This window comes from Bidens hawaiensis, unplaced genomic scaffold (assembly GCF_021521415.1).
Source record: "Bidens hawaiensis isolate Kalapana, Puna unplaced genomic scaffold, B.hawaiensis_p1.1 tig00013251_1, whole genome shotgun sequence".
NCBI classification, from domain to species: Eukaryota; Viridiplantae; Streptophyta; class Magnoliopsida; order Asterales; family Asteraceae; genus Bidens; species Bidens hawaiensis.
Genome location: NW_027492121.1, coordinates 331429 through 403517, shown reverse-complemented (window position 1 = coordinate 403517; position 72089 = coordinate 331429). Strand labels below are relative to the sequence as shown.

The window sequence follows — 72089 nt, the reverse complement described above, 5'->3', positions numbered from 1 at the left end:
ACACGGGGTTTGGGTTGGGTGGTGAAATCTACAGGTTGGGCAAAAGGGATGGTTTCCTGTGTAAGGTTTCTTAGTTGGCGGGGCAGGGAGTGCTGGATTGGTTAAGGCATAGTTGTGGACTATAGGGGGAGTTGGGTAGGCTGATAGTGGGTTAGGCGTGTAAACTGGAGGTTGGTAGGCAGGTTGCTGGACTGTGGGTGGGTTGGTAAGCGCATAGGCTTTGCGCCTGCGCTTGAGGTTGTTACGGTTTGAGGGTTCAGGTTTGGTTTCTGTTGGTTCAGGGGCAGTCTTGGTGAGTTTGGTCTTCTCAGCTCCCCGCAGGAACAGGGTTCCTGCTCTGACATGGTTGTCGCTGAGCACAGCGGCCAACTCAATGGCGTCAGAGAGGGTTACTGGGTTCCTGGCCCATACAGAATCTTGAATTTCCATGGGGAGACCCCCAAGGAATTTCTCTATGGCTCGGCGGGAAGGGGTAACAAGGTGAGGGACAAGCAGGCTTAGTTCATGGAAGCGCGTCGCGTACTCGCGCGCTTCACCGCTGTATTGCTTCAAGTTCCAGAATTCCTCCTCTAGGCGCTTAATTTCGTTGGGAGGGCAGAATTCTCGCGTCAGAATTTCCTTGAATTCCTCCCATGTCATGCTAGAAGCAGCCTCTGCGCCACGCGCATGAGCTACTCCATTCCACCATGTAAGCGCTCTAGATTCCAGGACACTGGAAGCATACAGGGTTCGTCTGTCTGAGGGGCATTGGGTATGGAGGAAAGTGTTTTCAATCTTTTCGAGCCATTGGAGCATCACGGTGGCTCCTTCAAGACCTGTGAACTTTGGAGGGTTACCCGCGTTAAAGGACTTAATGTTATAACTGGAGGTATTGTTTTGGCTCAAGGCTTGGGCTATCGCGGCGGCCATTTCCTGGGAACGTTGCTGTCTACGCATGCGCGAGGCTTCTCTTCTCTGAAATCGGCGAGATAGCGGAGGCATTCTATAAAAATTTTAATTTTAGTTAATATCTTGGTTTTAGCGCAAAGTTTTAATCTTATAAAGCTTGGTTTCACGGAGTCAGTTACTGTCTAAAGTAAAATAAATGACCCTAAATGCAGACTTAATAAAGGTAACAAATTCGAATCAAGAATCGACAATTCATGTATCACCATGACTTTCCGAATTCCCAATTTAAAATATACGAGCAAACGAGTATTGGAGATTGACGATTCATGTATCACCATGACTTTTCAATCTTCAATATAAAATACACAAGAAAATGAGTATTGGAGGTTGACAATTCATGTATCACCATGACTTTTCAAGTCTCCAACCTCAGAACATAATCGTAAATGGAAACTGAAAATCAACTATTCATGTATCACCATGACTTTTCGGATTTTCAAATCCAACAAACGAATATGTAAGAAAAATCAATAAAAATCGAAATTCAACAAAAATCGAAATATCGCGAAATAAAACATAAAATCATATACTGCGCAAGCGCGAGCATATTCATAAATAACGAGTAATTAACAATAAGCGCGCAAACATGAGATTTCTCTCATGCGCGAGAAGGGACTCTTAGGTATTCTAGGCCGTTACGTCTAACCACCTATCCTAAAGTCAACGGGCTCTGATACCAATCTGTAACACCCCGACCAAAGGCGGATTATACATCGGGGCGCCACATATTGTTTCATTACTCGTGACACTATTGGGTGTCAATATTTAATAAATACATTCATTCGCGCGCCGCGCAGGGTAAACACAAGATAACATAAATCATCATAAATCAATATATTATAAATCATAATATTCGAACAACAATAACTTGTCTTGATACATTTTAATCTAGGTCCAAAATAAAGAAAACTTCCTATGTGTCCACAAGCTCCAAAACAGCTACTGCAAACCTGAACATGTGTTAAAATAAACGTCAAACACTTGCGTGTTGGTGAGAAATCAAGTTTAATACAATACATAGGTAACAATAAATCTGCGCGCAACATGTGTATGTCTGGTTTTCAACAAGGGTGTAATCTGATCGGGACCAACTCTAAGATTCATAAGACTGCCAGTGCTCACAATTGAGCTCACAAACAAAACAAACTGTGCATGTGTAAACAAAAGAGAAAATCATAAACGATAGTTCTCCCGTGTTCATCTAATGGTACCATGAAAACTGCGGAATAGACCGACAAGACGGTTAATGATCCACACATACAAATAAACAGCCAAGTCTACGTCCTCAACACATGGGATACTGCGCGACTAAAGTTCATAAACAAGTTTAAGACTCTAAGTTTGTATGAACACATGAACATCCCAAAACATTAAAAGCAAAAAGGGATTAGGTACGAGATTACTCACTTGATAAACGATGCGGTGTAAGATAAAGCAAGAACCAACTTTAAACAAGCACAAGTTAACCTATAAATAAGATTATTGTTTTAATGATTTGTTTTAAGTCTTGATTATAAGTTAGCATAATTAATAAGTAAGTTATTATATATAATATATTACCGGAAAACAGGGCAGAACAGGGAGGAAGACGGAGGCAGAGAGGGAGGCGGCAGAGAGAGCAAGGAGGAGGACAGGAGAGATTAAGTGTTTTGTGTGTGTAGTGTTATGAAAATATTATTATTATTTATAGAGAAACCCTAGGGAACACAATCCCTAGAAAAAGGGGAAAAGATCTCAAAAAGTAAAAGATTCCAAAAGCAAAAGATATCAAAAGATATGGCAGCTGCAGAGGCAAGATAAAGCTGTCAGGGAACAGTAAAAAGCATGGGCGAATCAGAAAAAGGTACTGGTCAAGCATGGAAAAAGCAGATCTCAAAAGATTATGTCAGTCACTTTATCTGTCAACCAATGGGGTTGGTGCGCATGCTGCGCCGAAAGTAACTTTTCAGACATAAAGCAGATTAGGTCAACAGCTCAAAAGATAAGACAACACAAAAGCAAACGGCTAGATTTAAACAGAAGAAAACTCGAAGGATTCAGCGCGAGAAGGCTAAGGCGCGAAGGCAGACACAGAAGGTCAAGAGAGCGCGAGCGCGAAGGCAGACAGAACTAACCTTAACGCGTCGCGGAAAGAACTACATTTCTAAGCGCGCCGCGGGAAGAATCACATTTCTTAGCGCGCCGCGGGAGGAACTAAAATTCCTAGCGCGCCGCGGGAAGAACTATAATTCTTCGCGCGTCGAGGGATGAACTACGATTCTTAGCGTGCTGCGAGAAGAACTACAAATCCTTAGCGCGTCGCGGGAAGAACTACCGTCCTTCGCGCGCTGCGAGAAGAATTACAATTCTTAGCGCGCTGCGAGAAGAGTTCATCTCGCGTATCGCTGAAACAGGTGGTCTTCACGCAGGATTCCTTGTAAGGAGTCTGGCGTGAGGAGCTGCGCAGACAACCTTAGGCGGGAAGGAACAAAGGACAAGCAAAGAGTTAGAAGAAAAAGAGGGAAACAAGGCGTAAGGGCGGGACGGCGACAAGAGGGAAAAGAAGGCGGAAAGAGAGAAGAGAGACGGGACGGCGGGAAGGAAAAGAGAGAGAGGCGGGAAGGAAAAGTATATTATTATTATTAAAAGTAAAATATAAGTATAAATAAATATTAAATCATACAAGAAAGAGATCGGGTCAGAGAAACGGGTACCTGGGTCGGGTCGGATCGGGGCAGATGTCACATTCACCGCATCATGGTGTGGTCCTTGTCGTGTGATTGCACCGGTGGTTGCTGATTTTGCTAAGAAGATGCCACATGTTACCTTCCTGAAGGTGGATGTTGATGAAGTTGAGGTAATATTACACACCCAAATATGCTCTTATGTTTTTTTTTCCTTTAAATTTAGTAGATTTTACTTATGGATTGACAATCGTTGACGGTTTGATTACAGAGTGTTGCGCAAGAGTATTCAGTGGAAGCAATGCCGACATTCCTGTTCTTTAAGAATGGAGTGGTGGTAGACAAGTTTGTGGGTGCTAAGAAGGATGGTCTCCATGCCTGTATTGTTAAGAATTCTGAAGCAGCTCCTGCTACTGCATCTGCTTAGCTTCTAGATGTTCATCATCATTAACTTATGTCTCTCTTTTTATTTCTTTTGGGATTAGTGATAAAATCTTAAGTCTTGCATATTGTCTGTATAATTGTGGTTTGTAAATCTGTTATTTCTGTGAAGTTTATGCATATTATGGTGATTATTGATTATTATTGTGTGGATATTATTCCTTTTCATCATATTGTGATCATAACAAATTCACATCTTGCTACTACTTTTACACATTATCAATTCTAGTTCAAGAAAGTACATAAATCATAAGTTACGCAAGTGTAAAAAGTAGATAGCACATTCAAGTATCAGTTATGTTATGACGAAAAGACAATATTTAGGGCATACGATATGGAGCTTTATCTCCCTCATCATCCTACTCCTGTACCAAGTTAGGCGGATGGTGTTCCTACTCCTCCATCCTTCCCTAAAACGCCCCCACTTCTCTCTACCTTTTCTTTGTTTCGCTCCTACGCTCACCAAATTGGGGCGATCTTCTCGATTTCACGCTCTCAATCTCCTATTCTTGTTGTGTACGGTTTATCCTTGGGTGTACGTAATGATAAAAAGTAAATTAGCATATACATAACAAATGATTCATGTATTTGATACTTATACAATATGTGAATCATAACAAATACACATTATCGGTGTCTTAGTAAGTATAAAAAGTAAATAAGTAGATACACAACAAATGAATTACGTATTTGATAGTTATAGTATATGTGATTAATGATTATAACAAAGATCGTATTAGTGTTTCAGTAAGAGAGATGAGACATTATAACTGCTTTACACACATTATCTATTTTAGTTCGAAAAAAGTGCACAAATAATGAGTTACACAAGCATAAAAAGTATATACGTGTTCAAGTATCATTTACTTTGAGACTAAAAGACAATCTTTAGGGGTAGGTGAACATAAAAAAGTAAATAAGTAGATGTACGATGATGTGTCGTGACGTAAAGTGCACATACAACTCTCTATATTTTTCCTTTATTTTCTGCGATTTAGTTATCATTTTTAGTTATTATTTGATATTTACACATTTAGTTATATTTTGTGGGGTTTTTATGTAATATTCCGTATTGTCGGAAGATGTTTGAGAAGAATAACATACATGTGGGATTAAAGATTGAAAAGAGATTAAAAATGGGAGTTTGATGCATATAGTGTAAGGCCCCGAACCCGGTGACCCTACTTTAGCGTCGGATTTACTCATAAACACAGTTCTTCAAATCAGAGTTTATTAAAACTTTTCGCGGAATATAAAACATCAATCATTTGTTACAAAACATTAAATCTTTTCTTTGATACCATAACACAAAACTTTATATTTAAAACATCTTTACTTCTTTCTTCAGATGCCAGCCGTTCAATCCATGCCGTGTGTCATCCTCATGCTAACTCTATAATCAGCTCACCTGCGTGCATACTAAAAGTCAGCTACGCTGAGTGAGTTCTAGTTAATCGAACGCCGTACAATACATACACATACACACATATCCGTAGATACATATCCATACTTCACTAGTTACCCTTCTGTTCTACATACATACTTGCTACCATACATACATACATATCTACAATCACTAACCTCAGTCTACCGAGAGTACGTTCATAGTTCACCGTCTATACCTGTACTCAAGGTCGTGAACACGTACAAGGTTCGCAGTCCTTACCTATGTTCACCATTTATGGTACGTACAAGGATCGCGGTCCTTCCCTATACCATAGTACATCCACAACACGTACAAGGTTCGCAGTCCTTCCCTATGTTGCAACCTAATTCATAGCACGTACGAGGTTCGCAGTCCTCCCCTATGCTACAAAATCAGCACGTATAAGGTTCACAGTCCTTTCCTATGCTGAAATACATCCACAACACGTACAAGGTTCGCAGTCCTTCCCTATGTTGCAACCTAATTCATAGCACGTACGAGGTTCGCAGTCCTCCTCTATGCTACAAAATCAGCACGTATAAGGTTCACAGTCCTTTCCTATGCTGAAATACATCCACAACACGTACAAGGTTCGCAGTCATTCCCTATGTTGCAACCTAATTCATAGCACGTACGAGGTTCGCAGTCCTCCCCTATGCTACAAATACAGCACGTATAAGGTTCACAGTCCTTTCCTATGCTGACGCCTATCTACATTACGTATAAGGTTCGCAGTCCTTATCTACGTTTACATATATCATCTACTTCACGTATAAGGCTCGCAGTCCTTAACTACGCCATCACCAGCCGAGTCTATGTCCGACAGAAGCTAGAGGGATTTACCATCCTAACTTACTATGTCGAACGTAGAACTCACATGCCATTCGTGTACCTATATACACATACTTACATTATAACATAAGAACACTCTAGGCATTCTTTACCTCATTCATATAACAACCATACCCCTTGTCGTTACGTGCAATATCCGAAGATCGTTCACGCCCCGACAAGTATTCATTTGAAATATTCATACATCTTCGATATATAATATTCGTACCTTTATTTTTAACCTGACAGTACGCGCAATATCCGAAGATTGTTCGCGTACCGACAAACAATCATTCATATCTATCACACATATCACATATGACATACACTTATCACTTAGGATAAATGTATTAACAACACATCGAGTATGCACACAGCCCCGAAAACATAACAAGGAATGGGGCTAGAAACTCACCTGAACACGGTTACGTTCACCGTTAATCGTAATCCCTTTCTTCAGCTGTGCACGGCTGACTGTATAACAAGTACACGTATCAAACAACTATCACTACTCATATCATCTTTCCAGTCTTAACTACTACCCACAACGAACGGGGGTCCGGGGGCAGCGCCCCTGGCAGCGGGGTCTAGGGGCGGCAGCCCCTAGCAGGGTCCAAGGGGCAGAGCCCCTGGCTGGGGTCGAGCTGCCAGGTCAGCTTGGAAAAATTTTATTTACATTAACTGTCTTAACACATTTTCCATTAGGTTTTTTTTAATTTATTTTCTAAGCGAACTTAACTTTAGGCGAAGTTAAACCTTAAGCGAACTTAGCTTTAGGCGAAGTTAAACCTTAGGCGAACTTAGCTTTAGGCGAAGTTAAACCTTAGGCGAACTTAGCTTTAGGCGAAGTTCATCAGGCGAACTTAGCTTGCAGGCGAAGTTGTCGTCTGCAGGTTCTGTTCGCTCTTAAATCCTTCGTTCCTTAACCAAATAACTCGATTTAGGTACCCATGGAATCGTCTGACCAGCGCCTACAAACCCCAACTATCAAATTGACCTAACATCGATGTTTAGAGGGTGCGATTTAGGCATATAGGTTACGGGTCCTTTTTATCAATCGATTAACCCATCAAATCATAACCATTTTCAGTAAGTTTAGCTTTGTTGGATTCGTTTTTACCATACAAACTCAGATCTACCATTTCTCAAATCAAACCGAACCTATACGAACGATTTCTAACCGTAAACGTACCTTGAACGAGTCGAACTTACGAACACGAGCTGGTCTTGTTGCTTTGGTTCGTCACGACGATCTAGCACCAACTAACGTTTACTCTCTCTCGGATCCTGCTCGTTTATGGTGTGTGTGTTTTTGAATGTGTAGAGATTAGAATGGAAAGAGATGAGGTTTAGGGTTTTATGGTGGTTTAGGGGATATTTATATCCCTTAAAGCCCATGGACCTAAGGCCCATTCTCATTTAACCCATCTCAAATAATCTAACACTAGCCCGACTCATACCAACTCCTACTCTATTATTTATTTCCCGAACCCGAGTCAACTTTCCCTCTATTATTAAGTAATATAATAAATATCATTTTGGAAATTTCGGGATGTTACATATAGTTAGCATCGATGTCTAGATTCGTAATGAATATGGACAACTTCATGTCCAGATTCTTTGCGTGTTTAGAAGAACCAGAGGACATGACTAGCGACGCGCAAGGAACATGAAATCTTGGAAAGTGGCCGGCCACTATTTTGTTGCCAGCGACACGCGAGAAGTCAAGAGCCCGCCTTCGTGATGCACGAAAACGCTAAAGTTTGGTTGAAAACCATAAAAACCGATTATATATGTTTTAACATATTCTATTCAAGGGAGTTCGATTCCAGCTGCCCCTTTGGGGCTCTTTGGGCGATCTCGAGTTGGATAGGGCATTCGGGATCAATAAGTGAAGCCCGGGGTCAAGAATCAAGCATCTATCAAGATTTGGTTATTGATTCTTTGTTTGAATAGACTAATTTGACATCATGTTCACAAGTTTTATTGATTGTTTTATACATTGAACACATGGTTGTAAAAGTAAGTCTACATGGCCGAGTACTCGTCGAGTAATAACTTTTATTGATGGTTTTATACATTGAACAATTTTTTTATACAAACAGGTATACAGAGCCGAGTACCCGTCGAGTAATCGCTTCAAGGCATGGTGTCGAGACGACTTAATCGAATCTAGTTGGTCAAATTGAGCAGATTTTGACTTAAAAAGTAAAACATAATTCTCATGTCGGCTAAAAGTTAGTTAAAAATCGGGCTAGGCGGTTCCTAGTTGGCAAGGATACATTTTTGACTTGAATTATGCTTATTTTGATATATATTAATATTCAAATATAAGTTTCTTTATATTTACTATGCCCGAGTACTCTCCACGATTACAACCAATTCCCCAGTTGCCCGTCTAAAGGGGTGTTTGGGATTCCTTATTTTACCTCCTTATAACTTTTCATTAAGTTAATAATTTACAACATTGTAACTTATGGAACTTTTCCTCTCACAATATAAGCAATCCCAAACAACTTATTACTTTTCAAAAAGTTAATAAGTTATAAGTTGGTGAAAATAAGCAATCCCAAACACCCCCTAAGATCCGCCTAATGACTTTTGCAACCTTGATTGAACATGTTTTTTTTCCACACCCTCAGTGCTACTTAGGTTTGATGACTATTGTCGAGTTTGGTCTTTTATCGGTTTTATGGACTCGTATTGATGGATTGGCGTTGTTGTAAACAATTTATTGCCATTAATCTAATGTGTATGCATAGCTAAGTCTGATTTATTTTTAATCATTGTTCACCGTATGTCTTATTGAATGTCTTATAGTTATATATGCATGTTTAGACCACCTAATATATGTTTGTGATTATTTTATGGTTTGCTATGTGGTAGCAATCCATAGGAACATTGATTGGTTATTTGCTAGAACTTTATATTCTACATGTCTAGATATATAGTTGACAAGTGATAGATAGTCGGATTGTCTGTGATGTTAGGTGTGTAGGTTTAGACGCTATGACAGGAGATTGCCCTAGAATTTCCTAGTTTCATTGCTACTATGTGTCTTCTCTATTGTTCTTAGGTCACCATTTGCACTTTAAGTTGTATTGAGATTGTGAGACTAACAAATAATTTATCTTTCAGGAACTTTAGTGTTGTTGGAGAGACTGACAGGTAATTTGACCAACCAGTATGCGTCATACGCCCTTTAGGTTTTCTTCTGGTCACACCCGGAGAATGATCCACTAGGTTGTCTAGGGGTGTCGTCTATTAAGATCCTGGTTCCATTATAGTTTTCATAACGAGAGAAGTTCAGTATTCCCAAATAGAACTCTTACCTAGGTAGTGGTTTTCTCCATATCTGAGTATCTCTAGTTCATAGTTGGTTTCTTACTTTCGTTTTCTATATTCTCTTTAGTATTATTTGTTTACTTCCTTAGTTGTTACATTAAACTTACTTTATTAATTTAGGTTAATACAGGTTAAGTGTCGAGAATTTTCTTAAAGTGTTCATGGATTGACATCCAGTCTTACCTTCGCTACTAAACTGCGACTAGTGTAGTTGTTGATTGTATGTGGTTTACTTCGGTAACTTCTTTTTAAAACCATTTGTGTGAGTTTCATATTTTACGTAAACATTTACACATCATACTACTAATGATTCACGCAATGTTTTCAGACCCGGACCGGAGATTGACCCGGACTGCTTACTGGGTCACAGGTCGAACCGACCCGGAAGGTGGGACCGGTCATTAACCCGGATAACGTCATAAATAATATATTTACTTTTTATATATAATATAATTGATGTTGAAGGACTATTTAATGTTTAGTGAAATTTTAAATGATCAAATATGTAAAATAGATATCATAATATACTAAAATGCAATATTCACACAAAAAAATGGCACACCCCTTATTGTTCTCTATCTCTCTCCGATATATTTATAACTTTTCTTTCAAAACCCTAAATTGATATACACATGATACATACAGAACCCTCTATCAACACCGTCAGCCGCCGCAGCTCACATCCACCCTTGTTCACCGCCACAGCGCCACTAGTGATAATAACGAGCTTAGATCCGGCAATATTATTGCTCGCAGCATCTTCTTTTTCTTCTAATTTGTTTTCAATTCACAGATCTGGCAACTTCTACTGCCATTCCGGCGGTGTGTTAGGAGCGGCGGTGGTGGTGTGAATAGGGTTTAGTAACTTTAGTTGGTGTGTTTGACTGTTTGGTATGTGATATAATTTGCAGATCAGATTAATTTTTATTAAAAGACAGGAAAAAATAAAAATTGCCAGGCTGACCGCGGGGTCACCGGGTCCGGTCCAACCGGTGTCCGCGCAGACCGGCCGGCCCATTAGAAAATGGGTTCTGCACCCTGACCCGGACCGGTCCGACCGGCCGGGCCGGGTTTCAAGACATTGGATTCACGTATCTTATACTATATATATTTAAATTTATTTTGAGATACTCATAAAGATCTACGTGGTAAAAGAGTAGGTAACTTAGGTGATTTTCAAGCGGGACAAAGCATACAAGATGAAATGGACTCGTAAAAGAAGTACCATTATTTACTTTTGAGTTAATGGTCACGCCGAACATTTATAAATGTAAAAAATGGGAAAGGGTCTAATGTATCTTTTTTTTTAACAACAATATTACTAAATGGGCTCAGGCAAGTGGCTAGACCCAAACTAAAAATACAAGACAAACAACACTAGTGACAACCATCAATACATAAAATAATACATAACAATCATCTAGACCAGGAACAATTGAACAGACACCAATTGGACCACTCAAGCATTTCCAACTTTGCCCGGTGTTTCAGCCACAAAAACGAGCTGACTTTAATGTTGTCTAAAATCTTCTCCGCTCCAATCATTTCACCTCTAAATACCTTTGCGTTTCTGGCCTTCCATATCCACCAACATGTTGAGAGAATAATCGTGTAAACGATGTTCATCAACTTACCATCAACTGCCCTTGCAAACGGAATAGATACCACCTGGTTAAGCGTGTCACATTCATCCACCTTGAGACCAATCCACTGTTGGATGCCGACCAAACTGGTTTTGACATAATGCACTCAAAAAAAAGATGGTTTACATTCTCATTTGATCTCCAACACCGTTTGCACACCGCATCCGGTAATTGTATTCCTCTTCTAATAAATGACTCCATTGTTGGGATTTTGTTAACAGCCGCCCGCCATACAAACGCGTTTACCTTAATTGGTACCCATTTCAACCAACGATGAACATAATTTTCTTGCCCGAACATGGAAGACTCAATATCCATTCAAATCCCTTTAGTTGAAAACGTGTTGCAGCCATTGTTGGCCCAGCACCAACCCCCATCCTCGGTTGCTAGTGGAACCAATTGTTGAATCCTGCTCCAGCAAACTTGCAATAGTTGTGTTTCTGCTAGGTTCAAGCCTCGTTTCCATACCCACCGCGGATTACAATCGTTTTGAACTAGGTTCAATCTATCTTCAATCATGCAAAATTTATTAGTTTCCAAGGCAAACAGGGTCGGATACAAATTCTTAAGATTGTCCTCCAAGCCCCAATTATCGAGCCAAAAATAATGAGCATTACCTCTACCGATTCGTGGTATAAAGTAACCCTCCACATCAATTGAAACATCAGCTAAGTCATCATTAACCTTTGAGATATTGTTCCACACACCTGGGATTGAAGCCTTTACAGGGATGGCTTTCCATGTTCTAATACCGCTATGAATTGCCGAAATGACCCGGTCCATAACCTTTTTTTTCTGTCCGGAATCGCCAACGCCATTTTGTAAGAAGTGCAAGGTTCGCCGCTCTAATACTACCAAGACCGCACCCTCCCAATCTTTTTGGAGCAAGAACCTTGTCCCACGAAACCCAAGCTATCTTCGGATTACTCCGGTTACTTTTCCATAGGAACCACCTTCGAACCCTTTCCAAATGATCTATTACTTTCAAAGGAGCTTTGAAAATTGATAAATAATAAGTTGGTAGGCTTCCGAATGCAGCCTTACACAATGTCAATCTACCACCAAAAGATAATGAGTCTGCCTTCCAAGTTGACAACCTAGCCTTCATTTTTTCAATAACCGGTTCCCAATTTCTAATAAGGTTCATATTAGTACCAACAGGAAGACCGAGATAGGTAAACGGGAAAGCTCCCGACTGACAATTAAATATGCCAACCAAGCTCTCAACACCCGCCTGATCAATTCCAACACCGAACACTTTACTCTTCTCAAAGTTGACTTTTAGGCCCGAGGATAGCTGGAAGCATCTCAGTATCCGTGCTAGGTTATGGAAATTCGAGACCGACCAATCTACCAGAAACATAACGTCATCCGCAAAAAACAAATGAGATAGAACCGGCCCGTCTTTTGGTAACTGCAGGCCTTTAATGATACCAGTGTCTTCCGCTTTTACCATGGCTATGTGGAGAGCTTCCATTGCAATGATAAACAGAAAAGGTGCCATCGGATCACCTTGTCTGATCCCTCTATGCACATCAAACTCTTGCGTGGGAGACCCATTAACAAGAACCGATGTTCGGGCCGAAACAAGGCACCCCGCTATCCATCTCCTCCAAAGTGCTGGAAACCCCATTTGGTCCATCACCGAGTCAATAAATCCCCAATTGAGCGTGTCGTACGCCTTTTCAAAGTCCACTTTGAAGAATAGCCCTTGTCTTTTCATTTTTTTCAACCACGAGAACACTTCGTTTATTACAAGCACCCCATCAAAAATGTTTCTACCAGCTATAAAGGCCGACTGCTCTTCACTAATAACTGAACAAATTACCAACTTTAACCTGTTGGCTAACACCTTTGCCACCACTTTATACAAGCATCCAACAAGATTAATCGGTCTAAAATCCGCAAGATTTAACGGGTCTTTAAGCTTAGGCACCAAGCTCACAAAGGAAGAGTTGCAGCCCCTACTAAAGTTTCCACGAGTAAAAAATTCATCCAATAATTTAGTAAAATCAGCTTTTAGATTATCCCAGAAGTGCTTTACAAAACCCAAAGGAGAACCCGTCCGGACCTGGTGCCTTTATCACTACCACAGCCCCAAACCGCATCCTTGATCTCCTTCTCGGTAAAGGGTGTTGTTAATAATTCCGCCTCCGTTACCGACAACCTTTTAAACCCATTATTCACAAACTGAGACCTCCTTTTAATAGGTTCCTTAAATTTATTTTTGAAGAATTGAAAAGCTTCAAGTTTCAACAAATTCGGGTCAGTGATCCATGCTCCATTGATAGATAACCCGTTAATTTTGCTATTCTTGAGATTGTTTTTAATAACTCCATGGAAGAATCTCAAGTTCTCATCACCCTCGACTTCCCATTTAATCCTGGCTTTTTGCTTCAAATCTGATATATTTTTCACCTCAAGCTCATTCACGGTTCTTTTAAGATTCAACCTTTCACTAAGTTCGTGTAAGTTTAATGTTCTCGATTCCGCCTCAGATTCCAGGCAATTAATTCTACTCTTCATCGCCTTAAGAGAAGTGGAGTCCGATTCCTTTTTGGCACTAGCCCAAGATTTTATTTTTTCCTTCACACATTTAAGAATAAAAGCCAGACGTTCGTCCGCCCTCCTACCCGAAGCCTGTTCCCGACCCCCATCGATAGCCCTTGTAACCAACTCGTCAAACCCAGCCATACCGATCCAAGAGTTAAAGAATTGAAATGGTATTGGGCCATAGTTAACGAGCTCAGTAGATAATGTGATGGCCGAATGATCTGAAACTTCCCGCCGGAGGGTCATAACAACCGCATTTGGCCATTTATCCATAAAAGATGGGCAAACAAGGATTCTATCTAATTTGCTCAGATTTAATCCCGTGTCTGACATATAAGTAAATCTCCTTCCCCCCCATATTATATTCCATGAAATTAGCCCTATCAATAATGTCATTGAAGCGTCTTGCCCCCTCCACGTTGAACTCAGAATTGAACCGCTCTCCTGGGGCTCGGACCTCATTAAAGTCTCCCATGACAATCCAAAATCCATTAATATAAGATCATCCCACAATTGGTTTTTGAGGGCCTGTTCTTTCGGGCCATCTACATTCACAAAAATGAAATCCCCATCCATATTACGAATTGACCCGACCAAAGCGATAAAATTTCGCTTCTTAATAACATGTTTCCGAGTAAAAACCCATGGATCCCAAATACTAATCAACCCACCCGATCTACCAGTAGCATCCACTGCTTCCCAATCAAATTGTGTATTACCCCAAAAGTTACTGACCTTAATTTTTGAAGCATCAGAATGTTGTGTCTCTTGCATTGCAATCCAGTTAACTCGGTTTTCCTGTTTAGCCTTCCGGACCCACTCACCCTTCCAATCGCCCCCAACTCCTCTAATGTTAATTGATAAACAATTCATTATTCCAATTTATCACCAACACCATTTACCAAAGATCTCAATTAATCTCTATTTTCAGAAGCATGGAATCGAACTTATTCACCCACTTTTATTGTATCTTCCACTTCCTGGTCAGAAAATCGAATATGGATTGCCAGGCCCGTTCCCATTATTGACCTCCTCTAAAGGTGCCAAATTTAGTTCAGGCCCACTATCCATCTTTTCAACTATATCTTGGGGACCATGATGTTTCATTAATCGTTCCCGACAACCAGCCGCCAACTTTTCAACATTGGAATTGACACAGCAGCTTTCATGCACATGTTTAGTTTTGTCGGTATTCGAACCCCCGCAGCACCTCACCCAAGTACCCACCGGGTGGTCGTAGTTCCCCTTCCTCGAAGTCCTCATCATCTTCCCCGAGTCCGTCAAACAATCAAGTCTTCATCATCACTACCCTCATCCACTTTATCTTCAATGAACTTGGGAGCCCAAAACCCAAGAACTGTTTATCCCTCCACCTGTCTAGAATCTCAGACTCAATGCTTGCTTGCTTGCTTGCACCACTGGACACCAAAATGCAACATCTTCCACCACTTCGATCTCCATATTCTCCACTCCCAAAAATCTCACAAAGGCGAAGAAGTAACTCCCCATCCTATCCTTCTTTCTAGCCACGAAAGCATCTATCACTTGACCAAAAGCTTGGAACACCTTACGAATGACTCCATTGTTGCAGCCAACCGGGAGGTTAGATACAAAGAACGTCGTTGTGTCCTCCTCCCTGAATCTCCCGTGCTTAACCGGTCTTTGTTTTCTCCGATCCACCAGTTGCCAGTCTCCGTTGTCTTCTCCCATTTCTGCTTATTTGTAGAGAGAGTTACTAGCATAAACCTTGCATAAGTTGTATGTTATGTGGAAGTGCATATCGAATGTATCTAGTCACCTAGACTAGATACACCTTGCATAAGTCTAATGTATCTAGCATAAACCTTGCATAAGTCTAATGTATCTAGTCACCTACTTTTGTAACAATCTATCCATCACCAAACAACTTTAGCTATTTCACGTCACTATCACCTTCTATATTAATTTTATAAACATACACATTACAATCTTATTGATTAGGTTACTAGGGGCCAATCGGGCAGTACCTTGGTTTCATCTTAAAGAGTGTCCCAGCCAAACCCGCATACGAAATGGAATACTACAACCTAAATGTTGTTTGAAAAGATGAATGATTGTGTGTGATAGAACACCATGTGAGTAGTTATAACATATTTATGGTAGATTGGATATAAGTGGAACATCATCCTATCAGCGGCGTATCCAGAAATTTTTCTTACAGTGGTCGAGACTTTTTAAGTCGTGTTTAGTTGACTATCGGTATTTAATTTTTTCGGTTCGGTTCGATCACTCGGGTTGGATTAAAACGCTATATAAATTTTTTTCCCAGTCTAATTCGGTCGTTTCAATCAGATCATATAAAAGAAAAGGATAATCAAACAAGATATTACATACCAAACATCATTAAAAATACATAACTAAAATACAATAAATTTTTTAATTCGGAGCAAGTAACATGATCTATACATGATTTCATGCTAGTTCTATAGAAAAAAAAAGATATAAAATAAATTTTCATTTACCGTAAAAAGGAATAAATATAGATAATAAATAAATAAATAAAATTCAATAAGGGGTAAACGAAAAATTATATATCAATCTATATTAACTAATATAGAAAAAAAAATAATTAATAAATTTTGAGTATACATTTCACTCTATTCTACCCTGACATGTTTACTTTTCAGGCTATCAACTTTTTACACATCTCAAACATCTCAACAAATTTAATTCTCAACTTTAATTATTGTCTCTTCTTCCCTCTCTTAACCTAAACTCTCACCATTCACTTCCGGCATCTTCAGATGTCACCCAACAATTTTAAAGTGTCCAATTTCAATATTTTCTTTCCATCTTTCATTCTTAATAGTTTCATAGAGGTCGGTGTCAAAATTTCACAAGGGTCACATGATTTTAACACGTATATAGTACTAAAATTTTGTTTCTCACAGTACAGCCATAGTAGGTGCGGCCCTGCACCCTACCAATTTGGGTTCATTTTGGTAGTTTCGAGTTGTCTTCATGTGATCAGTTAAAATTTTTGGGTTTTCGTGTTGTACGGCTATATAATGTAATATTTAGTAAGTTTATTTTATGTGTTTCATAATTTATAAGTCATATAAGTTCTTAAAAGTTTAAATGCGTAAAGCTTATAAATTTATGCTATATATATAAGAGTTAAAACTATATAAATATTTAAAATTTTATCCATTATAACGGAACGAAAAAAGAAGTCATGGGCCCATCTTTGTGTCTCAATCACTAAAAAATGATCCACACTTAGCCTTGCAACACAACGCCTATGGATTTTGCATTCGTGAGTCATGGCTTGCCGTTTGTAGATTGAACCGTTAGAGTCGAAGAAAGTCGGATGGTTTGAAATATATATATGATACAATTCACGGTTCAGTTTTAATAGCTCGAAGTTCGAACTTGAAAATTGGAACCAATCATGTGAAGTAAATCTATAACATATATCATGTTTAAAGATTTTAATAAAATAAAGTTCAGTCTGATCTCCCAAAGATTAACTCTGACCGTCCGATCACGAACGGCTTTTTGACTGTATACTCATCACGAGTTCGGCTTTTAACTAAAATGAAACTAGCAATAAGGCCCCCAGTTTACAATAGACCCCAAAAGTAATTTGGATTTGCAGCTTTTTATATAATTGATAATGGTGTGGCAATCCATCTAAATCGTCAATTATGCATTTATGCCCTTAATATTACCAAATTTGTTCATAATAACATGCAACCTAATTTGCTGATGTACTATATTTGTAAAGAATAACTAATTTACAAAAAAATATGTTTGAACCTAGTGCTCAATGGTTTTCTGGTTTTCCTTGATATTAGCTTGACACACAACTTTGGTTATCATTATTTGGTCGAATCATTTAAACCATGAGTAAATCATCCCATTCATTTGTTTGACATTTGTACGATTTAATTCAAAGTTTTATCCAGCTTAGTTATCTGGTTTTCTATTTACAGCTTAGAACCTGACATGTAAACTAATTTGGCCTTTTAACTTTATTACTTAAGTTTTTCATTTTCAAAATATTAATAAAAACCACCAATTTGTTTTTTTTGTTTTTGTTTTTTGTTTTACATAAACATGCTTAAACTCCATAAACCACCAAATTAAACAAATTTAGTCATTCCAGACGATACGACCAACATGACCAGTTCGGTTTGTCTTTATTTTACACAATAGTTACTAGTCCAACCTGCCTAGCTAGAATTTTTGTGAAAATGGGCTTGACAGACCCATAAACACATTAATTAAATTTCTTAGGTTTGGTTTTGTAACCAGCCATTATTATGGGTTTATAATGATATTGGTCATATTCTAGGATCGAAAGTGAAACATGGTTTTCTAGAAGGGTAGAAGTACTTACCGTTGTCCACACAAAAAACAGAGACTCATAACATAAGTACATAACACACCCTTGTCTTTCTCTATCTAGAAGCCAATCAGCCATGACGAGTCCCTCAGCTTCATCTCGCAAGGTTTCTATCTCTCTCAACAAAACAATATATACCTATACCTATACATATATCAATCAGCAATCGTATAAACGTATATATATTTATTTTTACGTCCCTAATTTGAATTATTCGACGCATTCATCTTCTGATATACGGACAATTATTATTGCAGGCACTAAGCAAGTTCGCTACAAATCGTCTCCAGAAAGAGTTAACGGAATGGCAGGTTAATCCACCTGCTGGATTCAAACACAAAGTCACCGATAATCTCCAAAGGTACGTGTATTATTGTTATTATCACTCTTTCCGTTTAGTTTTTGTATCTTAAATTATGAGTTAATTGTTACTTTAATTCTGTGGTTTAAAGATGGATAATTGAGGTCAACGGTGCGCCGGGGACTTTGTATGCTAATGAAACTTACAAGCTGCAAGTTGATTTTCCTGAACATTATCCTATGGAGGCCCCACAGGTACCAATCATCGTCATTTCATTATTATTATTGAGGAATAGTAGAATTTTAGCGCGTTTCATGTTAAGAGCTATTTGTACATCAATTGCGCGTTTGACGGTATACTAGCTTCCAAATGTAGAAGATGATAAGTTTCATCTTTCTACAACTGGACTATCATGATCTTGTCAGCTATGATTTTTAAATGGATTCTGTTATTAAAAAGTCATTAGGTGGCATGTCACTGTCACATCATATAGGTAGGTCACATGATGTCAAATCAAGTCTGCACAGTGCACACCAATGCCTGTCACAATATACTTGCCGTATATTAGCACAAAAAATGGTCAAGCGAGCCGTATGATTTGTGTTAGTGGTCACATAAATTATTTCTTTATCGGGAAGAACGTCGTACTGTTCATATGACGCGTTAGTGGTGTCTGGATAGTGTGTCAGTGGTATTTGTTTACCCCTTCGTTTTAATTATCATTATGTATGAGGTACAGAATTAAAATTATATTTTGAAGGATGTTATAGTACAGCAAAGATCATGCCATGTACAATGTAATCTGTTTTGACCACCTTATTTGGTTGTCTGTTTAAATCTTGATCTTACTTTTGTTTGTTATGTTTGTTGGAAAGGTTATTTTTGTTCCTCCAGCTCCACTTCATCCACACATTTACAGCAATGGTCATATCTGTTTAGGTTTGTAACTTGACCCTTCATTTACATCAATGGTCATATTTAGCATTATTATATGTATGAATATATTATCTTGAATGGTGTCCGTTTGACCGGGGTGTTTGGTTGGCTACTGGTGCAGATATATTGTATGATTCTTGGTCTCCTGCCATGACGGTTAGTTCTGTATGCATCAGCATTGTCTCCATGTTATCAAGCTCTACTTCTAAAGTTTGTGTTTTATTTTTCCTTGATCTGCTAACCTTGAAGTTTTCAAACTCAAATGATGGATGGTGAGTTTTTGGTGTGACAGCAACGTCCAACTGATGATGAACGGTACGTGAAGAACTGCAGGAATGGGAGATCTCCCAAGGAGACGAGATGGTGGTTCCATGACGATAAAGTATAACATCCGTCTCGATTATAAAAAAATAATATGATGAGATTACTTTTATTTGGTTTTTAGTGAAAATTGGTATGGGTGTTAGTATGATCATGCCTTATGATGGATGTAGTTTGTAAAGTGCTAAGCATTTTTTTCTCTTGAAAATGTAAAGCAAAGAGTTTCATATTATATTATTGTCCCTCTGGTTTTGCACCATTTCAATTATCTAGTGAGTTTTAAGTTTTAATGCATCCGGTGTTGTTTTCTGATCACAAGACTATAGTATATTGAAATTTCTTGAACTTGTTCGAAATTCATGCATCTTATAAATCAAAGGTAGATTTTGGTAGTAGCATAATCGAGTAATCGTTTATCTTTTTACTGACGGGGATGTCAATTTGCTGACATATAATGGTATTTTGTTCGCTTTAAATAAATATCGTCATCATACAAAAGAAACTGTCTTCGTCATCATTTTCTACACATGAAACGTTGTCTCATAAAATTTAAAATGATTTGAAAGGCGATAATCTATTTCTAATGGGAAGTTCATAACCAGATAAGTTGTATACTAAAGTTAGATCTTTTTGTTTAATCTTTTTCTATCAATTTTTTAGGATAAAGATATTACTGCCCCAGTGGAGTGTCGACGACGAAGCTCCCTTGAAATGGCATGACATACCCTTCGTGCCCCAACAGTTTATCCTCACACAGAAGGCTAACTACTTCCCAACCACGGTACATGACAACACCAACCAATAATGGTTCATCCTCAATATAGAGTCGCTATCACAACACGCGGGTAAGACGAATTAGAGACTTTCGAGCAATAAAACACACAACCTTCCCTTAAATTCTCGAAATATCAACTTAGTCCTTGCATATATATATATATCTCAACCACTAAGATCCACTCACGTGACAGAAACAACTCATGGTTCCCTCCTTATAAGTACTTGTAATGTTGATACATATAACCAAATACACACGCTGACACGCGTATGTGTACATGTTTATGCGTATATGTGTGTACATATAGATATACTCTCCATATAAGCCTCGCACAATTAACTCTTCATAAGTTACCTTTCACATACAAGGTTAATTACTTTCCGATCACGGTGATATGGCAATCTGCTGATCAAGAATGATTGGTCCTTGACACACCCACCGTGATAATTAAATATCGATCTAACCCACTAAAATCCACTTGGCTTCCTCCTTATAAATACTTCAATTAACACAAAAGAACACTTTTAACCAAAACTATTCTCATTTTTATTACTATTACTATTAAACACAATTTTTAGGGATTATTGTCTCTTCTTCCCTCTCTTAACCTAAACTCTCACCATTCACTTCCGGCATCTTCAGATGTCACCCAACAATTTTAAAGTGTCCAATTTCAATATTTTCTTTCCATCTTGCATTCTTAATAGTTTCATAGAGGTCGGTGTCAAAATTTCACAAGGGTCAGACATGATTTTAACACATATATAGTACTAAAATTTTGTTTCTCACAGTACAGCCATAGTAGGTCCGCCCCTACACCCTACCAATTTGGGTTCATTTTGGTAGTTTCGAGTTGTCTTCATGTGATCAGTTAAAATTTTTGGGTTTTCGTGTTGTACGGCTATATAATGTAATATTTAGTAAGTTTATTTTATATGTTTCATAATTTATAAGTCATATAAGTTCTTAAAAGTTTAAATGCGTAAAGCTTATAAATTTATGCTATATATATAAGAGTTAAAACTATATAAATATTTAAAATTTTATCTATTATAATGGAACGAAAAAAGAAGTCATGGGCCCATCTTTGTGTCTCGATCACTAAAAAATGATCCACACACTTAGCCTTGCAACACAACGCCTATGGATTTTGCATTCGTGAGTCATGGCTTGCCGTTTGTAGATTGAACCGTTAGAGTCGAAGAAAGTCGGATGGTTTGAAATATATATATGATACAATTCACGATTCAGTTTTAATAGCTCGAAGTTCGAACTTGAAAATTGGAACCAATCTGGTACTCATATAAAAGATAAAAAACACTCGTTTTTATGGTGAAATTGTTTTGAAAAAAAAATGTCGTATAAAAAGTTATGGACGTTTTAAGATGATGGGTGAATTTGACATGTGCCTTGCATGTGGAGAAAGAAAGTCAACAAATGTGTTATCCCTATTATGTCATTACCCTTGTTTTACACTTGATGATCTCTTTAATCTAATCTCTACCATTCAATTCTCAAGTAAATAAACAAGATTATTTCATATCCTTCCTAGAAAACTAATATTCTTATTATAACTCAACCCTTAAAACATATACCATTTATATATTCATTTTTTTCTAGGTACATCTAAAAGATACAACCTTTAATTTACATTACTTTATAAAATAATAAAAAAAACAACAATCGGACGGTGGACAGAGGATCGGATGACAAGTGACGTTGGTTACCGGCAAATTAATATAATGAAAACGTAATGTTCAAAAAAAAAAATATAATGAAAACGTAATACACGTTGGAGACGTGTCTTCTTCATTTGACCTCTACACTCCTTTCTTTTTCTTCATCAATAATCACATTTATATTTTAATTCAGCAACATGAAGAATAAGGTGTGTTCAGTTTAGGTCTACCAACTGGTTGTTAGCTTCACAATCTCCATTTTTCAAGCAATGTTCTTCAACTGGTATTCATTTTTTACTTAATAAAACCCCAATTCAACCAAAACCCACATCAGAATCATACCCAATTTTAAGTTTTGTGTGTCTTTATAAGATGCACTCCAAGTGTTTGATGAAATGCCAGTTATGCAATTTTTAGAAAAAAAGTAAATTTTTTTTCTTATTTGTGAACAGGGTTTGCATAACAGATTATTAATCATGCCATGTGTTTGATACTTTAGATCCCTTTCCACCGTTAGAGTAGATTTTTGTTTGTAGACTTCTAATCTTGTATGCGGGTATGTACCCAACAACTCTTGTAATGTTTGAATGTTGATGGAATAAAAATTATTTGTTAATGCCTTGCCTTGTTTATTTCGCGCATATTTTGTTTTAACTTAGCAATTTCTTGAGTACTTAGATAAGTTAACTTTTCAACGTGGCAGATAATAAGTTAAAGTTTTGCTTCCTCTTTCGTGATTGTGCGGATAAGACCGTCACTTTCACTTAGTAGGATGGCTAAACTTTACCTATATCTGACCTGCGTGGAAGTTTTCCTCATCTTTTCCTTTGAAATTTTCTAAGTGTTTTGAATAAGTTAACCTTTCGACGCGCGGTTGCCAATAGGTCAATGTTCAGTTTCCTTTATCATGATTGTGCGGGTAGGACCGTCACTTTCATTTATTGGGATGACCAAACTTCACCTATAGCTGACCTGCGTGAAGGTTTTCCTTAGAAATTTTTACCGTTTTATGTGTTTATGCGGGTTTTGCCGCCTTCCACACGCAACGACTTACTTCTTCCCATATTTATGCGGTTAATACCGGCATATTAGCGTGGGAAGTTCATAAGTATAAAGGTAAGGCTATCAACACAATGTGAAAGGAGAATCATTTCCATTAGAAGTGGCTCTAGGCCTTTTCTTTACAAATTTGGAATTGATCTACATGTAACATTTGCGTAATTGAGCTCCGTTCCATGTTCTTGGGATAGGAGTGCCATCGAGCCTTTCGAGCCGGTATGCGCCTTTTCCCAAAACTTCTTTTATAATGTATGGTCCTTCCCAGACCGGTGCCAGTTTTCCTGGGCGCTCTTGGTTTGAAGCCTCGTTGTTACGCAATATGTAGTCTCCTACATTGAAGTTGCAGAGTTTTACCCGCGTGTTGTAGTACTTTTGCATTTGTCACTTGTAGTTTTCTTCACGCGCTGCGGCTAAGTCTCTGCGTTCCTCGGTTAGCATAAGGTCTAACCGTCTTTCCGCATCATTGTCTTCTGGCTGAATCAAGACCCTTGGTGAGGGCAAACCAATTTCGACTGGGACCATGGCTTCAGTGCCATAAGTGAGGCTGAACGGGGTTTCTCCCGTACTGGCCTTTTTCAGCGTTCTGTTTGCCCAAAGGACGTGTGGAACTTCGTCTACCCAGCCGGATCTGTGTTCCAGGAGTCTTTTCTTTATGCCTTCGACGATGCTTTTATTTGCTCTTTCCACCTCACCGTTACCTTGCGGGTGTGCCACTGAGGTAAAGGTGTGGGTGATTTGAAGTTCTTCTAGCCACTTTTGTAGCTTCTTGTCAGCAAAGTTGGTGCCGTTATCACTCACCAAAGTCTGTGGAAGTCCAAAACGACAAATAATAAATTTCCAAATAAATTTTTTAATATGTTCTGCGGTTGTTTGGGCTAAGGGTTTTGCTTCTATCCACTTGGTGAAGTAGTCGATGGCTACCACTAGGAACTGAACGTTTCCTGCTGCTGTAGGAAATGGGCATGTCACATCGATGGCCCACTTCTGAAATGGCCATGAAGAGGTGACTGGAACAAGTTCATTCTTCGGGCGATGCGTGTTGGGTGCGTAGAGCTGGCAAGACCTACACTTTCTGATGTATGCCAGCGCATCCGTATGCATCCCCGGCCAAAAGTATCCCGCGTTGTTTAGCTTAGCTACAACAGCGCGTGGACCTGCGTGTACTCCACAGATGCCTTCGTGTACTTCCCTTAGGAGGTAGTCAGCATCTTGGTTGTCCACGCATCTTAAGAGTGGGCCAAGAAAGTTACGTCTGTAAAGGATGTCATCGATGAGTTGATAGTTTAATGCTTTACAACGTATTTTTCTTGCCTGTGTTTTTGACTCTGGTAGTATACCCGCTGTAAGGTAATTTATTATTGGTGTCATCCACGTTTCTGTACCGGTTTGGATGACACAAATTTCCTTGTGCGGGACTGATGGTGCTTCAAGGAGTTCAATGCGGATGTCCTTTCCCAAATGGGTGAAGGCTAATGATGCAAGCTTGCTTAACGCATCCGCAGATTTGTTTTCGCTACGCTTGACGTGTATGACTTTACAATCATTAAAATCGCGCATAAGGGTTTTTGCTTGTGCGAGGTACAGGGCCATTATGTCGTTCACGGCCGTGTACGTTCCGTTTATCTGGTTGGCTACTAACATGGAATCCACGTGTGCTTCCAAGTTTTTCACTCCCATTTTACGCGCAATTCTCAGCCCCGCCAAGAATGCTTCATACTCGGCTTCGTTATTCGTACTTGGAAAATCTAGTCGAATAGCGTAAGTGTATTCTTGGCCTGTTGGGTTGGTTAATTTCAACCCTGCGCCTGAACCCTCGTTGCTGGCTGCTCCATCAGTGTAGAGTCGCCAGACATCATTGATGTCCTGTGCTGGGGAGGGTTGAGCCTCCTCCTGGCACACTTTCTCCCGCGAAGCGGGGACTTCTGCAATAAAGTCGGCCAAGACCTGGCCTTTAATAGCTGGTCTTGGCTTGTACTTTATCGCATATTCCCCTAACTCAATTGCCCATTTGGCTAGACGTCCCGATAATTCGGGTTTGCCTAGAACGTTTGCGAGTTTGAAGTTGGTGAGAATGGTGATTGGGTGACCCTGGAAATATCGTCTTAGTCTGCGTGAAGCTTGTACAAGTGCTAAGACTAATTTTTCCAGGGTGGAGTACCGGGTTTCTACGTCTGTTAGGACACAACTAACATAGTAAATAGGCATCTGGATACCTTTCCGCTCTACTAGCAGGACTGCCCCGGTCGCTCTATCTGTGGCAGAAAGGTATATGATTAATTCCTCCCCCGCTTCTGGTGCTGTGAGCGTTGGGAGTTTGATCAAGCGTGACCGAATTTCCTGAAAAGCTGCTTCCGCTTCTGGTGTCCAGCGGAAGTACGTTTTCTTTAAACAGTTTCTCAATGTTGACACGAATGGGAACGACCTATCCGCATGGTTTGACAAAAAGCGGTTAAGTGCAACTAGGCGTCCATTCAGTGTCTGAGCTTGCTTGATGGTAGTAGGTGATTCCATTTTGATAATGGCTTCGACCTTTTCAGGGTTCGCTCTGAAGCCATCTTTAGTAACAATGACTCCCAAGAACTTCCCTTCTTCCATCCCAAAGGAACACTTGCTCGGGTTGAGCTTCATGTTTATCTTTCTGAGCGTGTTGAAAGTTTCTTCGATGTTTTTCAACATCGCTTCTGGCTCAGGGCTTTTGATGACCAAATCATCCATGTAGACTTCCAAGTTTCTCCCAATTTGGGCATGAAACTCTTTGTCCATCAGGCGTTGGTATGTGGACCCTGCATTCTTAAGTCCGAATGGCATCATTTGATAACAAAATGTGCCATCGGGCGTCCGAAATGCGGTTTTGTCTAGATCATCTACAGCCATGTGGATTTGATGGTACCCCTTATATGCGTCAAGGAAGCATTTAAGGCGAAACGGTGCTAATGAATCCACTTTGAGGTCAATTTCGGGTAACGGGTAACAATCTTTGGGGCATGCTTTGTTTAAATCTTTGAAATCTATACACATGCGCCATTGTTTGTTAGCCTTCGGTACCATAACGGGATTTGCAACCCATGTTTGATATCTACTAACGCGTACGATGCCCGCGTCAAGGAGTTCCTTGACTTGGGTTCTACACGCGTTAGCCTGTTCCGCCCCCATTACTCTGCGCTTTTGTATGACTGGCGTAAAAGCCTGGTCACACTTGAGCTTATGCTCTGCTTTACTTCGAGGTACACCAGTCATGTCAGCTGGTGTCCACGCGAAGATGTCAGCGTTTCTTTGTAATAAGCGTTTGAGTAAGGTGCGCGTAGGATTAGCGATTGTTGGGCCAATTGTAACAGCCTGGTCAGGGTATCTGCCATTGAGGGCCCATTTTTCTGGTTCGGTAATGGTTGGTTTAGCCATCTTTGGTTTGGGTTAAGATGAGACGGATGCGATGCATACCTGGGGGATACCGGTGATCATCGCTACACCCTCAGCAGTTGGCCATCCCATCATGCCGTGGACTAAAGATACCACGGCGTTGAATCTTGCCATCCCGTCTCTCCCGAAGAGAATGTCGTATGTGTGATGTGGCTTCCTCATTACGACGAAGTCCACGTCTTCTGTGCGGGAGTATTTCCCGTCCGTGAGAATGACGGGGAAAGATAGAATACCCAGGGGGGTGTTTGTACTGCCGTCAAACCCTTCCATTGAGGCGTAAACCGTTTCCAGGCGTTCTTTGTCTTCGTCGTCTAGCTTGTCGAAGAACTGCCTGTACATAACCGTTGACGAGGCGCCGTTGTCAGCAAGAGTGCGGGAAGTTATGTAATGCCCCAGCTGGCTTTTGATGACGATAGGGCCTTCCTTGCTGGGTCCTCCTGGCACTCGCGGGAAGCGCACCTCAGCTTCCTTCCATTCGCATGGTTCTGTCGTTCGTCTTTTTCTTCCTCTGATGTTGCCATGAACCATGTGGATGCTGATGTCAACGGGCTTTCGTCCATTGCCTTTATACCGGTTATCATTCCTTCCTCCATTCTTAATTGATGCCACAAGGTGTGCAAGTCTTCCATCCTTGACGAATGTTTCAACAATATCCTTCAAGGATGTACACTCCTCTGTACTGTGACCCTTTGTCCCGTGGAAGTCACAGAATTTGCTCTGATCCGCATTAGGTCGTTACCGGATCATTGGAGCTTTTGGCTATGGGAGTTTTTCAGTGGCAAATATCTCCGTGACGCTTTTGGTGAGTGGCGTCCACCGGTGTTTTCTGCTTGAAGGGTGCGTGTTATCCCTTCCGCCAACAAGAGGGCGAGAGCTGGATGAGGTGTCAAAGTTTACCCTTGACTGCCAAATACCTAGCTTCCTCTTTTTGTTCTGCCGGGCGATCCGAACATTGTTTTCTCTGGTCCTCTGCGTGTAGAGATGTGTATTCTGGGGAAGATCCCTACCTAGTTGCTTCTCCGTCTCGGCAAAGCGCTTGGCCGCCGTCATGATGGCATCCCATGTGGATGGCATGCCGTCCTTACCCGTCAACGTGCGGATAAGCTCTGGGTATTCGGCGCCCTGGATGAAAGCGGCGCGAACAAGATCTTCACTTATGTTGCCCAGACTCAGCTTTTTGGAGTTGAAGCGAGTGATGAAGTCTAGTAAAGATTCATCTTCCTCTCTCACGCAGTTGAGGATCGTTCTTTGCTCTTCAGTATATTTCCTCTGTTGGCTGAAGTGTTGGCTGAACTTGTGTTGAAAGTCCGCCCAATCATAGATGTGGTGGACCGGTAAACGATCAAACCACGCCCTGGCCGCTCCAACCAGCGTCATCTGGAACATATAACACCACGTGGGTTCCGTCCAGTTACTGACGGTTGCCCCCGCTATGAATCTGTTCAAGTGATCATCTGGGTCGGATAGACCATCATAAGTGCCGATGTTGGACATCTGTTTGGCACTTCTCGGGGCGATTGCTTCCGCAATGTCCCTTGCAAACTTGGATGTTCCCGCATTTGCAGCAGTTGGTCTAAAGGTTTTGGAGAAGTCGCGTGGGTTTCCCCCCGCGTTCCTTGGTTTGAAGGTTTCTCCGAAATTCCTTCTTGGTTAGAAGTCCGTTTCTTTACGCTTCCCTTTCGCCTTATGGCGAGGGTTCGCGTCAGTGTCGGATTCCTCCCGATCATCGTCCGAGTACTCGCACTCACTGTTCATGTTGCGCTGTTGTCGAGTGCTCCCGAATTCGTCAGCCTGTTGGAGTGAACGCAAGCGTTCATCCAACTCAGCTTGGAATTCCTTCTGACGTGCTTCGCCCCACGCCTTAACTTGATCGAGTGTTTGGCGAGGGAGCCTCGTCTGTTTCTCCAACTGGGCATCAGTGAACCCCAGTGAAATATTGTTTACTGCACTTGCCCCGGCTTGGGTAACCGGGGTAGTGTTCGTAAAATTTGTGTAACCGCCGGTGTTCCCCCCAGTAGTTGGGGTTGTGGTTACCGGGGTTTCTTGGTCACTTACTGGCCTTGGGACCGGAGTAACGTTAACCATTTTTTCAGAAGTTTTGAAAAAACTGAATTAGTTCTAGCTTTTATGCACGGATGGCGCCAATGAAGAAACACTAAGTGACCCCGGGCAGATTACGGATAATCTGGGGGTTAAGTAATGTTTCCCACGAGGGTTAGGTCCGGCAAAGAAGGATGTTCTTCAGATGACCTGCAAAACAGACACCGTGAGCTCGTCACTGAGAAGGGGGGGGGGTTCCTCCTTGTGACCACCCTCCGGCGTGAGAATCAGACTAGATTGCTCTGAATATAAGTGTATATTGAGAGAAATAGCTAGTGAAGGTAAAACACCAGATGATCATACCGTTCCAAGGTGTTGGAGTATTTATAGCCGAAGGTAGGTTTCCAAGCAGGTACAGTCAGCTGTATAATATTCCTGTTCTACCAACTACGGGCTACGCACGTGCCATGCTGGTTGGTGGGTAGGCAGCGGCTAATAGTGACCAGGCCGGCTGTGTACTATTCCTTTTCCACTAACTGCAGGCTATGTGCGTGCCACGACAAGGGTTGGTGAGTAGGCAGCGGCTAATAGTGACAAACAGTACTAGAGCATGCTCCTCGTACTGTTTGTCGGTGAGCTGTCACCCTGTGATTGGTTCATGGACTGCTTTGGTCAGATCTTGTCTATTTTGTCCATACCTTGGCAGGTATAGTACAAAAGATCTTCCAGAAGCATACGGACTGGCTCATTTGGGCGGGAGTATTCCCGCCTTGCTCATTCCTTCAGGTAACACTGAATTATTGAGTGCCTTGTGCGTGTAGCCTTGCTATTAGTGCGGGTAGCCCTCCCTGATGGCTTGTATCCGCAGCTGCGGGGACAGGCGGGGTACTTCACCATTGGGAGGCTTTCCCTGCGTGAACAGCTGGCGTACTGCGCGTAAGGTCTTTATCTCTGAGCATGGTGGGTCCTGCGGAACCAGTTGGTCCTTGCGCAAACGTCCCTCTTCAAGGTGAGTCTTGCGGGTCCAACTGGGCTCTGCTGGGACCTACCTCTTCACCATGTGTTTTCAGTTACAGCATTTAGTTAGGTCTGATGAGTTATTTGTTTAGAATAGCTAAAACCTAAATCAAGAAACTATGCTATGTTTATATTATCTTTTGGTGTCTTTCTCCCTTTAATACGTTCTTGTTGAATTAGGTATCATGTCACCTTCTAAAAGGACCATTAGCCCGCCTTTATACGCCCATTTTATAGTTTCCGGTTTTTAGGAGTTAAGATGGCTACTTATTATCCAACTTCTAACAGTCATCAAAGTGATGTGGGTTCATACCAAGAGTCATATTGTCCTGCTGCTGATATTATGTATCAAAACCCATCGTCAACCGACACCTCGTTTTTGGAGCTTTTATCCGGTAATATGCAACCGAATACCCAAATTTGTAACGGTTTGGACGATGAGCAGAAGTTGAATTATCAAGAATTGTCACTCAGTTTAGGAATGCAATTACCTGCTTCTTCAATGGATTTGAATGCCTTTCAGTTTAATTACTTGAATTCACATCTTCCGAATTCAAGTGATCACGGTTCTCAAACGAATAAAGCATTCAATTTGGTTGGTACTTTGAAAAATGAGGATGTAAACGGTGGTCAAGGTCAATACTTGATTTCAGATACGTATGACGGTGGTTCATTTGGCGTTGTGGGTAGAATCTTGGACCCTAAATATCTCAAACCGTCACAAGAGTTACTGGATGAAGTTGTTAATCTTCATGACGCGCTGAGTCAGCTCAAGATGATTAGGCATAACAATCCACACAAGCCATGTGTTGATGAAAAAGATTCCATATTTACCCCTCGTGAATCGACTACTAGTTGTTCTTCTGGTGAGCTTTCGGCTTCTGAGAAACAAGATCTTCAGAAAAAAGTAACGAAATTGCTTTCCTTGTTAGATGAGGTAAGTAAATGTCCATTTTACCCTTGAATGCATTTCTTAAATATTACATTATGATTTAAGACTACTAATAATATTACAATATTGGTATATAGGTAGATAGAAAATATAGAGAATATTATCAACAATTGCGAATCGTTGAAACCGCGTTGGATGTGGTTTCTGGTAGTGGATCCGCAAGGCCGTACACTGCACTTGCACATCGAACAATTTCCCACCATTTTCGGTGCTTACGGGATGCAATTAACGGTCAAATTCACTCGATCCGTCAAAGGTTAGGCGAACAAGATGATTCATCAGACCGAGTTCTACCACGTTTAAGGAACGTTGATAAACAGCTCAGACAACAGAGAAACCTTCATCATCTTGGTGGGACTCGCCATTCATGGAGGCCACAACGAGGCTTGCCCGAAGGCTCGGTTTCCGTTCTCCGTGCTTGGCTATTTGAGCACTTTCTTAACCCGTATGTCCTTTTTAATTCTCATATGCTGTTAATTGCAGTTTTTGGTTTGTTTATGTTGTTAAATTGTTAATATTCTACAGTTACCCGAAAGATTCAGAGAAACTTATGCTAGCGAAAAAAACAGGTCTCACCCGGAGCCAGGTAATTACAGGTTTTAATGATCAAGTTTATTCTTTTAGATAATCTTGATTTTGAATTTTGTACATTTCTTTTTATTAGATTGCAAATTGGTTTATTAATGCACGGGTGCGATTATGGAAGCCCATGATTGAAGATATCTATAAAGAAGAATTTGGTGACGCAGAAGGTAATTGTATATCATCACAAGAACACGCATCATCTTCAGAAGATAAAGAATTGCCAATGATCGGAGAATCGAGTGAATCAAATCGTGAGTTTTTGAACCAGATGGAAGTTAGCAGGTTTGGTGAACCTCAGTTATTATCTGATTTTTTGGTGTGACAAAAATGATGAAAATTAGTGTTGAAAACCAGAGTATAAGAAGTGTACACAATGCACATACATGATGACCTTGGCTTGTATTTGTGAAGAAGTAGTGTAAATAGGGATGTGGATATAAGTGGTGTTTTGTTTAGAACTAATAGTAAAGAATTTTTCATCAAAGATCATCCTCTTAAGTAAAGATATTATGGATTCATTGGATAAATAAACTTGATATTTGCTAAGAATGAATGCACATTAATGTACCATTTCTTTTGTAGCTATAATAAAGCGAAAATTTCTGGACTTGTTTTTTTATGCAGAATTCAGTGTGGGGGTTCTGTATTGCACTAGGGGATAGGTGAGTCATATAGATAGGTGCATGTGAGGTTACTAGTTTTAGGTGTTTGTTACCATGGTTAGTGATACATATAGGTCTTATGTAAAGGCCTGTGTGGGGCCTGAAATGTGAAAGTAATTACCATTTATGCCCTCTTGGTGCTGCTGCTTTCAACATCCTCTTTTTTTCATCATATAAGAAAGTTGGTACTTTATTTGACCTATGTTTATGACTATGTATTTTGGGGAAATGGAGATTCACAAAATTAGGCATTTTGTTGGTTAAGTGTATCAAAATAAAACATTAACTATTTAGTTTTCGCTTACAAAGATTGATCAAATAAAGAAATCGAAACTTGACAATTAACATGAATGGGCGCATAGGGAACACTGAGCCAGCGACTCAAAAGAGCGGCATTCACAAGCATTTGACCAATAGAAAGACGCTTCTTAGACACAATACGTTGGTGTAATCATGGGTGAGCACACTACCTCTGGCATTCACAAGCATTGACCAATAGAAAGACGCTTCTTAGACACAATACGTTGGCGTAATCATGGGTGAGCACACTACCCCAGTTCACCTGCTGACTCATTTGAGCTGTTGAAACCCCTACCTAGTGAACAATCATGTCAGGTTACCTAGTCCACCAATCAATGGCTCGTGTGTGCCGAGCTCCTTCTACTATGTTACAAGCCAAACAGAAGAACTCAACCCAAAAGACTAGTCTGATAGGTGAGGGAACCCATTTGGCTTATAAACCCCACATCAGTTGCCCATACAACCGATGTGGGACAAGTCCCATACATTGCAATGGTTTCAGTCCGTAACATCTAAGAGTGAACAAAAGAGCGGAAGCAAATTCTATAGTTGCTAACTTAATAATTTATGATATTGGAGTTCCTCTGTGCATTCTTTTCCTTGTTGCTGCATATCTCGTTTGTACGCATCTTATCCATGCTTTTGAGGCATCTAGTGAGTTACTGTCTTGAGTTTGAAATGGTCAAATATTTGATGATTTCATCATCAAATAAAGAAATCAGAACTAGACACATGGCATGTATGGGCACAGATGGAACAATGACGCCTACTTAAACATCAAACAATAGGAAACCACCATGCAGACCCTGACTTAAACACGAGTGGGCACATTACCCCGACTCACTTACTCATTTGAGCTCTTGAAACACCTCCCGAGTAAACAATCACACCGACTCACTTACCCCACCAATCAATGACTCATTTGTGCCGCCTCTGAAGGGTGAACATATGGGTGGAAGCAATTCTATTTATTATTAGCTCAATACATTATGACATTGCAAATGTGTGGGAGTTCCTCTATGCATTGCTTTTCCTTCCTATTGCTGCATATCTGATACTCATCTCTTTGCTTTCGAGACCTCTAGTGAGTTATCGAGTGAATTTAAAAGGTTAAATCTTTGATGATTCAATCATCTATGATTAAGTTGTTAAAACTTCTGGTAAATATGCTGCATCTGAAACAAATTCTTTCAAGAATCACTTTCTAGATCAAGAATTTTGAGATTGATTTAGACAAAGAAATTAACATTTACATATTACTTACCAAGTTGCACACATTTTCACTGAAAATTTAAACTCAAAACAATGACTTTCCATGTGAAAAACTATTTTTTATGTATGTTTTGACACTTACAGGATGTTACTAATTCAAGTTCATATGATTTTGACTTACTATGAAAATGTGTTATACTTTCTGGTCTTTTGTAAAAGGTAGAACATGAGGGGTTGTCTACTTGTCCCGCTTAGAAAGAACACTAGTACGCATAAGTGAAGAAACAAGCTAGCCTGATATTTTCTCTTTGTATCTCTAGCTTGTTTTACAAAGGTATTATCTTTATGATGCCGTTGGACACTGTCCGTCTGGGCAGTAAAACGATTATGGGCCAGACCTACCTGAATATTTTCGAGTCAGAACTAGGTCCGGCCTCCAGAATAACTGTCCTAACCATGAATAACATATAGTAATCTATCATTCTATTGAGATGATGTGCATTTAATTACACCATAAGGAACAACCACGAGTCAACATCTCAAGGATAGAAATTTGGACCATGGCCTTATCCTGATTTGGTTTTAAACCATCTCTCTATCCATTTGCATTTAATACTATTACTTGTTATTTTGATTCAATTACTATTAAGATATGAGTCCAATGGGCCAACCCATATCCATAAACTGTTCATTTGACTTGTGCAATGCAAGTGTTGAATTCATTTTTTTCATTTTTCATTCATTAATTACTTAATCTAATGTATTCACCTGTCTTGTATTATACTTTTTTTTCCAAAAAAATTATATATATCTTGGCAGAAAAATGAGATATGAAGATTCGTATTCTATCTTGGAGCAGGTAAAACTGAAATCACAACCACTCTTTAAAAAGTATAACCAATCTTTGTTTTCAAGCTTTCTATAAAAACCATAATATGTTCTTTTCTTCCAGTCCTATCTCTTCACTTGGTACTATAAGTACCGCATTCTAGCCATTTTGGTTCAATCATTTTCTTCTGCACCTGTGTCTTCAAACCTAACTCGTACGTTCCATAGAACCAAACGCTAATCTTCCGTAAGATCTTGTACCATACGGCCCCGATAACTCGTCACGATTTCACCAGAAACGCGTACTCTGAGTAGACTATTCCTTAGCCATTTCTAAGTGTATTATGTAAAGTATGTATCTTGAAATGGTCATAGCACTACACTAGTGGCAAATATGTAAATTATGCATCTTGATCTAACCCTTTATAAATATTATTATTTATATACTCTCTATCATGCAATCTTTTGTCACAAATAGGTTCATCAATGGCCTCTCTTCATTACACTACTTTCATAATAACTGCCTTGCTTTCTTCCACCACAATATGCTTTGCTTTTCCGGGGTTCAGCTTCGGATGGGGTCTTGGCAGTGGTAGTGGCACTGGAGAAGGGTCTTTTGGTGGCGGTGGAGACGTGTCCTTTGGCGGTGACCAAGGGTATCCTGGTCTTTTCCCAGAGTTTTACAGTTTATCATGTCCTCAAGCTAATGACATTGTCATGTCAGTACTTGAGAGTGCCATTGTTAATGATCCAAGGATGCCTGCTTCTTTACTAAGGCTTCATTTTCATGATTGCTTTGTTCAGGTAATTATATTTAATAATTTTTTTCATCACACATAAATTATGTTACATGACATTGATTTATATGGTTGTTTCTTATAACTCAGGGATGTGATGCATCTGTGTTGTTGGATGATAGTGCAATGTTTGCAAGTGAAAAGAATGCAGGGCCTAATAGTAATTCAATTAGAGGATTTGAAGTGATTGATGAGATTAAGTCTAAACTAGAAGAAGCATGTCCTCAGATAGTGAAGAGGTAGGTCCCAGCAGAGCCCAGTTGGACCCGCAAGACTCACCTTGAAGAGGGACATCTGCGCAAAGACCAACTGGTTCCGCAGGACCCACCATGCTCAGAGAGATGAAGACCTTACGCGCATACGCCAGCTGTTCCCGTAGGAAAAGCCTCCCAATGGTGAAGTACCCCGCCTGTTCCCGGAGCTGCGGATACAAGCCATCAGCGGAGGCTACCCGCACTAATAGTAAGGCTACACGCACAAGGCACTAACTCTCAATAATTCAGTAATGTCACCTGAAGAAGGAATGAGCAAGGCGGGAATACTCCCGCCCAAATGAGCCAGTCCGTACGCTTCTGGAGGATCTTTTGTACTATACCTGCCAAGGTATGGACAAAATAGACAAGATCTGACCAAAGCAGCCCATGAACCAATCGCAGGGTGACAGCTCACTGACAACAGTACGACGAGCAACACGCTCTAGTACTTAATGTCACTATCAGCCGCTGCCTACTCACCAACCCTCATCGTGGCACGTACATAGCCTGCAGTTGGTGGAAAAGGAATAGTACACAGCCGGCCATGTCACTATCAGCCGCTGCCTACCCACCAACCACCAGCACGGCACGTGCGTAGCCCACAGTTGGTAGAAAAGGAATATTATACAGCTGGCTGTACCTGCTTGGAAACCTACCTTCGGCTATAAATACTCCAACTCCTTGGAACGGTATCATTATCTGATCTTATCATCATATACTATCTTATACCATCACATATCTTATCTGCTCTAGCTATTTCTCTTAATATACATTTATATTCAGAGCAATCTAGTCTGATTCTCACGCCGGAGGGTGGTCACAAGGAGGTACCCCCCCTTCTCAGTGACGAGCTCACGGTGTCTGTTTTGCAGGTCATCAGAAGAATAACCATCTTTGCCGGACCTAACCCTCGTGGGAAACATCTACTTGACCCTAAGATTATCCGTAATCTGCCGGGGTCGCTTAGTGTTTCTTTATTGGCGCCATCAGATAGTTTCTTGTGCTGACATTCTTGCCCTTGCTGCTAGAGGTTCCACTGTTCTAGTAAGCAATCAAATTTCAATATGCATGTTGTCATATAATTATTCTAGCTAGGTTTTATGATAAATATAAAAACTTTGCTTGTGATATTGTGATAGAGTGGTGGACCGAACTGGGAACTGCCGTTAGGAAGGAGGGACGCGATGCAAGCAAGTCAAAGCGACGCAAACAACAACCTTCCTCCACCGAACTCCACCATTCAAAATCTCATCACACTTTTCCGGCGGCAAGGCCTTGATGAAGTTGACTTGGTCTCTCTTTCTGGTTAGTTAATTATAAGGGTTGTAAACGAGACAACTTGGCTCAGTTTATTTATCTTAACAAGCTGAAATGTTAAGCTTGACTCATAAAAAGCTCGTGCCAACTCATTTATTATTATTATTATTATTATTATTATTTAAATAAGTATTTACTTCTTTTACACATATTAATATGTATAAAAAGAAAAAATAATGTAGAAATTATAACTGCAAAATCTATACGTATTAAAATCCAGGCTTTAGTTTAAACGAATCAAGCGAGCGAGCCAACACAGGGCCTTGCTCGTGAATCGCTAAAAAAACTTGGGCTTTTAGTGAAAAATAGTTTTTTTTAAAGGATTTAAACAATTAAATATTAAATGAGATTATTTATTATGATTTGGGTTATACAATTTTTATTTATTTTTTTAATAAAAATGTTTTAAATTGAGTAATTGGGTTGAAACATTAGAAATACATATTTTTAATATAATATATATATATATATATATATATATATATATATATATAATTAAAAAGATCTGCCTAGTGTAGTGTTTGGGCCAGGGACATTTGATGTCCTCGCCCCCCTCCAAGCGGGCCATGAGCCAATGTGACTGCCAATATGCAAGCTTACCTTAGCTTGAGCTCGACTCATTTACAAATGAGCCAATTTCGAACGAGCTTTTCTTAGCAAATCTCAAGTCACATGTTCTTAAAGCGGAAGTCAAGTCAGAAGCTTTTTGAACGACCCTAGTTATATAAAACTCAAGTCCCAAAAAAAAACATATGAAAGCTTCATGGATAATACAAAAGCATGCATAACAATAATATCATTTTTTTGTAGGAGCTCATAGCATAGGAATGGCCAGATGCACTTCATTTAAGCAAAGGCTATATAATCAAGATGGAAACAATCAACCTGATTCAACTCTAGAGATGACCTACTACAATGACTTAAAAACAGTTTGCCCGCAAACGGGTGGCGACAACAACATTTCTCCTCTAGATTTTGCATCACCTGCAACATTTGATAACACGTATTTCAAGCTCATAATGTGGGGAAAAGGACTTCTAAATTCTGATCAAGTTCTTTTGACAGGAAATGTTGAAGAAACTATGTTTCTAGTTAAGGCATTCGCCGAGGATGATGCTCTCTTCTTTGACCAGTTTGCTAAGTCAATGGTTAAAATGGGAAATATTAATCCCCTCACTGGTTCTAATGGTGAAGTGAGGAAGAACTGTCGAATGGCTAACTAATTATAACTATATAACAATGCCTACCGTAGATTCATGAGTTGTATGATATGGCTTTATTATCTAAATTCTCTATTTTCTTGTAATGCTGGAAATTATATCCTACTTTCTAATGAACTGAAATATGGTTTCTTCTAAGTTGATACAATCATTTACTCGGCTCAAAACGGATTTGATAGTCTCAGTTCTCAAATGCATCATGTCGTTGACAGGAAAATCGAGTCTTTTCTCCCGAAAGTAGAAATCACGAAATACATTCAGGAAATTCCATCTTGAATGAATATATTGTTATAAGTTAATGGGCAAAGTATAGTGGGGTTTCAATTCAGTTATTTTAGTGTTATCATGTTATTTATGTAGTTAAAGTTTACTTAAAGACTAGATGAGAAATAAGAATATATAGATTGATACGAGTTAAAAGGTGTAAATTACACGCTTTCTCATGACTATTCTTAGTTCATGTACCAACAGACCAGGGGCTCAATCGGGGAACTGCCTTCTTGGCGGGGGTTGGGTAAAGCCCTACTTAGCGAGTGGCACCCACTGAGAAAAGACATTCTATCACCTTAAAGATGCTTCATGAGAAATGCATCAAATCTACATGAATGGCTAAATTTGCATGGAAAATAGACGCCTATGGGACTGATCATTAGTAATAACATAGTCCGGCAGTGACACAACTCAATGAGTATAAGTGGCAACTAAGCGGTCAGTAGCAACTACCACTTAGTTACAACTGATACACTCTTTTACTAACTTGATTAACGATGTTTTTCACTGATATAACTGATGAAATTGCTAAAACTGGCAGCAGTTGTAACCGTAATCTGCCAACCACCAACTGAAACATTATGATGATTTAACCATGTTTAAATAAATCATCCGATCTGTTTGAACCCACAAGTACTTTAAATAACTTCTCCTTCTTTGCAAAAACCTTTCTTTTTTTATCCGACTTAATGGCGGCCCAACCATTTTGGTGGCCTAAAACGAATGAAAATTCCAGGGCCTTATTAAAAGTAAGAGTTTGTACTTTTTAATTTTTTATTTATTCCGCTTCACATTTAATTAAATGAAGTTAATATAAAACCAAAATAGTATCATTCCTTTTTAGACACTCTATTTTGTAACATAAGCTAGTACGTCACGTTATGACAATTTATATTTGTCTATTAAAAGAAAACAAAATATAAATGTGGACGTAAAAGAAATTTGATTTGAAAGCTATTAAAAAAATATCTTATATTTGGATAACACCCCATACATTGAAATACTTTTAACATGGACATTTACAATTTACTAGAATTAAGAACTATTATTGAAGTAATTTTTATTTTAAGAAAAACAAAATGTATCTAAACCATAATTAAAATTATTGAATTAATGATTTTTTTTAAACGACCAACTAAGTAATGCCGGGTACTCCGTACGCGGGCCCCATTGGCTAAAGGTAGCCCGAGCCGGCCATTAGTCTGGACGGACGGAACCCCTAGCGATCTACCTATTGAGGGATTCCCCGGAAAAAAACCGGCCCCCACGCCCGCCAAACGGCACGACAACGAGGAGCCGGTAAAACCGGGTGAGATTAGGACTCGAACCCTGGCAAGCCAGGGTCATCCCTCATATCTCCCATATAAATTAGTGATAATGAGGTTTGAACCTCGTACCTCTCACTAGTAAAGTAAGTGCTCTACCATTGAGTCAAATCCAATTTACTGAATTAATGATTTGTCCTTAGAAAAATAAATGTAATTTAATTTAAACTTATGGGCCCTTGAGCTGATGTCCCATTCATTAATCACCTATAAAAAGTAAAAAAAATAAAATCCCAATTGGGATTTGAACCCTAGTTGCTGGAAAAGAAAGATTGAGCTTTAACAACCAGACTAAAGCATTATTCTTTGTTGTATTGATTAACTTAAAACTTATATATATGATATATCATTTTTATACTTTTATAAATTGAGGTCTCAAATTTTTTTGGGCCTAAAGCCCGAGCTTTAGTCACATCAACATACGGGCCGGCCCTAATCCGACTATTGATTTCGTGAACCCATACAATATTTTAATCTGAAAATGAAATATCCACGATTTAGAAAGCTATCCATGACAGATTTGAAACAGGAAAACTACAATCTTTTAAATAGTTTGTAAGTTACCTTTCGCGATCTTTCATAACTATAAAGTAGTGACAAATTCCAGTGCCAAGCTCATTGTATACACACATTTTATATAGACATCATTTAGTTTGCACCGTATAATACTCTTTTTGGAGATTATGTTACAACTTTTTGAAGCGTACAATCTTAGAAGTGTTGACATAAAGTCACCATGTATCATTTTAGTGTCACCAATTGAAGCATGTGTTGGTCATTGTAGCATATTTGCCTTTACTTAAAACTAAAGAAAAATAAAAATAAATATTGATACAAGTTACAAGATTTGGTGTACATATTCATTCAGTCATAAATCATAATAATTCTTTTTTCCATTCATCAATAAACTTGGTAAGCATGTAAGCAACATCCTTTAGTTTTTGTTTATCTTGAGTATGATTGAACTTTCGACTAGTACCTTCGAAAAATTTGAATCTGAAGAGATCTATTCCCTACGATCTATTACATCTACAGCATGTAAACCCAATAGTGTTGAAAACAAATCGACAAAAACAATACTTTATAATTTTCAACGAATCCAAATTCAAAGAAGAAATATTGTAGTTTTCTTAAGGAGTGAGCAACTCTTTTTTCAAAGTTGTCAATTGAGAGTTTGATAAAATGACTTGACAGGGAAGTAACAACATGAAGAGGTAGGTCCCAGCAGAGCCCAGTTGGACCCGCAAGACTCACCTTAAACAGGGACGTCGGCGCAGAAACCAACTGGATCCGCAGGACCAACCATGCTCAGAGACGTGACGTCCTTACGCGCAGTACGCAAGCTGTTCCCGCAGGAAATGCCTCCCATGGTGAAGGACTCCGCCTGTCCCCGCAGCCTCGGATACAAGCCATTAGGGAAGGCCACCCGCGCAGCAAGGCTACACGCACAAGGCACTTAGCTCTCACTCAGTGTCACCTGAAGGAATGAGCGAAGCCGGGAACTATCCCGCACAAGGGCGGGAGGGGGAATACTCCCGCCCAAATAAGCCAGTCCGTACGATACAGGAAGATCTTCTGTACTGTACCTGACGAGGTATGGGAAAAAGATCTGACTAAAGATACGACAGCTTATGGACAACAGTATGGCGAGCAGCATGCTCCTACACTGTATGTCACTATTAGCCGCTGCCTACTCACCAACTCTTGTCATACCACGTGCGTAGCCGGCAGTTGGTGGAAAAGGAATAGTATACAGCAGGTCTGGTCACTGTCAGCCGCTACCTACCCACCAACTACCAGCAGGACACGTGCGTAGGCTACTGTTGGTGGAACAGGAACACTGTTGCAGCCGGCCATACCTCCTTGGAAACCTACCTTCGGCTATAAATACCACAAATGGTATGACCATCTCATCTTATCATATCTTATCTTATATCATCATAATATACCTGATATCTGCTCTAGCAATCTCTTAATATACTTTTATATTTAAAGAGCAATCTAGTCTGATTCTCACGCCGGAGGGTGGTCACAAGGAGGAACCCCCCCTTCTCAGTGACGAGCTCGCGGTGTCTGTTTTGCAGGTTATCGGAAGAACCATCTTCCAAGGGTCTAACCCCTCGTGGGAAACATCTCTCCAACCCCCAGGTTACCAGTAATCTGTCCGGGGTCCGGTTAGTGTTTCTTCATTGGCGCCATCCGTGCATAAAGCTAGAACTTTATTCTCCAGTTTTTTCAAACTTTCTACAAAAGATGGTTAGAGAAATTCCGGTAACCACAACCCCAGCTACTGGGGTGAATACCGGTAACACAGTTTTTACAAACACTACCCCGGTTACCCAAGCCGGGGCAAGTGAAGTAAATTTTACGAACACTACCCCAGTTACTCAAGCTGGGGCAAGTGCAGTAAATGATCGCCTACTGGGATCCACTGATACCCAGTTTGAGAAACGAAGACTCCCCCGCCAAACTCTCGATGAAGTTAAGGCATGGGCGGAGGCACGACAAAAGGAATTCCAGGCTGAGTTGGACGAACGTTTGCGTTCCATACAACAGGCCGACGAATTCGAATACTGGGAGGATGACTCGGAGGAATCCGACTCCGACGCGAACCCTCGCCATAGGGCAAAAGGGAAGCGTAAGGAAATGGAATCCCAACCGAAAAGGCATTTTGGACAAGCCTTCAAACCAAAAAGCACAGGTGGAAGTCCACGAGACTTCTCCAAAACGTTCAGACCAAACATTGCAAATGCAGGAACGTCCAAGTTTGCAAGGGACATTGCGGAAGCAATCTCCCCAAAGAGTGCCAAACAAATGCCTAACATAGGCACATATGACGGTATATCTGATCCAGACGATCATTTGAACAGGTTCATAGCGGGGGCAACCGTCAGCAATTGGACGGAACCCACCTGGTGCTACATGTTCCAAATGACGCTTGTTGGGGCTGCTAGAGCTTGGTTTGATCGTCTACCGGTCAACCACATCTACGACTGGGCAGACTTCCAGCAGAAGTTTAGCCAACACTTCAGCCAGCAACGGAAGTATACCGAGGAGCAATGGACAATCCTCAAATGCATACGAGAAGAAGATGAATCTCTGCCAAACTTCATCACTCGCTTCAACTCAAAGAAGCTAAGTTTGGGCAATATCAGCGAAGATCTTGTTCGCGCTGCCTTCATCCAGGGCGCGCATGACCCAGAGCTCATCCGCACCCTAACGGGTAAAGATGGCATGCCATCCACATGGGATGCCATCATGACAGCAGCAAAACGCTATGCGGAAACGGAGAAGCAACTGGGTAGAGATCTCCCCCAGAGCACAAACCTCTACACTCAGAAGACGAGAGAAGACAACGTCCTCACCGCCCGACTAAATAAAAAGCGGAAGCAAGGCATTTGGCAGTCAAGGGTAAACTTTGACACCTCATCCGGCTTGCAACATCGATTGGGCGGAAGGGATAATGCACAGCCGCACCGGAACTCCAGATGGACGCCACTCAGCAAAAGCGTCACTGAGATATTCGCCACTGAAGAGCTCCCGTGGCCAAAGCCTCCAATAATCCGACATCGTCACGATGCTGATCGGAGCAAATACTGTGACTTTCACAAGACAAAAGGCCACAACACTGAAGAATGCACAGACGTAAAAGACATGGTTGAAGCATTTGTCAGAGATGGGACGCTCGCGCACCTCGTGGCGCAATAAAGGCTGAGCAGGCGGGTGCGTGTAGAACCCCAGCTGGGGAAAACACGAATCAAAATTCCAGCTTCAATATCGAGACTACATGCTGCGTAAAGAACGAGATCCCGAACCAGGTGCGTATCGGCTCGATGGCACTCCCATCCCAACATGATGGAAGGGAGCTCATTTACACAGTTTGCATGTAAATCAATTCCAATTTGTAAAGAAAAGGCCAAGAGCCACTTCTAATGGAAATGATTCTCTTTAAGAACATCGAAGCTGATGATTTTACATTTATACTTTTTTGAACACTAATATGCCGGTTTTCACCGCATAATTAAGTGAAGTCATTGCGTGGGAAGGCGGTCCTACCCGCACGAACCCAATAACGTGACAAACCTTCACGCAGGTCGGTTGAAGGGGAAGAGTTCAATTATCCCATTAAATGAAAGTGCCGGTCTATCCGCATGAATCATTAAGGAAAACTGAACACTAACCTATTGACAACCGCGCGTCGAACGGTTCAAAACAAAATTCTTAAAAGGATGAGGAAAACCTACACGCAGGTCAGATAACGGTAAAGTTTTGCCATCCTACTAAGTGCAAGTGACGGTTCAACCCGCACAATCACGAAAGAGGAAGCAAAACTTCACACTTATCAACCACGTTCAAAGGTTAACTTATCCTCAAAGGATGAGGGAAACCTACACGCAGGTCAGATAAGGGTAAAGTTTTGCCATCCTACTAAGTGCAAGTGACGGTTCTACCCGCACAATCACGAAAGAGGAAACAAAACTTCACACCTATTATCAACCACGTTCAAAGGTTAACTAATCCTCAAAGGATGAGGAAAACCTACACGCAGGTCAGATGAAGGTTAAAGTTTAGCCATCCTACTAAGTGCAAGTGACGGTTCTACCCGCACAATCACGAAAGAGGAAGCAAAACTTAAACCCATTATCAACCACGTTCAACAGGTTAACTTATTCTAAACACTTGGAAAATTGCTAATTTAAACTAAGTATGCAAGTCATAAGTTTATAAAGCAAGGAACCCAAAGAAGGAAATAACAATCTTATACGCAAAAAGATTTATATTTCACAAATGAATTATTACAAGAATGGCCGGGTAACTACCCGCCTACGAAAAGAAAAATAAATACATCCGTACAAGACTATCCTAGCAATGGGAAGGGATCTTCGGGATCAAGCCTCAGGGCCGCCTCCACTTGGACCCGCTCCATCAGAAGAACGGGCCGGTTCGAGGAAAGCTTTAAGGATAGCTAACCCATCATCAGCAGCAGCTACTTGGTTCACCTTCTCCACCACTGGATGCGGGAAGGCAGCATATTGGTTTACTGCTTGGTCATATATGGCTTCAGTGTCAACATTGTACAAAGGGAAGTTGGAAGGCGGGAAGCCTTTCTCAACGAACCCTAGACCAAGCAGGAAGCCAGCCCGTTCCCCATCCTCGTGAGAAGCGTTGAGGGCTGCGCTCATCGCATCGTCGTAGGATGTCTCTGAGAAGACACGATGCACAACCTACAAAAGAAAATATACAAATCAAAACACCTTTTCTATGTACAAAGGAAAGCGTAAAGACATGAAAGCTTACCTGAGGCAACGCTTCTCGAAGAAGCCATTCCTTGGCAACCAGGGCTTGGGTGCAGGCGCGTTCGGCTTCGCTTTTATTGAGGTTGGCAAGTTGCACTTCCTTTGCAGCAGCCTCTTCAACGCCCTTAAGCTTCCGCTCGGTATGGTCAAGCACGCCCCTCTGGTCCAAGATCTCTTGGAGCTTCTTGGCATCTTCCATCGCCAAGGCATCATGAGCACGTTGGAGAGCCTCTAATTTGGCCTTGAGCTCCTCGTTCTCCACGCGTAAAGGCTCAGCAACGGCCTCAGCCTTGGTGGCCCTCTCAGTTGCGTTCCTCGCAGTCTCCTTAGCCAGCCGAAGCTGTTCGTTAACAGCTTGGGCAGCCTTGGAGCGGGCCTCGAGTCGCGCTTGAACTTCAACCTCGAGGGCCTTGAAGGCCTTCTCCTTCTCCGCAGCAGCTGCGGTCAACCGTTGGTTCTCCTCCCGAAGAGCCCGCGCCTGAGATACGTCCTTGGCGCGAGCTGCTTTCAACTTGTCGTTTTCACGACAAAGCAGCTCGACGCGCGGCTGCATCCGGGCCTGGAGAACCCGAAGCTCATTGGTTAGCCTACCCTCCTGGTAGCTAGCCATGGCTTCCCCCAACGCACCATGAGGAGCAGCGTGGCGAGCCCAGTCCACGCACTCCACAGGGGTACGAAGGGTTGTTCCTCGGCGTATGTTCCATCGCGGAACATACACTTCATTGGAATCCGACACTGCAAAGAACAAAAAAGCAGTTAGGAAAAAGACGATAAAGAATAAAAGTGAAAAAGGGGCCAAAGGAACCCTACGCACCTGTAGGGTCTATAACAGGTCGATAGCCGCCGAACCCATCACCTGAACCCAAAGGAAACCCATCCAAAAGGTCAGGCAGATGGGAAGGTGGCAAAGATTGGCGAGTACTCCCATGCGTACCTGATGGGCCGGCCGTCGGTGCCGGTGGCGGGGGCATGGTGGCAGCCGCCGCAGTCGCTGCCGCAGAATCCGCAGCAATCGTAACCGCCGGCTCGGTAAAGGACGCTGTAAAAATGGCACTCACGGCCGGCGCTGACGTCAACTCGGCTGGAACAGTCGACTCAGAGTGAGCAACTGAACCAGCGGGACCAGGCGCAGGCGCCTGGGTCGACGCCTCAGGTAGGCTGACCAAGCCTACCGTCATCGGCGGAGAGATACTACTCGGCACTTCACCCTGGAATGCGTCAACATCCACGCCTGCACAAGAAGATAAGTGTTTAAATAAATTTAGTGAAATCTACAAAGATAAGGATGTTTCTACTTACGGGTTTTCTTGAGCCTGAACGTACGGACGGGCGGGGACAAGCCCGATGGGGCCGGTCTCTTGACGCCGGTCACCGTCGTCGTCGTTGGTTCTCCGGAGGTAACAGTCGTAGCCTCCGGAGCAGTGGTCTTCTCACCACCGGGGTTCTCCGCCACCTCTTCACTATCTGACTCGGTGTCAGATAGAAGCACCGGATCAGCTGTGGAGGCCACCTTCTCCTTCCCTTTCCCGCCGGCAGCCTTCTTCTTCCGCACCAGCGGAGGACCATCTGCGGATTCCTCAGAAGAAGACAGGATGTAAGGAAATCCAGCAGCGGGTACAGCATTGAGGGGTTGAGGATAGAATATCGCCTTACCTGGCCGCCGGTGGCTCAGGATCTCTTGGCCCGGCGGATAGACCTCCACAAACCGATCCGCCGTTTGCTCCAGGATGGGCAACTCATTCTCGTCTAAAGCACGAGTGCCCACCCGCACTGGACCGTCAGCTTCCCGCGGGTACAGGAGCGACTCCAAGTCATTCCCCTCTGAAAGAAAAGAAACAGTTAGAAGACAAACTAATATCAGCAAGAAAGACAAGACATACCATAAGGAATAGAGTTCAAACCGTATTCGAGAAGGATGGGAAACCGGGACGCATCCTTCCATACCCGGCTCGTCCCCAGCATCACCATCCCGGACTCCGCAAACCGGTAAACCGGAGATTGGACCCGGGATATCTTCGCGAACCACTCCGCCTCCTGGTAGCTGGAAGCGTGAAGGCTCGGAAGCGCTTGCCCCTTCTTAAACTTCATGGCAATGGGAATGGCGCGGGCAGAAATGTAGAAGAACTCCCGCTTCCACGATCGGAGACTGCGCTCGGTCACGCAGATCTTCAAACCCTTAATACGGGTTGTCAGGGTGTACCACCCCTGGACGCACCTCCAAGTATAGAAGGTCATCAGGCGGTCCACGTAGGGCTCAATACCCAGAATCCGGCACACCCACTCGAAGTGCCGGACCTTGGCAATCGCCATCGGATGCACCTCGGTCAGGTGCACACCGTGCCTCTCCAGGACACGGTACACAAACTTTGTCAAAGGAAACCTAAGGTTCCCATAGACAAAGAATGCAGCATATACCCCGATCTTGCCACTGGGGGCATCGTACACAGTCTGGTGGGATTCAGGAAACTCAGGCTCAAGAGACTCAAGCATGAACTTCCTGACGATGTACTGGTACTGATCGACAGGTAGAGCACACTGGCACTCGCCAGCAGTACTCCTATCGTCGGCTACAGCTTCAGCATCATGAGAAGACATTTTGCAGAAAGAAGAAAGTGATTTCGGGAAAATGCTTGCCTGAAAAGGGGAGTATTTGCCGGAAATCACTAAGAAGAAGAAGAAGAAAGGTGAAAGTGTGGATTACAAAGAGGCTTCTCCCCCTTTATATACTAATCGCAATTAATGCGGTGAATTTAATGCGGAGGAGAGAGAAATCGAAGGTGCAATGAAACTATGACACGTGGCAAAAAGCAGGCTGGCAACAGCTGTTGACAGGACGTGTGCCAGTAATTTCGCGGCCACGCGCCCGAAAAATCGCGCCCACGCGCCTGAAAAAGCGTCTGGAATGACCATATAACGTCACGTCACCATAACTTCCTGCACGTCCTGACACAGTCAGAAGAAACTGTCGCACGACGTTTCAGAGGTTTGGACTGTTCCTATCTTTCCACCAACCTTTCAAATTTCAAAATTCAAAATTTGAAAATATTAAAAAGTAAGCGGGAAAATACCCCTTACCTTGGCAAACAAGTAACCGTAAGACGGATGCGGGTACAGTGTAAAGGCAAAACCCTGCACATACCTAGCACCCGCAGGGAATTGAAGCCAAGTAAACCTTGGCAAACAAGTAACCGTAAGACGGATGCGGGTACAGTGTAAAGGCAAAACCCTTCACATACCTAACACCCGCAGGGAATTGAAGCCAAGTACCTCGGCAACCAAGTAACTATAAGACGGGTGCGGGTACAGTGTAAAGGCAAAACCCTTCACATACCTAGCACCCGCAGGGAATTGACGCCAGGAATACCTTGGAAGTAAAGTAACCGTAAGACGAGCGCAGGTACAGTGTTAAGGCAAAACCCTTCACATACCTAGCGCTCCGCTGGGAATTGAAACCAAGAAGGGATCTTCTGGGCAATGCTTGCGGAACGAAAATAACATCCCCGCATAGCGGGAACGTCGAGAACTACGTTGTTGGAAGCTCCAGGATGGAATTGATGGTTTTAACATAATTGATCACTATGTTCAAAACTACCAAAACCTCATGGAAAGACCACACAAGTGGGACTCAACGCTCCTGACTTGCGAGGAGGTTACAGACCTGCCCGCATCATACCCAAAGACCAAGCAGGAAACTCGGGAATTTCTGCAAGTGACAAGGACTTTCGCGGGAGGAATCCCCATGGAAAACCTTAAAAAACCCTTTTCAAAACCCTTTGCTTAAGTCCAAAAGTTCACCTCACTTTATTAAACACGCATGAGAAGAACATTGGACGGGGGGGACTTGAAGAGGTAGGTCCCAGCAGAGCCCAGTTGGACCCGCAAGACTCACCTTAAACAGGGACGTCGGCGCAGAAACCAACTGGATCCGCAGGACCAACCATGCTCAGAGACGTGACGTCCTTACGCGCAGTACGCAAGCTGTTCCCGCAGGAAATGCCTCCCATGGTGAAGGACTCCGCCTGTCCCCGCAGCCTCGGATACAAGCCATTAGGGAAGGCCACCCGCGCAGCAAGGCTACACACACAAGGCACTTAGCTCTCACTCAGTGTCACCTGAAGGAATGAGCGAAGCCGGGAACTATCCCGCACAAGGGCGGGAGGGGGAATACTCCCGCCCAAATAAGCCAGTCCGTACGATACAGGAAGATCTTCTGTACTGTACCTGACGAGGTATGGGAAAAAGATCTGACTAAAGATACGACAGCTTATGGACAACAGTATGGCGAGCAGCATGCTCCTACACTGTATGTCACTATTAGCCGCTGCCTACTCACCAACTCTTGTCATACCACGTGCGTAGCCGGCAGTTGGTGGAAAATGAATAGTATACAGCAGGTCTGGTCACTGTCAGCCGCTACCTACCCACCAACTACCAGCAGGACACGTGCGTAGGCTACTGTTGGTGGAACAGGAACACTGTTGCAGCCGGCCATACCTCCTTGGAAACCTACCTTCGGCTATAAATACCACAAATGGTATGACCATCTCATCTTATCATATCTTATCTTATATCATCATAATATACCTGATATCTGCTCTAGCAATCTCTTAATATACTTTTATATTTAAAGAGCAATCTAGTCTGATTCTCACGCCGGAGGGTGGTCACAAGGAGGAACCCCCCCCCCCTTCTCAGTGACGAGCTCGCGGTGTCTGTTTTGCAGGTTATCGGAAGAACCATCTTCCAAGGGTCTAACCCCTCGTGGGAAACATCTCTCCAACCCCCAGGTTACCAGTAATCTGTCCGGGGTCCGGTTAGTGTTTCTTCACAACACTATCATGTTCTTTAAGGGGCAATCTTGAATGGATAAATGAACTTGATATCTATGTAATCCATCATGTAACCAGTCCACACTACAAGTTGTAGTCAAAATGCCACATTATGTGCACCGTTCATGAACATTCTCACGACACATGCACACAAGACTCGAGCTTGTTTAGTACCTTAAATGAGCCAAGCTCGGCTCGAGCTTGACTGTGAAGTGTTAACTTAATGCATATAAAAGTCCAAAAGAGGTCAAACTTTAAAAACGCACAAGGCTTGTTAAAGCTCGACGAGCCTAAATGAGCTAGCTTCCCATACAAAGCTCGGGCTCAGGCCGGCTTGATAACTAGACGAAATTTATTTTAGGCTCAAGCTCGTCTCAAGCTCGAAAAACCCCGGCTTGTTTCAAGCTATTTTATCGAGCTAGCTGATAGCTTGCGACAGCTCGGCTCATCTGCACCCCTATCTAGAATCACTAGAATGTAGAACTTCTATGGATAATCAGATGATAAAGTATATTTTTTAATAAATGACAAAGAAAATCAAATAACATTCATAATTTTCAAGTATTTCTTTGTTAAGTTTTCCATTTTTAAGCCCGTTCCCTTAAAAACGTCTTCATGAACACACACCTAAAACGCCCCCAGTCACTTTCTAACTAAAAAACAAGTTATCTCCCATAAGTATAAATTCATAAAATATTAATAGTAAATGCATGTTTATACATTTGCTCGTAAGTCGCTAGAGCTATTTGGTTTTGGATGTAGATCTCTTAATCAACTTGTGTTTCACCATTTTGGCAATCTTGTAGAACCAGAAAGCACTGACTAACTGAAGTCCCAAGGCCATTGCCTGCACACAATCAATATTAACTTAGTTCAGTTTAGAATGTCCAAAAAAGTTCAACAGTTGTGCCAACTCATTGATGCATACAATCTTGAAGTTCTTGACCAATTGAATAATATAACTAAATTTATACCTTGATGAGAATAGGATTCGGGGCGGATAGTGTTACATAACATAGATATGGTCCAAAACCCATTCTTGCAAGTGTAAAAATCACCGCAAATGCAACCTGTATATTCAGTAAAGTTGTATTTAATCACTACTAGAAAAATAGATGTTTTTCTACAACCGAATTGTAGGAAATTTGTTGGAAAAATTCAGTTTCTAACAATTTTTTAACAAAAAAGTTGTTGGAAAAGCACATGTTTGAAAATCGTTTTCAACCGTTTTCCAACAACTTTTCTTACAAAATTGCTAAAAAACATGTGGTTGTAAGCTTCCTACAACTTTCCTACAAAATCTATTCATAATGTTTATTAGATAATATTGTAGCAAAGTTTGAGCTTATTTTTTTGTTGAAAATCTGTTAGAACTACTTGTTGTAGGAAATTTGTAGGGAGTTTTTGTGAGAAAATGACTTGTTTTCTAGCAGTGAATCAACCAAAAAGAACATCTTTAATTTTTTAAGAGTTGAGAAAATATAAGGAACTAACATCAGATGCTAGATTAAGATCAATGTCCTTATAACCAAGCTCTTTGAGAAGCTCTCTTAAATGGAGTAATGGGCTAGATATCTCTGTGATCCACAATGCAGCAACCATTTCTGACCCACACTACACATCATTTATGGCACCAAATTCATTAATTTCAAGGAAAAGTTATTAACAAAATTTCACACAATAATACCTTTTCATAAGCAAGGCCTGCTCCAATTCCAATTATGCTAACTAAATGATGAACCGAATTATCGATCTTTACATTCTTGTCGAATAAACAACATATTAAATCATATATTAAATAAGCAAGAGTAACTCCTAAAGCTTTCATCTGTTCATAAAAATCAAAGAAAACACTACTACAAAATCAAGATTTTCACAAAATTAATAAAGTTTCAACAAAATTTTAAAAAAATTGTAGAACCTGGAGAGGGGAAGAATTTGAAGCCAAGGGACAAACTGGACAACCCAAGTCTTGAACAGATTTAGAAGACAAATACACCGCGAACAAAGCATGAATTGTTGAAACGATACGGTTACAGAAATGAAAGACCTTTTTGGGAAAATCTTTCTTGTTAAAAGGAATGCACTTGTCCATGAGATCACTCCGGAAACAACTAGATAAACCTTGGCATAGTCTTCCATAACTAGTTGATCCAAGCAGCTTTGTTCAAATGTCTTAAATAAACACCATAAGAATCAATGAATCGTCAAGATCAGTTTGTCAATCAAATGAATATGAAGTTAGTTATTTGTTTTCACCTAAGAAGGAAAAAACAGCATACGCAATAAATGAGGAGCTTTAGGTTGAGAGAAGTTGGTGATTGTTGAAATCTACATTTAGATATATTAATTGGGAGCTAGAGGTGGGTAAGCTGTATTTAGTGTCTAGATGTATACACTCAAAATGTTTTGGACATTTAACCAACACATGATATATTAAACAGGACATGAGTTTAGTATATATTATCCATCATTTAAAGTACATATAGTTAGGTTACCTCTTACCAAATAATTCAGTAGACCGATCATTTCTAATTGAAAAATCCCATTTAATTTCCTCCTCCACATGTATATGGTCATGTAAAATCTTAAATTTGAAATTCGTTTCTATTTTAAATCTTAGAATAAAAATCTTATGTTAGTCAGAGTCATGTTGGAGCTTGGAACAAATGTCTTACGTAAAACATATGGATACCAAGTCTAAGACCTCTGACATCAAGCTATGTCCTAGGAAAGAATCGTTTTAGTTTCTATTTAAGTTGTACATGGATGTGTTTTTTTCTAGTCGTGATTCTTGATAAACCGGTAATGGTTAATATCCCAAAGTGACTCGTTGCAACACCATGATCTTGATACAGAGACGCGTCAATCATAAATACTAAAAACGTTACAATGTTTAATAACTTAGTAAGTGTCACACCCTGATTTAGTGCATGGGCGTGTGACCACAAGTTAGTACCTGTTTTGTAAATGTATCAGAGTTTATTGGTTAATTTTAGCAGAAGACTGTAGATTGAATATAATATTAATTTACATAGATTGAATATAATATTAATTTACATTGAAAATTTACTTGGTAATTAAATACCCAAGTATCGGTTTACAAAATATGTGTTTTATATTACAAGGATTTTATATCAAAACGAAGCCATCTCATAACGCGCTTTTATCTTCATGTAGATCAATTCTTGCTATTGCTACTTATGCTTAATCAGGCCCGGCTCTGAGAAAGCAAAAAAAAAAAATTTGGGCCGAAGGCGAAATTTATTTTATGCCTTAATTAAAAAAGAATATTTTCTTGGTTTAAATAATTAAATTTTTATATAGGTTTACTTGGTTATAATTTGGGTTGTGTAAAAATTTTTGTATAAAAATAGGATTAAACATGTCTCAAATGAGACTTAAACCCATAACCTTTTGGTTGAGAGTAATACCTCTTTGCCACTAGACCAAGCTAGTGGCCATGTAATTAAGTTTAAACATTAAATATACATATTGTTTTTAATAGAAATAAATATAAATTTTTTTTAAAAAAAATTTCGGACCTAATGGTGTGTCGGGCCTATGGCCGTCGACCACCCCGCCACCCCTATGGGCCGGCCCTGTGCTTAATTACCTGCAATGAGTTGAAAAAATACGTCAGCTATATGCTAGTGAACACGTATGACTCTATAAAACATTTAAATGACAGTTACAATACAATTATAGTTTTCTGTACACTCGGCAGTAGTATTGCTATTTCTGGGCTTTGTACCACTACCCTACACACACACAAGAGTTCCCTGAGCCATGTAGCCCCTGCATGGAGAACTTAGTTATGATCGTTAGCCCGCGGCCACATAGCCTTTGACTGATTAGGCTGAACAGTTATGTTTGGATCCAGACACATGTGTTAATCGGTTTGAGTTGCTTTTATTTTCTATCTTCTATTACAACGTTTTAGAGATTACCTAGTCTCATGTAAACTTTGACTGACTTGTTTAAGACAAACACCCGTTTATCTTACGGAGTATAAATATGTTTTGACTGATTGAAAAGGTTAACGTATTCACCTGTACCGTCGGTATTGAAAACCTTGATTGATTGATTGATTGAGAATGATATTTAACCTATACATAAATAGGTTTGTATGAATGTTTGAATGGTGTTTCTTGATTAAGTTATGACTGTTAAGCTTAACCTTGAAATCGTTTATCTTTGATTGTGAATGAAAACACTTGTTTTTATGTGACGTTTGATATAGTATGCTTTGGCTTAATAGGTTATAACACGTTGGTAAGTTTCTCCAGGTAAGTAAACGGGTCCCTCAGTTGATTGGGATTTGTACGAATTACTTTCCTTAGGCAAGAAACTTACTACTAGTGATATCACCCTTACAGTTTACTACATGCCCGTCAAAATATATCTTTTGTTAACATTACTTCATCAAGAAGTAACATTTATGAAAAATCATTTATGAATGATTATAGAATACTTTTTAAAATACTTTCAAGGTTAAAGGCCATAGCCTCGATTGATTTTCTAAGCTATAATTCAAATAACTTAAACATAACTCCTACCTTAGAATGAATACTTAAAATGATAATAAGAAAAAAAAACAGGATCTTGATCTACTCGCTTATGTGATTGCTACTCGATTATGACTTCAAAACTTGCACGAACTTCGAGAAAATGGCACGTCGGCTTGACACGGCAATAGGGCACGCCTTTCTAGGTTAAGTGTGTGTAAATGGAGGTGAGTTTGGGAGAATGGAGTCCAAATCCGTAACCTCCTATTTATAGGCAAAATCCGCAACCCATCGCGATACGCGATGGGTTTTCTCATACCCGTCGCGTATCGCGACTCCGCAATCTGACGCCGCCATACCAGCTTGTGACACGTGGCCTGTCATATCGTGTCATGTGTTGACACGTGGTTGGACACGTGTCACTGGTTGTTTATCCTTGTCATCGCGCTACGCGATGATACCATATAGGGTGAGCCATCGCGTATCGCTACGCCGCCCATTTCTGGGTTGTTGTGCAAGTCCATAGCGCTACGAGATGGGCTTCATGCCTGCCCCATCGCGTATCGTGATGGATGAACATTTCAGATTTTTTACATTTTGGTCCCTAAACTTTATAAGCTAGTTATTTATGGTAAATTGTTGTATGGTTAAAGACGCGGTGTTACAATAAGAAAGAGAAAGTCCAAGTCATTACATGATTACAACAAATGTATCAGATTCTCAAAGAACTGTCTTAGGGGCAAGGCACCCAACTCGCCCCACCCGAGTAACATTGGGTTGAAGGAGTATCCCCCTCCCTCCTCTCTCTCTCTTCGTAAGAGTGAAATTGTTGCAAACAAGGGGCGACACATCACTTGCCCTTACGTCTTTTATATAGCCAACAAGAGAGGATGATTGAGCCAATTTTTCTTGAGCGAACAAAGGAAATAATAAAAACAAGGAAAAAAAAAGTACAAGTCTGTCTAATAGTTAAATAAAAAAACATGTGATTGATGGAAACATGATATATCCCATCTCCCTTGTTCCTTGTGCTCGCTAAGGTTTAACGAAGAAAGGGCAAACGCCCTCGTTTGCACTCTCGTAAATTGGTTTGGGGGTGACTAATGAGTATGTTGGTGAGGTGGCTTGGGCACCAACCCACTATGATGGTCTTACGTTTCATGAAGATGAAATAAAGCGGCAAATTTCAATTAATTATTGTTGTAATTAATATAGTTGATCGGGAGACGGCTAGTCTATGCATCTATGATTTGTATAACCAAATAATTATTCTTAAAAATTAAAAATTACAAAATAAAAAAAATAACATTAAATAAAAAATAAAAACTACATATTTAGCTCTACAAGAAATTTCACGACATCTTCACTCGTAGCATCATAGTTTGTCAACGCGACTAGATGACGACAACGAGCTAGACGACGGAAGTTTAAAATATCCATCAAAAACAATATTCAGCGAGTAAAGTTATAAAAATTTTAGAGAGAAAAGAAGATGATTTTTTATGTGAAAAGGGAATAAATGGTTGGTTAATTTATATGTTTAATTTTTAATGACCGGTTGCAACGGTCATATAGTCATTGCAACCATCGAGACAATCAGTCTTGCTACCTCGTTCGGGGTTGGTTTATATCAGGCCCGAACCACCTAGGGTGGTGTTTCCGGCAGGGCCAAGCCTTCTTGAGCCCACCCCTCATCCGTACTGTCCTCCCTTTATTATTACATCTATAATTTGTATAACAAACAAATTATATTTATGTTTTCCTAAAAGATTTTGATGGAACCTGGACTCCACTCAATATAGAGATTAATGACTGAAACTCTATAACTCCATGTACCATCATTTTGAAGTATGTATGAAACCTAAAAAACTGATCCGAAACAGAAAAACGAATTAATCAAACCTTTATGCTTTTATTAAAATTGAATTTTCGATTTGGTTTCAGTTTTACGTGTAACTAAAACCGAAAAAGCCGAATCTAACTTATAGATTTTTAAATTTTTAGTAATTTATAGTTGTTCAATGTAACATTTCGGATTTTCCGTATTCGTATTTGTTTACCAGATTCGGGAATGTAATTCCAATCTTTCGTATTAATAAAAACTTATATATATTGGTATTTAACTTGGTTTAACTTATTTTATATTTTCATAAATTTCAAACTTGTTAAACAACCCTTAAAAAAATCTTAAAATCGCTAAAAACACATTTTTGGAACTTCAAGGACTAAAAATGTCAAATTTGAAAAATCTGGTGGAAACCACCCACATCGATACGTGATGGGTTCTCCCAAACTCAATCACGTATCTCTACCGACTTCAGAACATCAAATTGTTTTTTTTTTGTTCGTTTCTTGTTAAATTTGTCCTTAAACGACCCCAAATCATGAGAATTGAGGTCCAAGATAATTTACCTGCTATTGCAACATATCTATATTCATTTATTGTTGATTAAACCGAAATCTTGTAGTAAACAGACCCGATTTTAGTCATTAATAGGTTATTCTTTCTCCTAATCGAGTTAATTTATAAACTAATAAGTTTTACCTCTGTATTCTTAACAAAAACACATTCTCAAACCCTAAACCTTATGCAACTCAGTCTTCACCCTCAAATCCCATGAATTTCCGCTCTCCCATTATCATTTTCTTCAAGATTAATCGAGTTCATTTAAGACTAGTTGACTTTAGTGTTAAAACCTCTTTGACCACAATTTTCTCCTAGTTCTAATTCTCGTTTGGGTAAGTAGTATTTGCTTATCAAACTTCCTCAATCAATTTATGGGATTGAAGGGGTCTCGGTGGTCAGTTTTATCCAAACCCGTTAAGGGCATAATAGTCAAACATAATTGACTTATCGATTTCTCTACTTTCTGGTTGGAACTAGCATTCGGACAAGAAGATTTGTTTTTTCATCATAAAGATGAGTGTACTGGTCAGAACCCAACTCCCGACTCGATGTCCGGATTCTGAACAATACCAGCTCGCTTAAATCTTAAAAATCTCATAACTTGAGTTTTCCGTATCCAATTAACCTGATTCCAATTGCGTTGTTCTCGGTTTTAATTCTAGTTTGTTGTCTCCAAGTTTCAGGTTCGCTCAGGTTAACTTAGTCGGCACATTAAAAGTTTGGTTTCTCGTTTTATTGTTATTATTCACTAAAACTCGCCTAAGTTATAAGATGAGTAATCACTCTCTTATTTTACTGCTTTTCTAACTTTTGGGGACATATGCGTACCTATTCATACTTTGCATATTACATACTACAGACAACTAGCAAACTGTGAATATTGTGTGTTGATCGATTAAATGATTATTTGCTATTTGCTTACTAGCTTATTTGGTTAATTCTAGCATTTGGAGAGGTACATCATTGATTCTAGCATAACTCATTGATAATGTCTTTGTAGCCAAAGCCAGATTCGCATGACAACGTTCAAACAACACCAACTACTTGCATTTGTTTAATTGTTGATACTCACAGTATTGGTTTGCAACTTTTATCATATAATATATTTAGTGTTAAACTGGTGATTTTCTCACTCAACCTCGTGTTATATATTTTGTACACATGCAGGTTTGAGGTTTTCATCTGGTTTGAAGCTAAGGTGAAAAATCATTTAGAGATACCCTAAGTTAATTTAATAAAAGGCTATTGTGTTTGTTTTATTATTTTGAGATGTTTGGATTTCATCCGTAGTTTGTTTGAACATTATGTACTTGATTGAATTTTGAATTTAATAAATAAATTAGATATCGTCATATTTGAATTGTATGATAGTACATTGTGAGTTGTTAACAAACGGTGTGTATCCCAGCATTCCGCCATAGGTTGAGTGTAACATTCAATATATAATTTAAGTCAAATATTTTAGCCCGGTTGTATAATAATAAAATAACTATTAAGTAATAAAATAACTAATTCTTATCTAGGTCGACAACCCTGGTTTCCCGTAATTTTGATTTGAGTCTTGGTTTTCGAATCTGTGCAGCCCACTTGTTTACATATATGCAACCATGGAGGCCCAAGTAACTGGATGTTTTAAGGTCGCATAATTTAATAATTTAATATGTGCAACCTACATAACAGTGTATTCGTAATGGTTTCACTAAAAGACAAATTGAATTTTAATAATTCAACATATTTTTACAGTTAGCCGATAATAATATTACCTCAAAAAATAGTCTCACTTTTCATACTAATTATTTTCATTGAACCCCTGTTACATATTTTTACAGTTAGCCGATAATAATATTACCTCAAAAAATAGTCGCACTTTTCATACTAATTGTTTTCATTGAACCCCCGTTAAAAAAATTAACTATATTAACTATGTTAAGTTTTTTTTCCAAATTTCACAATGATGTTTTAGGGTTTTTGATCAAAATGAATATACGAGTCAATTGATGTAAAACGTAGTTTGAAACGGTGCTCCAAACAACGAGATTGTGCTTCAATTAGGGTGTTTAAATATCCAATTAACAAAAATCAAGCAGTTTTTAGGTCAATTTTACATCAATTGATTCATATCCACCTTATGTTCTAAAATCCTAAAACATCAGTTTGAAATTCAGAAAATAAACGTAACACAGTTAAGTTTTTTTTAATGAAGGTCCAATGAAAACAACTAGTGTGAAATATGGGACCGGTGGCAGCTATTTTTTGAGTTGGAATTATTATCGGTGAACTGCAAAAATGTAAGATTTTAAATTTGTGTGTCATTTTAAATTTTAACAGATTGTGAATTTGAGAGAATCTCCAAATTATTTCAATATGAAAATGTTTCACAAATCTTAAATGAGTCTTAGATTATTCAAACGTAAGACATTTATATTACATATCCCCAACAATGTATGTTCAAGGTTCACGATGAAGGTCGTGTTTCGAAGACTCGTAAACACAGCAAATTTTATGATTCTATATATGCTTTTGTTAAAATGCATATTCATACAACTTGCAAAATCCAAGCATAAAACGTATTCAACTGAATCATATTTTATTGATTCAGTTTGATTCTGAAGATAATTTGATCACTTCATTTCTCTCTCTATATATTTTGGGCCTTACATGTGGGCCTTGTCTTTAATAATAAAGCCGTTCCAAAAAATAAAAAGAACCAAAACAAGCATAGGTGTCTTATAAGTTGTAATCATTTTAAGACACGTTGTCGCTTCATATGACTTTTCGTGATCAGGTTTCTCACAACAAGCATAGTAGGTGTAATCACCAACTCTTGAAGTTTGGTGATATCACTTCATGATATCCTATCAACTGAGTTAAATCACTTCTTTGGGTCCCTCACGGTGACCCTACGGTCACGTGAAAGTTGGTCCTAGAGAGTGAAGATCTTTTTACTTTTTACATTATTTCTAGCAATATTATAAATTTTAAGCTGTTTGATTCAAGTTCATTTCGTGATGACTTTTATATATTTGCTCAGTGTACAAAGATCTGATGCATATAAAATCACTGTATTCATCAATTATTAATATCAACATAGATTCCTTTCAGTAAAAGACAATTACATATAATAAGACATTTTTGTCAAGAATTGATTAATAATCAATCATATTTTCGTGACTGAAAACGAGGCATTTTAACAAATTTCAAAACCACTTCCATTCGTAGCCCACTTGTGTTTTTCTATCTTAAAAAATTTTGATAATAACATCTGTGGCAGGGTTAATGCTTGATTTGTTTCTCATAAATATAACCAGGTTTAAATATAAAACTAAAAAAAATGCCTATAAATTTCACAAGATAGCCTTGACAATTGACATGATATCTTGATCATTTACTAAGTAAAGTGTTTATACAAATGGCATAAATATCATATATATATGTTTAATAATATAAGTTAATCTGATTTATTAATCCAAATTACTACCTAGTGAACGATAAATTCTTCGTAAAGGTAATGTAACCAATAATACTTCTAATATTTAGTTTTGTTACCAAGAGTTGTCTCACTTTAACGGATAAGTAACTTCGTTGGGCCAAAATAATTAACAAATAGAGGAAAGTGTTTATAAATGACATAAATAAACAAATAGAGGAAACATGAGTTTTTTACCAAAATAATTTTCCGATATAGTGAAATTGCTTTTAAAAGTGAAAATGAGAGTAATTTTTTTTCACAAAATCTTGGATATTAATTATAAGCTACTAATAAATCAAAACTAATATCATTAAAATACAATTATTCAATAATATAATAATGCATTGTGATAGATTTAGTATAATATTAACACTTATCATTCAACACAACCTTAATATAAAAAAAGTCTAATCATAATAAATAATGCTAACATTGTTTTATTATTTTAAAAAGACAATAATAATAATAATAATAATAATAATAATAATAATAATAATAATAAAAGGCAAGGCATGATATTCCTTTCTTCCCTTTCCACAGATACTACAGCCAACCAACCAACTCAACCATCATCAAACCTAAAAGTACAACCTAATAAAGCAACCACCACACCTAACCCTACTCGTACAGTACAACCACATCATGCATTCATCACATCAATCACTAGTACTGCAACATCTCCGTAGCAGCAGCCATAATTGGTTGCTGGTTCAGGTACATCAAATTCCAAGGATTATTCATCAACTCATTATGCCCTTCAAAGTACTCAAACCCATTGCCACTACTCATATTATTATTATTGGTGAGATTAATAATCTCATTGAGGTAATCCAGCCGCTGGCTGAGCTCACTCATCTGAGCTCGTAACACGGAGTTATCCGCTTCCACATGAACAAACTGCTGGTTGGTGACGTTTATCGTCGTCAGGATTTGAGCGTTATCCTTCTTCATCTGGTTGATTTGATCCGTCAGATCATCCAGATGCTTTTGCTTACGCATCCGAGATCTTCGTGCCGATTCGCGATTGGACTGCATTCGTTTCCGTTTCCTTTGATCCATCAGATCCGATTCGGATCCAGAGTTTTGGATCTGAGACGAGTTGCTTGACGCCATCGATAGTCTTAGATTATTCGAACAACAAAAATATAAAACTTAAATAATAGAAATCGGATTATTATTATTTGAAAATTTTGAAAAACTATAGATATAGATATATATATAATAATATTATGATTACTGGATTGATGAAGAGGTGTTCATGAGAAAACGTAGAACCAGTAGAGGAAGACGACAGATAACGATTGAACGAGATGATTCCGGCGACGAAGGGAGGAGTTGATAGTGAAGCCGGACCGGAGGATTTCACTGAGAACAGGAGACATTAATTTGTAACATCTAAGTCACCGTAATGGAGCATGGAATCAAAGAATATATAGTAATGAATGATAGTGAAACCACAACACCGAATACGAATGGGTTTGTGAAGGTTTGACGGAATGGAATGGAATGGAAGAGGTTTTAGGTGGAATGGAAGGGGTGAATAAAATAGAAGGAAATGGGGGGTTAAAATAATAGAGTGGAAAAGGTAGGGTGGAAAAGGGCGTGATTGGGGACGAAGGGTGGAGATGAGTTTTCAATTGGCAGAAGAAAACAAAGGACAGCTGGAGATGGTGGAAGAATACAAAATAATGTAACTGAACATTGGGTACATCTCCTTCGCATGTTTAATGTTGTTTTTTAGGCCATAAACAGATTTTTTATTTTTTTTCTTTAAATAGATTCATCTGTTAATCATTTTATTCTTGTTTAATATATTTTTGTGTGTTTATATTTTTAACGTGATTTACAAAAGTTTTACGATATCATTTCATGTGTGTTTTTTTTACTATGGTTTTGTATTATCGAGAGAGAGAAAACAATGAGAGAGAATTAGAGCGTTTTGTTTTTCTAGAAACAATAAGAATTCTACATTACAAAATTTAAATGAATTACTAACTTGTAAAAATGTATTAAACGTCGGGTTATTTACGTATCTTTTGCAATAGATATTCTAGTTTAATGGTATTGGAGTGATGTTTAAAGTTTGGAATCTTTATGGTCTCAAGTTTGAAATGTGATTTAATGGAGTGTTCCCACATTGATGGGTTTCCACCTTAATAATGTGTATGTATTGGATGTTTTCATATAATATCGAGCTAAGGGCTTAGTTGAGTTGCCCCGTTCTATTTCGAGCCCGAGCTCGAAACCACCCTGGCTCGACTCGTGAAACGACCCTCCCTGTATGAGTCACAACTAAAAAGTTAAAATTAGTATGGACGTATGACGTGTCGTCTTAGTAAAGATTGAGGTAGTTCCAAACATGGTTAAAAAGATTTACATATCTTTTAAATTATGTTCACTGTTTAACATCATGAAATAAAACTGTAATGTCTAGTGTCTACAACAGTAAAGATAGGGCATTCATATAATATATTTGAAAAACCGAATATATTCTTATGGGCCACATTTACAATTTAGATTGTTATTCTTGATGTATGTTTAATTTCTTATAATCTGATATTAGATGTTTTAAGTTTTTGTGCTAGCGTGTGCATTCTTGTTTTTTTTAAAGGCCAACAAACAGAGAATTGCGTAGATACTTCGTATATGATGGACCCAATAGCAAAAGGCCGCCGCCAACTAGCATAACCCAACCATACGGAGTCCTTAAGCGCCTCCAATTTATATCCAGTTCCGGGGAAACCACCCGCCCTAAAGCCTACGGGTGATAAAACCCGAACGTCCTCAAGATCTTACTCGAGATCACAGATATCCCAGTTTTGCTTCATTGAACCAACAATCTCCCTCCAAAGTGTTTTTTTTGAGGATTAAACGATTAAAAAACTTTTGCTTCCTAGCACTCCAGTTACAAAAAATTACTGTTCTTTTTAATTTATAATATTTTATCCACAGTAACAAAAGAAAAGAAAGAAAGAGAAAAAGACAGATTGATATTTATACGGTAGATACCAAATATCGCAACTTTTAGGACCTTGATTCTCTGAATTTGAAAACTGTGGACTTTTAACAAAGTCAACAAGTATATGAAAGATGCCTTGGACTTTTGGTAATTGGTTTAAAATTATTTTCCACAAAAAGAAATGGAAAATTGAGCTTAATGCGTACTTATACTTGTTTTGGTGGGCTTTAAACTTTATCAAGTTAAAGCGACACGTTATTGTCATACAAGTTGTAAGACTTTAACTAACACGCCCATTTAATATTGCGTTGTGATTTAAACATTTTTACCACGTTAAAGCCCCATCATTTCCTTGTTAAAACCCTCGTTACCATTTTATTGTTTACTACATGAGCCAGAGCCGGCTCAACGAATGCGAAGGCTTAAATCAAAACAAGATTTTGGGCCTTTTGATAACAATGGTTAAGAACAAAAAATTGATTATTACAAGTTTTGAACTCATAATCTATACTTTAGTAACAACAAAGTCTACCACCACACCAATACATATTAATTTGAGTTTACTATACTCATTATAATATATCTATATATAATTTTTTTTTATTTGAAGGCCTTAACTGAGTGTGGACCTAAAGCCATAACTTGTTTTCGTTGTCCCACAAGCAACTCCAGATATAAGCCTCTAACAGCCGATGGAAATCATGGAATGTTAAAGCCCCGTTACCATGCCATATCACTTTTGTTGTCAATTTTAAAACCCCACAATTAGTGGTTGTATATTACTAACGTGTATCAGATATATTATATGTGAAGGAATCTCAAGATTTAAAGTAAAAAATATTTATCTTGTGCTGCCAACTGCCAAGCGTGTATGCGCACAAGCGGCACAACAATTAATGTATTATTTCATGTTATCTTTAACTATGTGCTGTATATTGAAATTGAAAACACCAAATGAAAGATATAGTAAAATTTAGACAGAATTACAGAGATTGTCTTTTATGTTTGTGTCAAATTTCACTCATTGTCATTTATTTTCAAAATTGATAATTTTTATCTTTTACGTTTAAAAATGTAACAGTGTTTGTCCTTTAGCCTTAGCTCAGTTAATTTTTCTCATTAAGTTACGTCATGTGCCTCGCACATAAGGGCAAATTAGAGATTTTACCTATTTATTTAAAAGATTATAAATAATAGTCCTTTTACTTTTAAAAACATATTATATCTATAAATATATTACAAATATTATATAATTCATCATCTTAACCTATCGTCTTCAACCTTCCATACCTGCCACTGTCTTCCTCAATCACCACCACCACCACACCACCAACTAAGAGAGACACCGCCGCCACCACCATCTACAACGGATGCTTCCTCATCATCGTCTCAATCACCACCATCGCGAGACTAAGTTCATCCAAATCAACAGCCCCAAATCGAGGTGAATCCGGATCTGAGTTAACCGAAAACAGTTGATGGCTTCTCCGGCTACGGCTGAGAGCCAGGCCGGCCAACTTACGACAGAGATGGTGGCGGCAGAAGGAACGATCTAGGGTTCCGTCGCTACGGCTGGCGGTGACGGCAATGGACTCTGATGTGGAACGGCGGCAGAGCATCAAATGATGAACAAGCTAGGTAGTTACAAGTCCCGACCTGTTGGTTGATGACCGATTGACGAACAGCAGTACTCCTAATGAATTTCCGGCGATATACGATCTTTGGCAGTAATGGCAGAGAGAGAGAGAGAGAGAGAGAGAGAGAGAGAGAGAGAGAGTATTATATAATATACATTAGTTTTAATTATTATTTATTTTAAGTAAAATGACCAATTTGCCCTCTTATGCAATGCACATGACCTAAATTTAACGAAAAAAATTAACTAGGTTAGGGTTAAAGGACAAACATTGTTAGTTTTTTAAACGTAAAGGATAAAACATATCAATTTTAAAGATAAAGGACAATGAGTGAAATTCGGTACAAACATAAAGAACAATTTCTGTAATTTTATCTAAAATTTAAGACTTTGTTTTTAACAAAGCCATCAAGTTTATAAAAGATGTTTCAAGATCACTTTTGAAAAAAAAAATGTGGGGTGATATTTTTGGTCGTTATATATTATATGTTTCGTTAACAAGCTTTCGGTTGGTTAATCTAATTATTTGACAAAAAATTGTTACGTTTAGGTTTACAACTTTACATTCAAACACATATGCAAGTGATTATTAATCGAGTTAACTTTCAGACTTTGTTCTAAAATCATGTCTTTTATGACATGCATGTCGAATCAATGTGATTTGTGTGCTCATAAAACGCTGAGTTAATTGCTAATATAGAACTAGACGAAGAAAATGTTATAGCATGTAATGGACACAAAATACAAAATCTGAAACTTTACTTCAAAAAATATATGAATGGATTTACAGAGTGGGTGTATATATGAATAGCAGCCCGGGGTACGTACAAGAGATCTGACCTTATTTTATGACGAGGCATGCAAATTTCAAAATCTAACATTAAACATATCCTTATCCTGTTCTCTTATATCACACCGAAAAAACAATATAAGAATATTTTGATCGACAAGCCGTTATATTTCAACTTATAAATTATCAGTGAGTAATTTCGATAATGTTTGCATGTTGTTATATAGCTTTAAATAAGAGAAAGAAAGTGGAAGAGAGGGAGTTAAGAATACTTCAGATATTGTAAATGTTTTGTTAAGTCTTTCTAACCAGGATCATAAAATTTAACACGGCACGAAAACAATTTGATTATGGGTTGTCATATATAACTTGTTGAATAAACGAGTCATGTTCATATTGACATATACTTATTTAACTAAACAAGTGAATGGGGTAACAAGCACAAGATCTATCATGAGGATAGCACGATATGAATGTCGTGAGCTCCAAAGTTTGATCAAGATGCTCGAAATTTCTTGTAAAGACTAGATACCAAAATCTATAAATCTCTTCCGTATTTACTAAGAATATAATGGAACCTACCTTGAAATTTCTAAAATATTAGATCTAGAGGTACGGTGTAGTACATTTGACATTAACCAGAATACAAAGCAAGATATAAACTCAACAAGAAATTGTTTCAAAATTATACAAGCAAATTCGTTCCATATGTTAGACGGTTATTTCCATTCAATCGTGTGAATAATTATATAATTTTTTTAATAGTATCTGACACACTCATCTACTTTGTACTTTAAACTATATTAAAAGAATAATCTATCCTATGTTAGAATTTGAACAATGTCATTTACTCTGAATTAAAAGACAAAGTCTTTACTACCTATACAAGATTATAATGACAATAGGCATATAAATCGGAGTAAGAATAATACAACAAAAACTCAATACCTTAAATTAAGCTCACTAATGTTAGGTCGTGACAATATGCTTTAAGCTTTTAAATGCTTGTTTTGTTTTTCTCTTAAAGTAGCAGATTATTTAATTGCATTATACTATACAAAATCAAGATCATGTCATGTATACTCAAAAGTCAAATATTGAGGCGAAAGGCATCCGTAATAATAAAATATAGTAGTGGAATCGATTCATACAACTCATCCAACATCATAACTACATTCATAGTAACTAAAAACAAATTAAGAACTAATTTAATATTATTTCAATTAGAATCTAGCAGCAAACAAAAAAATGTACAACTTTGTTATATTTATATAATTAAAGTTTAAAAAAAATATAAGAGTGTTACATAAAACAAATAATGAGTAAATTTCAATATTGTTTATGTTTAAATAAACTTAATTCATATATTTTTTTCGTGAGTATCAAACCAATTAACTTTGTAAGTGTTTTATTCTAATGATTTATTTTATATTATTTTAGTGATCTATATGTAACAATTATGTTATTATTTAAAGACTTTTTCTTAATAACTACCTCTCACTTTAGGCTATATTTGATAAAAGATTCATATTAATATTTTTTAATTAGCATGTACAGAAAATCACCATAATAAAACAATTTTGAAAACTTAAATATTATTTAGTTATAAAAAATGCTTAAGTCACTTTAATAAAACCTTAACAAAACTTCTAACTATCTAGCTCCGTATATTGGAAACAACAAGTCGCTTGATGGGAATGAGGTGACAATGAGGTACTGGCAGGGACATTGTCCCATGTGCTTTGAGAGGTAGCAATCGAGAGCCGAAGGGTAACCACTCACCAATTTAGCGAAAAGTCTGTGATTGACAATAGATAAAAGAGGGACAACAAGCTTAGTAGCACGGGAACACAGCCTCGCTGTCAATGGTACCGAAGTTGAAATGAAGTTTCATTGCGGGACATCAGATGCATTCCGAGCAACCTTATGTGAAATATTCTCAAAATAAGAACTTTTAAATTTACACACAAAATATTTTAAAGTTAGTTATTCATATCATATTCTAACCAAATGATTCTTTTAGTAAAGTTTACATAAAGTGATAAAACTGTTCCTATAAATTAAATAATTATAGCCAATTTATACTAATTATTTTGTAACATCCGAAAATCCAAATATTACATTACATTAAATTTTTTTTATTAAAATGGAAGTTAAAATTATTGAATGTTACATTAGGTGAATTTGATGGTTCTCTTTATTACTTTTTTTTTTCCAATAAAATTTGATAAACGGGCTTATTATTTTTTTTTTCTTTTCAAATGTAATTTAAATATTAGTAGAAGTACAGGAAAATGTTACGGCGGAAATTATATAAAAATACTTACGTAGAATATTATGCTCTCAATGTTCATTGAATGTGGCAAAGCCATTTTAATTTATTATCAAACTAGCTTTTGAACCCTTTGTATTACACGAGATTTGTCAAATGACAAAAATAAATAAATTATGTTATTTAAAAAATATAAACAAAATGAAAGGTAAAAATAAATTAAATAAATCAGATATGATATTTTAATTGTGATTCTTAAAATACTTCTCATGATTGATATTACGTGTAGCTTAACATACCATATAATAAATCTAAAAAATTCATTGATGATGATAAACCGAGTTGCTTTAAATGCAAGGTCCTCCACAAGCCTTTGAGGCTATATTAGTTTTTATTGAAGTTATTTTGAAATGAACCAAAGTCACCATTTTTTAAAATGACCCATACCTATTCGATGATTGCCTCATGTCAAATCAGAACGAAACATGTGATACAATTGTAGTTCGAAATGCGGCAAACACAATTTGGTAATAAGATTGCATGTCCAAAAGGTGTCTTCATATTAAACGCAACATATGATACAAATTATGTATACAAAGAAGTATTTTACCTATTCGATGATTGCCTCATGTCAAATCAGAACGAAACATGTGATACAATTGTAGTTCGAAATGCGGCAAACACAATTTGGTAATAAGATTGCATGTCCAAAAGGTGTCTTCATATTAAACGCAACATATGATACAAATTATGTATACAAAGAAGTATTTTCGAATTTGTAATCATCACTTTAAGGTCTCATTTACCATGTAAATTAATGTATTAGACAAAGTATACGATTTATGAATTATAAAATTTTTACGTTTCATGAAAATTAATAATTGATTATATTTAGCACCAATTCTTCTTGAATGGTGATTATAAACGTGACATTTATACACCTTTAAATAGTTAATAAAATCCATCAAACTATGCTATAACCCAATTGATAAAATGGTTTTGACTATGGATAATTAGGATAAAGGAGATGAGATATTAGGAATTATGATGAAAAATTAAGCTATTAGTGAATATAGGCTTGACACCTGAGCACCAACATTTTTTTTATTAGTAGAGTAACATAATATTTGTTTTGTTGAAATTGATTATGTAATAAATGTTTATGAAATAAAAAGGCGAAATTTTAGAGTTTCCAAAAAATAAAGAATTCAGTTTTATAACTTTTTAGAAAAAATTTGAATTACAATTACAGAACTCCAAAATTCTTAGGTATAACTGATCATTGTTTTAATGCTTAAATTTTTTTAGTATGACTACGTTTAGAATATTAAATTAAAGATACAAAATTAATAATCACATTAATTAGAAATTTAAATTAAACAAAATAATTAAAAATTTATATATATGAAGTGAGAAGTCTCGCATAATTTAAACTGAATTCACGAGTCCTTATTGTTAAAACATGTGTTGACATTTTTAATAAAAAGTAATGTATATATTGAGCAAAATTATGTTTTAGATTTTATATTATTATAAATAGTCATTAATGTATGCATTATATCTTGATATGTAACTCATGGGTCAAACCATTTTTATCAATAACCCATGGATAGCATAGATTAAGGAGAAGAGAGATTAGAAGATTAATATGGAATTTTAATATAAAAATAAATATGGTTAGGACATCTAGGCATCATCATTTTTGTTTATTAGTATTGTAAGATTAAGATAGTGTGTTTCTTCCTCTCATGCCAGAATAGCGTTATCTTATTCTTTAAACTAACAAATTAAAATGCAAATTAAATATCCTATCGTAATAAAACAATAATAGTGATATTATTTAATAGCAAGGAATCTTGTATTATTTAATGAAGGGTACAAAATATCGGAGTCGGTGATTATTCTTTCTTTTGTGTAGACAATTGTTACTTTATTTACTTTTTTGTTTTAGTGATATTTTAAAAATAATTCGGTTCCATAACATGATATCTTGAAATGCCTCGAATAAAATCTTTTAAAATAATTAAAAATCTTACAAACGTTTGGTAAATGGAAGGTGTCAGTTCTTTGTTCGTGACGATGGTTTACAATCGCATACGATCATAATTTATCACTACAGAATAGTGTTTGGTATGCAAAAATCGTTGAAGAAATAAGATGTATCATTACAAATGAATGAAAATATTGTATTATGAAATATAATACGAAAATTTTAGACACACCATAGATTTTTCTAAAAAAACCCATAAATAGGCCGTCTATAGCACTATATACGGCCTATAGAGGGATTTTTTTTGAAAAACCCACCACTTTTTCTTATTATGTTTTTTATTTTAATTTTTTTATGTTTTTTTCTTTTCTTTTTATGTTTTATGTTTTAATTTTATTTTTTTGTTTTCTTTTTTTATTGTTTTTATATAATAATTTTTTTTAAAAAGATGTGTTTTTATAACAAAAAATTTTTCAAAACAAAACAATATACTCGTATACACCAACCATCGAGGTTGTACAAAAAATATAAAAACTATAAAAACGGGCGTGTCATCGATGTCGGGGGACGTAAACGTCGCATCTTGAACATCGACATGGTCGTCGGCCTTGCGTCTGACAGCCGATCCCTGACCGGCGTCGTCCACGACATCGCCTCGTCCGCGTTTACCGCCCGACATAAGGGGACGTAAGGGGGGCGTGCCGATCTCCATCTCCACCCCGTCCTCCATCTTTAATAAATAAATAATAATAAAAAATGACAATAATAAATAATTATTATTATTATAATTAAATAATAATTAATAAATATAAATAATAATAATTAAAAAAAGAAGTAATAGACGGCGATGGGTGTGTGTTTGTGTGTGGATGAGATCCCTTTTGGTGAAAGAGAGGGTTATAAGGGCCCTATAGACCACATATAACACTATACGCGGTCTATATAGTCCCCTTTAACCCTCTCTTTCACCAAAAGGGGCTAGCCTAGATGAGATCCCTTTTGGTGAAAGGGATGGTTATAAAAGGCCCTATGCCGCGTGTAGATCTATGCGCGACCTATAGGGTTTCTTTTAACCCCCCTTTCGTCAAAAGGAGCTAGCCTATTATTATTATTATTATTTAATAATAATATTTTTTTATTTAATAATATTATTATTTATTATCATTATTATTTAATAATATTATTAAATAATAATTATTATTATTCAAACTGGATTAATAGGTCGCGTATGGTGCTCTACGCGGCCTATAGGGTACGACTAACAACCTTAGCAGTCCTAGGTTATTAGTCGTACCCTATAAGCCGCGCATAGCATTATACGCGGCCTATCAGGTACACCATATAAGACAAATACCTCTTAATAGGCCGCATATTGCCCTATAGGCCGCCTATTAAGGGGTGTTTGGGCGAAATGTTCGCCGATGGGCGGAAGTAGCTATGGCCTACTCATAAACCAAGATCAATAATGTCATGATGAAGAAATTTTGCCCAAAACATGAATTCCAAAAACTCGAATTCGAATTTTGGGAACTTAAGCAAGAGAGTGGTGACAACTCCGCTTACTCCGACCGCTTTCATGAGTTTAGTCTCTTGGTCCCCCATTTGGTCCTCCCCTCGAACGAACGATTGACAAGTTTTTCGGTGGTTTGCCTATGCAAATCCGAGACTCGGTGATCAGTAGTAAACCGCAAACCCTTCATGATGCAATTAACCTGTTGGTGCATGTTTTGTGACCGTCGCTATGCAATTCTGTTCAGCGTTGTGGAAGTACGAAGTTAGAGCAACTTCGCCATAGGCGAAGTTGTAACAACTTCGCCATAGGCGAAGTTGTAACAACTTCTGCCATAGGCGAAGTTAGAACAACTTCGCCATAAGCGAAGTTGTAACAACTTCGCCTACTGGCCCAAGCCCAAGCCCGTGAAGTTGTGATTATATATATCAGCTGTGTCTTGTTTAGGTTGGAAATCCAGAAAGTTGAGTGAGTTTAGTGATCATTTTATTTGTCTAGAGAGAAACCAAGAGTGAGAGTCGTGTGGGACGACCCGAGGTAGAGCTCACCTCGGGTCGGCCGTGTCATTTGTTTTCATGTTTGGTATGTAAGTGTTTCGGTTATTATATAAAAGATCTGCAGATGTGTTTATCCATTCTTGTGTTTGTTCGTGTATGTGTTTGTGTGTAATCGTGTTCTTCGTCTTCTACACCATTAACGAGTCTAGGAGGATTCCACACTCCTAGACCTCGTGCGGATCTCGTATCGATCGGCGACGCCTCGCGGGGGACCTACAAGTGGTATCAGAGCCTTAGGCTCTTATGCTATGGTTCGAGATCTGCGTTTTGGTGTTTTTGGCACGTTTCTGATGCGTTTCTGGCCGAACAGCCGCCGCAGGGGAAGTTATGGGGTTCAGGCGAAGTTGTCGCTTAAATTTTA

At 38.8% G+C, this 72089-nt stretch overlaps 3 protein-coding genes, 1 long non-coding RNA gene and 2 pseudogenes across 6 annotated transcripts; 4 read left to right on the top strand and 2 right to left on the bottom strand.

The window, feature by feature from the left end:
* The first annotated feature begins 3660 nt into the window (after positions 1 to 3660).
* LOC143543701 (uncharacterized) lies at positions 3661 to 4193 on the top strand. The gene is made up of 2 exons (XR_013137127.1): positions 3661 to 3784; positions 3883 to 4193. It is a non-coding gene; the product is annotated as an uncharacterized LOC143543701 (long non-coding RNA).
* Positions 4194 to 18243: 14050 nt separating this feature from the next.
* LOC143543700 (putative ubiquitin-conjugating enzyme E2 18) lies at positions 18244 to 20180 on the top strand. The gene is made up of 6 exons (XM_077035961.1): positions 18244 to 18343; positions 18495 to 18598; positions 18690 to 18792; positions 19414 to 19477; positions 19596 to 19684; positions 19767 to 20180. The coding sequence occupies exons 1-6, from the start codon at positions 18314 to 18316 to the stop codon at positions 19860 to 19862; spliced, it is 486 nt and encodes a 161-aa protein (XP_076892076.1). The 5' UTR covers positions 18244 to 18313; the 3' UTR covers positions 19863 to 20180.
* A 2186-nt stretch (positions 20181 to 22366) lies between these two features.
* On the top strand, positions 22367 to 31822 carry LOC143543712 (BEL1-like homeodomain protein 11). 2 transcript variants are annotated; one of them, XM_077035970.1, is made up of 5 exons: positions 22367 to 22532; positions 29963 to 30719; positions 30812 to 31179; positions 31260 to 31320; positions 31399 to 31822. In XM_077035970.1, the coding sequence occupies exons 2-5, from the start codon at positions 30042 to 30044 to the stop codon at positions 31639 to 31641; spliced, it is 1350 nt and encodes a 449-aa protein (XP_076892085.1). In that variant the 5' UTR covers positions 22367 to 22532; positions 29963 to 30041; the 3' UTR covers positions 31642 to 31822. The 2 variants fall into 2 exon arrangements, with proteins under 2 accessions (XP_076892085.1, XP_076892086.1); XM_077035971.1 differs by having other exon boundaries at positions 22458 to 22488.
* Positions 31823 to 34318: 2496 nt separating this feature from the next.
* On the top strand, positions 34319 to 38007 carry LOC143543699 (peroxidase 9-like). The gene is made up of 5 exons (XM_077035960.1): positions 34319 to 35125; positions 35209 to 35349; positions 36363 to 36416; positions 36512 to 36677; positions 37500 to 38007. Exons 1-5 carry the CDS (start codon positions 34808 to 34810, stop codon positions 37910 to 37912), a joined length of 1092 nt encoding a protein of 363 aa, XP_076892075.1. The 5' UTR covers positions 34319 to 34807; the 3' UTR covers positions 37913 to 38007.
* A 12205-nt stretch (positions 38008 to 50212) lies between these two features.
* LOC143543698 (uncharacterized) lies at positions 50213 to 51966 on the bottom strand (annotated as a pseudogene). The gene is made up of 5 exons (XR_013137126.1): positions 51552 to 51966; positions 51318 to 51458; positions 51125 to 51244; positions 50605 to 50700; positions 50213 to 50477 (listed from the first exon to the last, which is right to left on the bottom strand). The product of XR_013137126.1 is annotated as an uncharacterized LOC143543698 (transcript).
* An 8541-nt stretch (positions 51967 to 60507) lies between these two features.
* LOC143543711 (bZIP transcription factor 44 pseudogene) lies at positions 60508 to 61570 on the bottom strand (annotated as a pseudogene).
* Between the last annotated feature and the right edge of the window lie 10519 nt (positions 61571 to 72089).

Coding starts and splice junctions, on each gene's coding strand:
- LOC143543699 (XM_077035960.1), top strand. CDS start 34,808: ATGGCCTCTCTTCATTACACTACTTTCATAATAACTGCCTTGCTTTCT. Junction 35,126..35,208: donor TTCATGATTGCTTTGTTCAG/GTAATTATATTT, acceptor CTTATAACTCAG/GGATGTGATGCATCTGTGTT. Junction 35,350..36,362: donor AAGAAGCATGTCCTCAGATA/GTGAAGAGGTAG, acceptor TGGCGCCATCAG/ATAGTTTCTTGTGCTGACAT.
- LOC143543700 (XM_077035961.1), top strand. CDS start 18,314: ATGACGAGTCCCTCAGCTTCATCTCGCAAG. Junction 18,344..18,494: donor CCTCAGCTTCATCTCGCAAG/GTTTCTATCTCT, acceptor TTATTATTGCAG/GCACTAAGCAAGTTCGCTAC. Junction 18,793..19,413: donor ATCCTATGGAGGCCCCACAG/GTACCAATCATC, acceptor TTTGTTGGAAAG/GTTATTTTTGTTCCTCCAGC.
- LOC143543712 (XM_077035970.1), top strand. CDS start 30,042: ATGGCTACTTATTATCCAACTTCTAACAGTCATCAAAGTGATGTGGGT. Junction 31,180..31,259: donor TTTGAGCACTTTCTTAACCC/GTATGTCCTTTT, acceptor AATATTCTACAG/TTACCCGAAAGATTCAGAGA. Junction 31,321..31,398: donor CAGGTCTCACCCGGAGCCAG/GTAATTACAGGT, acceptor TCTTTTTATTAG/ATTGCAAATTGGTTTATTAA.